Source organism: Mytilus californianus, unplaced genomic scaffold (assembly GCF_021869535.1).
Source record: "Mytilus californianus isolate M0D057914Y unplaced genomic scaffold, xbMytCali1.0.p SCAF_17, whole genome shotgun sequence".
NCBI classification, from domain to species: Eukaryota; Metazoa; Mollusca; class Bivalvia; order Mytilida; family Mytilidae; genus Mytilus; species Mytilus californianus.
The window spans coordinates 1,401,114-1,473,202 of NW_026262659.1; the positions used below are offsets into that span (position 1 = coordinate 1,401,114).

A 72,089-nucleotide genomic window follows, 5' to 3' on the forward strand; every position below is an offset into this window, starting at 1 on the left:
ATATGATAAATAAGAGGCAACAGTAGCTTATCCATCTTGAAATCTCATAGATCCATTGTTTAGATACGAATCAAGGTAGAAAAAACAAACACTGAAGGAACGTCTCTCCTAAATGGAGCATAATTGGGTGTATCAACAGGGTTGGAGGTTGGTAAAATGCATCAACCATGATGCAAATCTTCCCTCAATCAAATGTCACGATCAGGAACTTAACACAATCGGTTAATATATCAGACGTTTATAGATTAAAGATCACGAAAACACATCATACAGAGTGAGTTAAAGAAATATTGTACTGGTAAACCAATTCATGTTGTTGACTGAAAATCTTAAGATTGAATCGAGTGTAAGTTATCGGGCCAAAAAAAATATAAGCTTGATATCTTTGATGAGTTATAAAAACCGAAAGCTTAAATCATGGAGTTCGTAATAGTTCCTAGTTTGAAGTCGTCAATATATGTCAATATCAATGACAAGATCAAGATATGAAACAGAAACAGACAGAGATCATGAATGACAATGAGAAAATTATTTATTAAAACCAAATAAAGTAGACGTTATAAATCATAGGCAAACGTATGGTCTTCAACAATGATCAAAATCAATACCGCTAAGCAAATAAAAAAAAAAGACCCAACATTCCAAACATGTAACCGTCGGCCATTAGGGGTGACAATAAGTGTTCATTGGAATACCGACTCTCTGTTGGAAAAACAATCTATTAAATAAAAAAAGTAAAAGTCCAATTTTTTTATGATAATGTCTTAGGTGGTTTTTCACACGTTTTTTGTTTGCTTTATGGAATGTCCCTTGATGAATTATTGATGTTACCTCCCTTTTTTAGATACTGACATCTACTATCTGCAAATCTGTAACATAAAAACAAGTGACATAGACTTAAGCAATTTACCTGCAATAACACAGCAAACCGCTATCACTGCAAAAAGTATTCGACCAAAACCCATCAGAGCTTTAAAGTGCTCATTATCTGAAAGAATATTGAAAAATGCGTCTTAAGCACTTATATTGATTAATTTACACCAGGAATGCACAAACAAACAATTTGAAAGTTATATCTCCCTAAAAAATCATTTAAGTGATACATTCCATAGACATTTATCATCATGTATGTATTGAAATGGTTATGCCCTCGAGCCAACTTACTATTTTACTCATTTAAATCAGGATTCATTAAAAACTGTTTGCATACATTTTTTTTTTTGGTTCGATCTTAATTCCTTTCTTAATATTTGTTTAATCAACTTCATGATATCTAGAATGAGAGTTAGATTTTATTCCTTTTATAACTTAAAATATTTATCATTAAATGGTTAATGTTAGTAATCAAATGTTACTTTTGAATAACTGTTATATTCAAGTTGTAGTTGGGAACACTTCTTGTAATGAAATTATGTTACTTTGATACTGATAGTTGGTGTAATAATCAGTTTTTTTCTGTAGAACGTCATATTTTGAGGGACCATGCATAAGTGACCCCTTTTCACATGATCAAAAAGTTTTACCAAAAGAAAATGGAAAACAAATTGCTTCATCTCAACGTGAAAGACCTGAAATCTGGTTAGCTTTGAAGCAATTTAGGCAACATAATTAACAATGTCAACAATGTCTGAATGTCATAGATTTTTACCCTGTTTTTTTTTTTTTAAAGTCTCCCTTCAGGATGCATTCGCTTTCTCTCGCTGTTCTACAGAAGCTACACATAAGTTTTCATTTCTTACCACCAAAAAAAAAAAAAAAAACAAAAGAGAAAGAAATCAGAATGTCAATATGTGTTTTCATTGAAAGCAAACTAACCAATTCTTACTATCAAATATATAAGCATAATACGTGTTCAACAATTATGAGAATATAAAGGAATTTTTCTTAATGGTTATTTTTAATCTGGGAATAGCTTTCAGTATTGTATTCAAAACTTTAAATAGTATGCAGTTCTTGGTATAGAATGTGACAGCCTATTTAAAGCTTAGCGGGATAGAAAAAGGCATCAATAGTTATCAAATGTTCAAACTACATAAAGCCGATAACAAAATACAAATCAAGGATACGAATCCAGACAGGGAATCGTATGCTCTATAAAATGTGCAAATCCATATGTAGTCTTCTTATCACTGTACATTCAAACTCATCAGTAAAAAACACAAATCGACAAACCCATGGCAAAAAACGGAAAACAGAAAACGACCAACAGTCTACAAAACACAACACGGAAATTGAAAACTAGAGATGAGCAATATGAATCCCACCATCTGGGCTAATCGCAGGTGCTCCAAAAAGGTACACTGACCCTGCACCACTATTTGTGCCCGTCGTGTTGATCATGTACGTACACATTTAGTGATAAGTCTCATTTGTTGATGCAAAAATATTAGCATAAATTACAGATCAGATTACTATGGTGGTATCTTAAGATCTCAGACCGCGGATACATGCAAGCATTGCTATCTGTTTAGAAATTTTATATTTTTGCTGGAAAAATTAGAAATAAATCCTAAAACACTGCCGCAATAACAGGCACAAAATTGCAACATATGCGCAATCTTTTTTTTTTTAGGTTTCGTGGATATGGGTTCAAAACAGTAGGAGATATTGAATACACAAAACGTGTACCCTATTTCATAAATTTTGCCTAAAATGATTAAGTTCCTAAGTCTGAAAATTAGAAAAAAAACAACATCTCAATCACTTCCACAATAGCAGGTGCACAATATCAATATATGTGTAATTTTCTGTTTACTTTTCAGGGATATGAGTTGAAAACTTTAGGAGGAATTGATTACACAAATTATGTTTCTACTTTCTCTGCCAGTCCGCACTTTTATCCGACTGCCCGACATCACCATACTATAAGCCGGTTTTGAACTTCGTCGAACCAGGCCAAAAATTAGAACAGTTTTAAACTTTGAAACTTAAAGACATAAGAAAGTCAAGAAGTTGTTCTCGTCTTTCAAGGAAATATACGGACTATGTTCCGATGAAAAAAATATTCAAGGTTCATTATAATTCATTTAAAAGTTTTTATCTTATGATATTTGAAAGAATTCTGTTTTTCTTTATGATATGAGTATGCTGGAAAATGTAAAACTATTTGGACTTTGCTAATCCTATGATTATTTCATTGTACATTACATTACGTTTACTCACCTTGAAATGAAACAGCCATCTCAGTTTCATTTTCGTTTGTTCGTCTGAAATGTAAAAATTTGTTATTAGATTTGTATATATAAAGTGTCACTATTTCCTTTTTGGTAAATACCATGATTGTTTATCGTGGACGGCTAGATATTCTTTAACATGTTTAAATACTAGTTGCTGTATTATGTAGGTCATGTATTATTTTCACTAACTTTCACATATTTTTACATGTGGTATTGTAAATTTCTGTTCTTAATAGCTAGGAATAAACAAACAATAATTTCTAAAATTGCTATGTCAACTTTAAAAGAGACACCAAGGTGCAAAACGGCATTTAAAGATAAATACTAATCTTCCAAGATTAAAAGATAGTTAGTTACCTTCTATTAAGAGGTTGGCAATGATACTGTTCATGTACTAAAGTTGATAATGCACATTCATAATCTGAAATCACAATACAAATGTTGATTTCATTTTACTAGTTTATCCAAAAGTGGCTACTTACAGGTTGTCCATCGAAAATTAAATTTTGATGATAAGTCGAATTCGGTGATGCAGGTCATAAATTAAAGGCAACAGTAGTAGTTAAATGCTTGGTACATGTATGTACATATAAATGTAAAAGACCAAAGACAAAGATTTAGAACTGAATTCATTTTCAATTAAAATCATCAGAAAAGATTGTATCAATTTTGGAGGCAGCTTCCTTATTCATATTAAAGACGATAGTGTTATTCTCCGTTGAAATCCGTGCTCAAGGTCAACCATTCTTAGTCTGTAATACAGTACCATAGGATCTCCTGAATTGACAAACGGACATTATTGGACCTGCTTAAATCGTGCAATTGGAATGGCTAATCAATTTAATGAAAATATTGTTATTATGGTTGACCGAACACTGCTTTATTTATGACACAGAACAGCAAACTAATAGAAAACTAGATATATTTCATTTACGAAATGTTATTGAAAAACTCGAGTGATGACAAACAGTAGCACACTACTCGATCCAATTATTATAAGTGACTCAATGTCGAGTATATCTCATATGTTATCAATACCCGTTCATATGTAAGCAACTATGATGCACCAATCATTGTTTCGTGTGTCTGACAACTCGTACGCGTTCGTATAAAAGAGAAGCGTGGATATTTGAAAAAGTTGATACAGTACAGTTAAATTCTCTCAGAAATGGACGAAGATGCCTGGAATGCAATTCTTCCTGATAGTAAGAATGTAGACGAACTATCTGGAATTTCTACTAAAAGGTGAAATAACAAACATACCGGACTCCAAGGAAAATTCAAAACGGAAATTCCATTATGAAATGGAAAAAGCCAAAGCTCAAACACATCAAACGAATGAAAAAACAACAAGGGAGCCTATATTTACAAGAACTGAAAGTCTGTATGAGGAAGTTGTGTAGTACACTTTGGCTGTCAGGAGAAGAAGACGATTTTGCAAATTATATTCAATATAAACAAGCTCCGGATTATCTATGCAATCTTGTTCCACTCTGTGTACAGATCACAACTGTATATCCTTTGATCAATGGCAATGGTATTATTGTCCTTTTTTGTAGATTATCCCGTACTAAAGCATATGTTATACCATCAACCGTAAGACTATAGAATAATACTGATTTTTCTCCTCGTTTTGTTTTGAAAAGCAGATTTATTCTCAAAATTTAGAACCTAATTAAAAAGGCTAGATACTATGAATAAAAGATGTACCAAATCACCATTTATATTGACCACGGAAACTACTCATTCAAGATGCTCCTATCCTTTTTGAATCATGATATGTTAAGATTCAATATAATTGGTGACCAATCTTGTCTTTGTGGGTGCAACATTGAGACTGTATACCGTTCATTTCCGACTGCTCTTTATAAACAGACCAGAAATAAATTTTGATGAACAGTCTTAGATGGCTTCCTGTTGACCTTACATTGAAAGTTAATTAGTTAACATTTAGTAATCCGAACCTCTCGTATAAACAAAACCTCCATATATTAAACATGTATTCAAATTTATCAAAAGGTCCGAGATATATTCTTGTCATTTGATAATAAATGGTGTATTTGAGGTTCATTTATTGCATCATTATTACCCATTTTTCATATTAACACTATTGTTTTATATTGTAATTCGGAGCGGACTTCATAATTATGGTTTACTTGTGTCCAATCTATTTTACTTTAGAGTAAATGAAATATGTTTCAACTATGAAGGTTAAAACAAAAGCAGAGATATCGAATGAACTCTAATAGAAGCGAGACACATACATAAAGATGATAAACATCGATACCTGCGATCTGCCTCATTTTTAGACTTATACCTCAAATTTCACATCAGCGGTCATCTACGTACCAGATCTAGAATCTATGACAAACGAGACGATTTTAATTTCGAAATTATCAATTTCCCCCACCTTAGTAGCAATATAACGACTTCACCTGCATATGGGATATATATTTCCCAACTCATTCGGTATTCAATAGCTTGCAGCTGCTACTCAGACTTTATAAAACGTCACCAGTGTCTGAGCATAAAGTTGATGAACCAGGGTTATGTCAAAGAATGTCTCGTCCTTTTTCTAAAAAAAAGCTCATCGGAAGGTACTCAGACCTTGTTGATAGATATTCTGTATCAATTTCACAAATAATACACGATGGTTTTGAAGTATAAATAATTCTAGGTATTGACGTTGTTTATCATCTTAGTTACATGTTATAGTGTTCTTTTGTGTGCTTTGTCTATATGCTTTTCTGTTTTTCTTTTTTGACATATTTGGGTTTTTTTTATAATAATTAAGATTATAACACAATGTTGACTGCTGTACCCATTTTTGACATTTTTACCTATTATGTCTGTTTGTTTTGTTCACACATTATCAAATATATATAATGGAATTTTATGCGACTGTCATACAAGTGAGAGGACAAAATATTCGAAAAGAAAATCTAAAAGTGCAAGAAGTATTCCAATGTAAATGAAATCCGTACACTTCAATCATGCACGACCATAACGTATCACAGAGTTTGTTACTGCAGGGAAATTAAAATTTGTCACAGCGAATGCTGATATTCTCAGGGTTGACATAGATGCTATTTTTCTTTTTGAGATGGTATGAATTGTGCTTCATTTCGTACAGAAACAAGTCGGCCAATAAGGCTGCACTATTAGTGTCAATTGGTCTAAAGACTGTTTGTTTCAATATCAATAAGCCAGACCCAAACGCACAACACTGAGGATGTATGAATATTTGAATACTAGAGGAGCTTTTTAATCAGAGACCTGTTGAAGAACTGTAGATTTTGATAACGATTACATGCTGATGGGCGTGTTCTTTAACAAACTAACGGTGGTTGTTATAAGTATTCTAAAGATGATACATATACGATTAGGTTTTTCGCGTCAATCGCAATCAAATTAAATGTGTTTGCGTTAGTTTTTGATGAAAGCAACTATTATATATCAGAACCGGATTTTATTCGAATAATACCAGTAGTTTTTTAAGTCACCGTAATGAAAATGTTAAGAAACTAGTCTACCTTTGATAAAGGATTTTTATAAAAGTATCTTTGATCGTGTAGGAGAAGCCAAACGAAAACAACACTTTATAAATTCCATGTGTGCTTTACTTGGTTACCTTCATCTGGAACGCTCAAAGTCGAATATTTGAAAGCCAAGCTTACACGGTTAATAGGCAGTTTTGCATTTGACAATTTAAAACATGATATGATTTTGAAATTTATCTTCATGAAGAAATATACCCTTAACAATTACATAACGTATTTTAATACTCCATTACTAATTTATTCAAAGGGGAACAGGTTGGACGTGATTGCTGCATCAACTCAAAATAAATCGTGTACTACAGACAAACAAAACCAATAACCATTTCTAAGCCAAGCAATAAGAAAACAACATCTGATAGAAATTTTTTTACCCATTTTTAGATATTTGGATGATATATTGGCTCTCAATAGTTAGGACTTCAGTATGTACACTAAAAAGATTTATCCTGCTGAACTGACTTTAAATAAAGCCAATAATAACAATGAATACTGCCCTTTCCTTGATATTGATATTATATCTTTAACGGGAAGCTTATTACCAACATTTACGATGAAAGAGATGATTTTTCATTTCCTATTGTTAATTGTCCATTTTTAGATGGTGACGTACTCTTGTCACCATCTTATGGTGTTTATATATCTCAACTTGTTCGATTTGCTCGTGTATGTAACAACGGATTTGATTTTAACGAAATAAATCTCTGTTTTACTGAACAATTATTACACCAGGATTTTCGATATTACAATCTAGTAAAAAAATTCACTTAATTTTATCATCGGTACAAGGACATCATTCGTAAATATAAATCAACATGCAGACATCTTATACGTTCAGGTATTTCACATCCAATCTTTTATGGTAATATTCTATACAGAGCACAAAATGTCGTCATTCGCCTTAAAATCTTACCAAACCTTTAGACTTATTCAGAAGGGATATAGTAATGATACTGTTGTCAGCTCGTTGAAAATGGCATATTTTGGAATCAATATTGATTCACTAATAGGGTCTTTGCATCGGAAATTTACACATTTATTCTGAAAACAATCGCATGATACGGGTTATGTTCTTCTTATTTATTTTATGATGGAATGATACTAAACTCCTAACGCGAGGGATAGTGCTTGATTTTCAAATGATTCAGTTTAATTGAGGTCTGGAACTTGCATGTATGTAATTTAATTTTAGTTTCTTGTGTACAATTTGGAGTTTAGTATGGCGTTCATTATCACTGAACTAGTATATATATTTGTTTAGGGGCCAGCTGAAGGACGCCTCCGGGTGCGGGAATTTCTCGCTGCATTGAAGACCTGTTGGTGACCTTCTGCTGTTGTCTGTTCTATGGTCGGGTTGTTGTCTCTTTGACACATTCCCCATTTCCATTCTCAATTTTATTAACTGCTAGTAGTCCTTTTTAATGTATTTATCATTGTCATTTTGTTTAGTTTCTTCTGTTACCTATTCTGACATCGGACTCGTACTACTTTTAAACTGAGTTTTACTGTGCGTATTGCTGTGTGTTTGTTAATTCTACATTGGCTAGAGCAATAGGGGAAGTGTTGAGATCTCACAAATGTGTTTAACCGCGCCACATGTTTTGTGCCTGTCCCAAGTCAGGAGCCTCTGGCCTTTGTTAATTTTGTATGTTTTTTTAAAATTTTAGTTCATTTATGTGTTTCAAAGGTTAGTGTGACGTTCATTTTTACTAGTACAAATTTTTTGTTTCGGGGCCAGCTGAAACCCGCCTCCGGGTGCGGGATGTTCTCGCTGTGTTGAAGACCCATTGGTTGCCTTGGGTTGTGTTATGCTGTTTGGTCGGGTTGTTGTCTCTTTGACACACTCCCCATTTCCATTCTCAATTTTACTTACCAGGAGATAAGGTAGTATTGGTTGGACATTGTTTAATGTAACAAGAACAGTCTTCTTCAGACGAAGTGCAGAAACACTGATTCCGTGGATTAAAGACAAAGGCAAATCCTCTGGTGTAATCACATCTACAAGTAGCATCATTAATTGTTGATCTATTGTCATATACAATTTGTCCAATACCATTACACTGTGATTTTGAAAATAAACAATCACTGTTTTGGTTTGACCAGAATCTGACTGGTTGATATCGCCCATCTGAACATCGAACATTTCTGAACGTCCCACTGATGACATATTTTAATCCTACAAAGAAAGATAAATGTACATGTTTTAGAAAATAAGAAAAATCTGCACAAAGTTTGTAGGAAAAAGAGGGGATTGACATGCATTGATAATGCATATTGCCTTCAACACATGAAATATAAAGGGAATATATATCTGAATTCTGTAAACATAAAGACTGGTTCAAAAGCATGTTATTACTTATGCAGATGTTTTACTTATCTAATTCTGTCATCATAAAACAATATGCATAACGAAACAAAACTAGGAACAATAAACCAAAGAAAATGATTAAAAACCCTTATAATAATTAACCATTAGCTGAGTCCTCAAAAACTTTTTCAACCTTAGCATTTTTTATTAGCATATCCCACGCCAGGGTCATGCAATCCTATCATTCATCAAAATCACGACTTACATATATTACACAAACGTATTAAGAAGTCAAGTGAAGGTGAGGTACATATACCACGAACCGCTCAGATGTTCAAAAAAGAGATATAATAAGATACACAACAGGAATTTCCTATTGTTAAAACATTACAGGTACTTGTAAAAAATCTGTGGTCAAATCTCGATTATCTGTTAAGAATATGAATACAAGATAGAAACGAAATTGTCTGCACTCAAAAAGGAACCAAAGCGGATGCGTTGACAAGGTTATCCTCATCTGTGATGCAGACTTTAACCGCCAAGCGAATCCTGATCCGCTTACAATGTCACGATAGGGAATGTGACACAATGCCTTAATTTACAGATAAGACGACTTTTCTGGTATCTTAAGATATAAGTCCACAAAGAAATGAGTTTTGTGAGATGGGACACATATACTCACATCGCATAAGTCAAATATAAACTTGTATAGAGGTGCCAGAAGAAGAGCAGGATCTGCTTATCTTTTCTAGAGCTCATGAGATCAGCCTTAGTTTTTCGGTGGGGTTGGTGTTGCTCTGTCTTTAGTTTTCTGTGTAGTGTCTTCGTCGTTCGTTTTTCGATTTGGCTTTTCCGTTTTTCTCGACTTGTGAGTTTTGAATTTCCCATTGGTATCTTCCGCCCCCTTTTGTATAGTTTTGATTGTATTTGTTCTTTCTCAAAACCTTGCTTAGGTATATTTGTTAATGTTAACGCCATAAAAAGAGGAGAAAAAACTGAAACTGTCAAGTTGAATGCAGATCCTAGTTTGAAATCGTTTATTCGTGTCAATTACAAGAAACATCCTTTATTTGGTTGTGCTCTAAACTTCAAGTTCATTCATGATATATTATAGTCAAGCATTTACTGAATGTTGATTATTGACTGGTTGTTTGCCCAACTTCTAATGGAAAATATTCATGCATGTGTAAAAAGGTCCTGTTATAAGTACCGTCCTGGATTAAAGTCGGGAAGTTAGGCTGTGTATATTGGATAAGGACGGAAATTGCGCCTTGATACAGGTCACCTAATAACCCCTTACAGAGTTGTATCAATAGTTCTTTACATGCAGAGACATTAGAGCACTCTCCCTACACCAGGCATTAGATATAACGTCCCCTTTCTGACCGGATGTGGTTGCGTATTTATACATTTAGCAAAGCTAGACGAACACCCTACTTTGGCAGGGGTTTATATACAGGAAGACGATCAAAGTGACTATATTTCTATTCCCCAGTCACACTTGATTATTGAGTGACAAGGCATCATCATAATACCTGAATGTGAAATTGAAGAACTTTGCAAGATGCTATTATTTGTATTTCAGAAGGTTTGCAGGAATTCAGCTTCATATGGATAAAACAAGTTGGCAAGAACGGTTGCACAATTATCACCCATCAGAATATTGACTGTTTGTCGAAATATTATTTCAATAAAGTGGACAAGTATGTTCTCCATCAAAAGTAAAAACAATTAATGATATCGTTGTTGTTAAAATATAAGAGAACCTTAATCTTGATTTGTAAACAACTTTCTTATATTATTCATATGAAGGTACAAAGTAAAATAACAAATATACCGATCTCAAAAGGAAAATTCAAAACGGAAAGTCCCTTATCAAATGGCAAAATTAAAAGCTCAAGCACATCATACGAATGGAAAACAATTGTCATATTATTGACTTAGTACTAGCAAAAATTGAAATCACAAAAATACTGAACTCCGAGGAAAATTCAAAACGGAAAGTCCATAATCAAATGGCAAAATTAAAAGCTCAAACGAATGGAAAACAACTGTCATATTCCTGACTCTGTACAGGCATTTTCTTATGTAGAAAATTAAGGATAAAACCTGGTTTTATAGCTAGCTAAACCTCTCACTTGTATGACAGTCGTGTAAAATTCCATTATATTGACAACGATGTGTGAACAAAACAAAAGACATAATAGGTAAAAATGTAAAAAATAGGGGTACAGCAGTCAACGTTGTGCAATTATCTTAATCACTATAAAAACAAACAGATATATAAACAAACATGTACCATGTCACAATAACACAATGACGGGATGTATAAGTACAGAGCCAAGTCACATGGAAGAAACAAACACGAAAAGGCACATAGACACAGCACATTAACAAAAACGAAAGAAAGGAATACATAAATTATCATAGAACAATAACACAATGACGGGATGTATAAATACAGAGCCACGTCAAATGGATACCATCAAATTAAAAGAACAGACTAAACAGTAAAAGAAATATTAATAAAGATAAATAAAAGAATACTATAACACGTTATTAAAACGATAAACAACGTCAGTATACTTCAAGACCATCGTGTATCATTTGTGAAGTTGATACGGACTTGTTATCCACAAGGTTTTGGTTCCTTCCGATGAACTTTTTTAGAAAAAGGACGAGACGTTCTTTGACATAACCCTGGTTCATCAACTTTATGCTCAGACACTGGTGACGTTTTACAAAGTCTGAGTAGTTGCTGTTTGCTCTTGAATACCGAATGGGATGGGAAATATATATCCCATATGCAGGTGAAGTTGGTATATTGCTACTAAGGTGGGGGACATTGATTATTTCAAAATTAAAATCATCTCGTTTGTCATAGATTCTGGTATTGAGATGACCGTGTATGTAAAATTCGAGGTATAAGTCTAAAAATGAAGCGGAGAAAGCCGTGTCTGTTGTTTGTTAATTTCTAGTTGTGGGGGATATATTAATGGAACCCAATCAGCAAAGTTAATGGAAAGAACATCATCAATATATCTGAATGTGTAATTTAATGACCTGGCTTCGTTGATCTTCTTGTTTTTGACAAGTGTCTGAAGGAACTCCGATTCATACGAAAATAAGAAGAGGTCGGCAAGAAAATGTCGACAATTTGTTGAAAAAATCTACCTCCAAATTCAACAAATATATTGTCAGTAAAAATCTCCAGCATACTTATCACTTGTTGCTCTGTGTAACATGTTTTACCTTTTTGTTCACTATTAACAAAATATGCCGTATAGTATCCCAAAGTAATAAATTTATAGCGTATGCTACCATTTTTATGTTGAAAAGCATGGTGGATTATTTCTTTTAGACGATTTTTCAATTTCACATGGGGAATGGTGGTATACAGGGTTGAAAAATCAAAAGTTTTAAAAGAACTTATTTCAGAAAAAGTTCGAGATTTAAAATTATCAAGAAGTTCTTTAGAATCCACATATGGTTAATACCACTACGCGAGTAAACAGTTTTACAGTATTTCTGAAGACCCTCTTTCACTGCGGACATAATTTTTGTCAATCTAATGGACAATTCTTTAGTCGAACATGCAGATGAGCCGGCAATGTACCGGTGATTGTACGGAATTTTGTGAAGTTTAGGTATCCTATACAAACAAGGTAAGTCCTCCAAATTGGTGGTCAATGTAATGTGTTTGAAACCATGAAGGACTTATGATTCGCCAAAATCTCATCCTTGTCAAATGATATGTTTTTGTATGTGGGATGACCTGAGTGCTAATTTATTCCTAATTCTTTTAAAAGGCACTCGTAGAAATATATTTGTTGTATTGGGTGGAGTAATATTATCAAGAAAAATCGTATATAAACGTCGAATTACGAAACCATGTAAAAACAGTATCTAAACAAATACATATAAAAATAAGGAGATGTGGTATGATTGCCAATGAGACAACTATCGGCCGAAGTTCAAATGAAGTCGATGTAAGCAATTATAGGCAATCGTAGGGCCTTCGACAATGAAAAATACCCATACCGTATGGTCGGCTATAGAAGGCCCCGACATTGAAAATATGAAACAATTCAATTGAGAAAAACAAATATGTCAAACATGAACCAACGACAACCACTGAAATACAGGCTCCCGACTTGGAACAGGCACATAAAGAATGTGGCTGTGTTAAACATGTTTGTGAGCGCTCAACCCTCCCTCAAACTGGGACAGTGGTTTAACAATCCAACATAAGAACCAACTAAAAAAATCAGTTGAAAAAGGCTTTACTGATCAGATGGATACAAAGAGAAATACATCTAACAAAAACACAAAGTAGACGTTGACGGGTACTTTTACATCCTAAAAACAGAAAGACACTACGTACAGATATCAGAGTACTCACAGTTATTGACAGCTAGTTCAAAGACAATAACAACCAAAGAAAAAAATCATGTAACTAAGACAACGATTTCAATCACTACACATCTATCATCCAATGGATTTAGTGTAAAGCTAAGACGACATACCTGGTCTGACAAAGTTATTTTCTTTGTTGGTACACAATTCAATGTAGTTTTTATTTTCTGTGTCATATAAACAGGTGTAACTGCTTGAACTGGCATTGCATTTATCTCGAACACGCATTGTCCTTTGTGATGGATGTGGACATGACAGATCATACCCAGAAATTGACAGTATGACTCCAAGGAAAACAATCTGAAATAATGCATTATAATAAACACTATGTAAAATTATATGAGAGAAGGTCGGACTGGACGAATTGTGTAACCATATTAAAAAGAATGTTGGTATCTAGTAAAAGCTTGAATGTGTATTTTACATACACCACTTAGATGATTTGGAATAGCTACCTGCCGATCCAAATTCAAACAAGCCATATCTTTATCATTTTACCTGTACAAATACATATCCTTTATTTCCTACAGGTCAGTGGTATACATACTATCATATATAACACTGATCAAGTTCGTGTCGTGACCTTTACCTATCAAATGTTTGTAAACAATTTATAGCGTACAAGTGTTACAGTACCTATATATTAAATAGACACACACTTATACATCTGAAGTACACATAGAAACATTCATAGTTACAATGTACTTACATACTTCTGCAAATACAGCATCACATGACACATTCTTTCAGCTACGTGTACAAAAAACCAACTTTCTGTAGCTTTACAAATAGTACCAGCCCAGTTTTATAAAATGACATCAGTTTCTGCTCACAGTATCGATCATTTTTGTTAGTGAACTATATAATACATACTTTGCATAGTGTTTTCTTTTTGTGCTCATTTCTTCACAGCATAGGTGAATTTTTTAAAGCATATGTTTTATAAACAAATTTTTTCCCTAACCTTACACACTCACACTCCTACTATAACATATATAGATACGTACTCACATTTTACATTTATAATTAAAATATCATTTGCAATAACATTAACAGCATCTGTTTTTTTTTAATTGCTAAAGTAATTCTATAAAAGGACACATTTTATTTTCAAAATATTCAACACCTTTGTTAATAAACAGCTTATCTCTATATTTGCAATACCATATAATTAGGTCTTTCCACTTTTCTGTGGAAAGACCTATTGGTTTTCTTCTGATTATTATTAGGTCTTTCCACTTTTCTGTGGAAAGACCTATTGTATTTGTTCTGATTATTATTATTATTATTATTTTTTTTTTTTTCTTCCGCCAAATTTTGTTCTTGCGATAAATGTTTGTTTCGCAATATGTCGCTTATATATTTCTCATATTGTATCGTATAGTTTATGCGCTTTTAATTTTCACCCTGCTAAGGCGAAGCATTTTCTTTGTAAGAGATATCTCCCTATTCACTGTTATCATATGTTTGCATCTCCTTTGTAACAAAAAAAAAGATATCGACAAAATTTCTCTTACAAATGGTTAGTTACATCCTCAGGAATTTTTGGCTAATTTGAATTGAAGTGATTCGATGAAATTTTATATGAGTAATCTACCTTTACGAAATAAATGTTTTTATTTGAGGCCCCTAGATCCTAACTTAGAAAATGAGGTCAAGGTCAAAGGTCAAGGTCAAGTTCTCAATTGTGACTTTTCCTTGTTTTTGAGTTTTCTCCAACACTTTTAAAGATATGTTTAAAAGAACAAGTGCAAAATTATTGCTTCATTGTAATGAAGATATGTTACATTTCGTCTGATACAATCTAATGGCATCTTATAGGAGTTAGTGCCACTAAAATGTCTAATTATAAGGTTAATTTATTATTACTTCAACTTGGTTCATTATAAAGCAATATGACCTTTTACAAAAGGTTTGGTGACATATGACCTTGAAAAATGTCAACTGGAAGTGACCTTGAGAAAACCGGAAGTAGCCTTTTTTGCACTTTTTTCATCGAAAAGTACTCAGAATCCATATATTTTGTAATATAAATACATAAACTTATCACTAAAGACCAGAAGTGACTTTCGATAAACCGAAAGTTGCCAATTATCTCCGGTTTTACCTGCAAAAGTATATAGAAACTATATATTTTTGGAATCAGTGTAAAAGAAGCTATCAAATGAGACCGGAAGTGACGATTACTTCACCGGAAGTAGCACATTATCTCCCTTATTTCACTCAAAAGTATACAGAAACCATTCGTTTATCGCATCAGTTTGAAGAAACTTATGATTGGATACCAATCTTAACTTTGAGTAAACTGGAACTAGCTTCTTTTCAATAACTTTGAAAATTGATGTGGAAAGACCTTCGTTACATCCTCAGGAACAATTGGTTTTTAATTATTACTATTTTTTACTTCTTCCGCAACATACGGTGCTTTGTGGTTTCGCAAGATGTCGCTTAGATTTTTTTCATATGATATCGAACAGTTATTGCGCATTTGAAACTGATCCAGTTAAGCCGTACTCTTTTTATTGTAAGAGTTATCTCCCCAAACACTGTTTTTCTTGTGTGCGCTACTCTTTCGCAACCGTTAAAGATTACGACAAAATTATTTCACCAATGTGCTCGTTATGTCCATAGGATCTAAAAAATAATTTTGACCGAAGCGGTCCGGAGACTCCATATGAGAGTTATTTTCCCTTCTGTATTTAAAATAAGTAAAATGTAATTGTAACTGGTAAACCATAAGTGATAGAGACCTAGGGTCTTTTGATTTGAGGTTCTTGGTCCAAAAAAAGAAAAAAATGGTCAAGGTCAAAGGTCAAGGTCATATTCTAAATTTTGATTTTGGTTTATTTTCACTATTTTCAAACACCGTATAAGATATCGACGACATATATTTACTATATTGTTTTAAAGGGTACGATAACATTAGATTAGAGTTTTCTCCCCTCTTGTATTTAAAATACGTGTATGATGATATAACTCTTTACCAAATATAATTCAGACCTAGGGTCTTTTGATTTTAGGTCCTTGGTTTATGACCTTGAAATTGAGCTCAAGGTCATAGGTAAATTTGACGTTCTAGATTTTGACCTTTGCTTTTACCTCATATGTATACATGATTAAGCCATGGGACTTTTAGCATAAGGTTGCAAGCCATTTGACCTTGGAAAAGCCAACCGGAAGTGACCTTGTGTAAACCGGAAGTAGCTATTTTTCTACTTATTTGATATAAAAGTATATAGAACCATATATTTTTGGAATCAGTGTCAAGTAAACATTAAAATAATACTGGAAGTAACATTTTTCAAACCGGCAGTAAAAAATTATCTTCCGAATTAAAAAAAAATTGTATAGAAATCATATATTTTTGGAATCAGCGTACAATAAGCTATCATTTGACGCTGGAAATGACATTTGAAACCAAATTTTACTATTTTCATATCAAAATAGATCTTTAAGGGTGGAAAGACCTTCAATTGTTCTCTAAACAATTGGTTTTTCCTCGATCTTGATATCTATATCATTAACGGGAAGCTTAATACAAAAAATTATAATAAAGAGATGATTTTTCATTTCCTATCGTTAATTATCCATTTTTAGATGGTGACGTTCCCTTGTCACCATCTTATGGTGTTTATATATCTCAACTTGTACGATTCGCTCGTGTATGTAACAACGTATTAGATTTTAGCGAGAGAAATTTATGTATTACTGAAAAATTATTACACCAGGGTTTTCGATATCATAAACTAGTCAAAACATTTACTAAATTTTATCATCAGTATAAGGACATCATTCGTAAATATAACTCAAAATGCAGACATCGTATACGTTCGGGTATTTCACATCCAATCTTTTATGGTAATATTCTTTACAAAGCACAAAAATGTCAGTATTCACCTCAAATGCTAACAAAACCTTTAAACAGACTTATTAAGAAGGGATATAGTTACGATACTGTTGTCTGGTCATTTAAGATTGCATATTTTGGCTTTAATATTGATTCACTTATAGGGTCTTTGCATCGGAATTAAACATATTTATTCTAAAACCAGTTGTTAGCATGATACGGGTTATGTTCTTCTCGTATATTTTATGATGGTATAATACTAAACCCCTAACAGGAGGGATTGTGCCTGATATTCATATGATAAAGACATAATCTTTCAATCAGTTTAATTGAGGTCTGGAGCTGGCATGTCAGTAACTGCTAGTAGTCTGTTGTTATTTATTAATTATTAATTTGTTTATTTTCTTTTATTTCCTATTCTGACATCGGACTCGGACTTCTCTTAAACTGAGTTTTACTGTGCGTACTGTTGTGCGTTTGTTTTTTCTACATTGGCTAGAGGTATAGGGGGAGGATTGAGATCTCAAAAAACATGTTTAACCCCGTCGCAGTTTTGCGCTTGTCCCAAGTCAGGAGCCTCTGGCCTTTGTTAGTCTTGTATCATTTTTAATTTTAGTTTCTTGTGTATAATTTGGAGTTTAGTATGACGTCCATTATCACTGAACTAGTATACATATTTTTTTAGTGGCCAGCTGAAGGACGCCTCCGGGTGCGGGAGTTTCTCGCTGCATTGAAGACCCATTGGTGGCCTTCGGCTGTTGTCTGCTCTATGGTCGGGTTGTTGTCTCTTTGACACATTACCCATTTCCATTCTCAATTTTATTTTAATTCTACTATATTTTCTACTTCATATTTGAAAATTCTTAATGTGTCTACCGTCTTATCCTGTTTATTAGAAACATAATTTGCTTTATAAACTGAAAAGAACATTAAACTAAGTAGATGATTTAGTGTATAGTATGCCTCATCATGAATTTTGTATCCTATTACAAAAGAATGAAGACTTATTACATGTTCATCAATACAGACTTTTTTAAGTAGATCTTTCATTGATTTCCAAAATGTTTTATGATATGAACATGTAATGAAAAAATTATTATAATTATGTAGTTCATTGCAGTGTGATAAAAAAATGTTTTGTGAAATTTTCCACTGGAAAAGCAGCTCCTCATTTGGCAAAATATAATGCATTAATTTCCACCTAAACATTTCTATTTTATTATCTTTAAGATATTCAAAAGTTAATTTAATAGAGTCTTTGAATTCATTTTTTAGTCTACCTTTGCTTACGACTCTTTCCCATTAAAAAATCCAGTTGGTATTTATGTTTTTAATGGACTTTTTACTAATTTGTATATGTTTTTAATATTAATAGTTAGTACATCATTATTATCTTTTAGTTTAATTTTAGTTTGGTTGATACAAACTGTTGTTTTGAATGATTTCTCTGATTTCAATTTGTCTACCCATTGTTTTGGTATAGATTTTTTTAGTTTTAAGAATACAGAAATCACATTGCTTTTATTTCTTAATTATGAAGTAATTATTCCGTCTGATAAAGTTTCCCTGTTATCAATTATGTCATTTATATATAACATGTCACTATCAATCCAATAATCAAAGAACAAATATTTTCCTTGAGTTTTATGAATTTATTGCCCCATATTACTTGTTTTCTGATTTCTAAATAATTATCGATTTGATCATGATGATTGTTTTCACAATTATTCACAGTTATCCATGTTTTTATCATCTCTTGATAGAAGATTGGTGTATTGTTCCATATATTTGTATCTAGTAATTTTGTGTTATTTACATTCATCTTGAAAATAAGAAGGCTTTTTCCATATTTATTTAGGTATAGTTTTGATAATACAGACCAGTTTGCATTTCCTGATTGTAATATTTTTATAATCCATTAATATTTTAAATGTATTGATTTTATAATCAATTGTTTTTAACCCCAATCTCCTTCCCCCCTCAGAGAAGTTTTCAACTATTTCAACTAAATGAAGCAATGAACGAATTCTACTTATGAAAGTGTTGATGACATGAACAAAGTGTTGTCTTTTCTTGAATACAAGTGTTTTTTTTTTCTTTGTTTAATTTGAATTTTTTTGCGCGACTGATTTGAAACCAAGGCTGTGCTACCTTCAAAAGCTTCCTGAAGTAAGATTTGCCTGGGCTTTTTAAATAACGAGTCGTCTGTCATACCCTTGTTTTATTGGATAGCTGCACCTAGATCAGCATGATTATTATATTCTTGTATGCCGGACACACATAATACCCGAAAATAAAAGTATATTCAATCTTCTTATTTCATTGGACCTTTCAATCAGTTAGAAATGTTAACATTGAGTATTAAAGTTCTACTAGAAAATATAAGAACATATGCATATTGGATCTTTACCTTATATGCGACCAACTGTAGCATTATTTCATGTCACTGCTTTCACTGATATTCTGTTTAAAAGATAAAGTAAGGAAAATATCAATATAGACGATTTCAAAGGATACAAACAAAAAAAATGATGATATAATTAAAAAATAAGGAAAACAAGAATGTATTCATAGTTTACGGATGCCCCACTCACACTATCATTTTCTATGTTCAGTGGACCGTGAAATTGGTGTCAAATCTCTAATTTGGCATTCAAATTAGAAAGATCATACCATAGGAAACATGTGTACTACGTTTCAAGTTGATTGGACTACAACTTCATAAAAAACTACCTTGACCAAAAACTTTAACCTAAGGCCGAACGGACGAACAAACGAATGGACGCACAGACCGAAAAACATAATGCCATTAGGTGGGGCATAAAAAACTGACTGTAGAATATTTATCATATTATATATCATGCCAAACTATGATACGAATACTTTATATTTGATATATGTATGTAGCATTTGACCAAAATCTAAGAATAAATATAAATGATTTGTTAAATACATTTAATAACTATGATATCAATAAACAGTTCAAATATCAGTCCTGAGAAACAAACATACTAAAGAGTAAAACAATCAAAGGAGCAAAGATAGGTAAACAGTATTATCATTTCTTTCCTGTACCCAGTCAGGAATATGACAGTTGTTATCTATTAGTTTGATGAGTTTAATTTTTCCATTTGCTTAGGGACTTTTCGTTGAGAATTTTCCTCGGAGTTCGGTATTTTTGTTATTTTACTTTTTCCTGCTTTGGAAAGAAGGTTCATTATACAATTGAAATGGAAAAACAAATCAAAGTAGTTATCAGAAATCTTACAAAACATAACTTTATAAAAATATAAAAAATGTATACTGAAAACAATGCCGGATATCTTCAATACTATATCTCCAATTTCTAATAACAAGCAAGTTGCTTTCAAGATTATGAGAATATTACAATTCCTTTTTCCTCAAGGATTCAAGTCCAAATCTCCCAACTGCTCTTGTCCATACAAATAAACTTCTATCAGTCTTTATGTTACCGGGTTCCTTGGCATCTTCTTTACTGCAATGATTTTCTTTTAAAGTTGTTAACCAATTGCCCAATATATTCAAACTAAACAGGGAAAATAACCGAAGGTTTCATGTTAATTAATTCGAGGACATGCAAAAAAAAAGGAAGTCAATCATGAATTAAGGAGGGAATACAAAATTAGTATGTGCTATAAGTAGATTAGTTTTAACCATCTGAAGCCCGTGGTTAGTGATTAGTCCTACATCTGCGACATATATATTGTTGTTGCAGTAGGCAAGGCCTCAAATATAATTCTATATGCAAAAATCCTTGTTCTAATTGCATATAAATAAATTGATATTAATTCAATATTATCATATTTAAATTTACCTGTGTACGTATATTTTTTTTACGCCATTTTGTCTCAGGCTAGAGGTGTCTTTTTGACATTGTTCCTACATCTTTTGTTTTATTAATATTGTATTTATATTGTGTCATAGATCAAACTTATTCCTTCAGTGTATGTTTACTTATTTTTGTTGAAATGTCTTTTTGATCAAGTTAAGTCATTTCAATTGATATTTTATAGTGTGGCATTTTATTTTGTAATGTTACACTACTGTCTTAGGTTAGGGTGAAGGTTGGCGCCTGTTAAAACGTTTTAACCCGCTGCAATTCAATGCACCTATCTTAAATCAGGAGCCTTATGTTCAGTGGTTGTCGTTTGTTGGTGTGGTTCATAAGTGTTTCTCGTTTCTTGTTTTTATACAGATTAGACCGTTGGTTTTGCTGTTTGAATAGATTTTCACCAGTCATTTTGGAGCCTTTATAGCTTGCTGTTCGGTGTGACTCAAGGCTCTGTGTGGAAGGCCGTACTTTGTTCTATAATTGTTAACTTGTCCTACATTGTGACTTGGACGGAGAGTTGTCTCATTGGCACTAATACCATATCTTCTTATTTATATAGAAATAGCAAGTTAAAGATTATCACAAATCAGTGCTCTTTCTTTCGGTTTAACTTTAAAAAAGAATGAATTTTTGCATAAATAATTCGGAAAATGTTAAGATTGATCAGGGTCTCACTCAAGTTTATTTTAACAAATATTTTTTGCCATTGATTTGTCGAACTTATAAAGTGTAATTTTAATTTTTAGAACTAGGTCGATACCACTGCTGGTGAACTATCAGTCCCTAATAGTATTCTCATCTTAGTAGTCAGTGCTTCGGTACTGACACGATTTATAACCTTAAAACATACGGTTTTGCAATTCTCCGTTTATAAATCAATTTATAAATTATTATGGAAATAAGAGTCAAATTCTTTCAGGGAAAAATGCCTTTGATGGATTTGGCTATTATTTCTAATGTTGATTGTGATAAAATAGTTCTTCATTTAATCAGGTGCTATTGCAACCGTGGCCTACCCATATTTAGATTTTACCGTTCCTGGTGAAAGTCAATCACAAAAAACCGCCTCGGGTGCATAGAATTTATGAAATGCATATTTCATTTTTGTATTTGATTGCTCCTAAAAGTTATGAATAAAAAATTAAAAGGGTGTCACCGAATTATTTTTTAATTATATGAATAGTGGAATTTTTACTTATGAGTATGAATGGTTGATTTTCTAAACTGCGTGATGAAAAAAAAATGGACTTCATTGAAACAACGCTTTGAAAAATGGAAGGACGACTATTAGAATATTTCAGGGTAAATGGGAATCGAAAATATATGTAAATAGATTCATACATGAATGATCTTATGCTTTGCCATGTTTACACTCTGCAACATTATAAAGAACAGATATAGTTTAAACTCAATTGATGTATTGATATATAAAGGCAACAGTAGTATACCGCTTCTCGAAATTCATAAATCGATTGAGAAAAGAAAACAAATCCGGGTTACAAACTAAAACTGAGGGAAACACATCAAATATAAGAGGAGAACTACGACACAACAGAAACACAACATTAAAATGCAACACATACAGAAACGAACTATAATATAACAATGGCCATATTCCTGACTTGGTACAGGACATTTTAAGAAAATAATGGTGGGTTGAACCTGGTTTTGTGGCTAGCGAAACCTCCCGCTTTTATGGCAATGTTAAATATAACATTAAAATGACAACATTACATGACAGGACTACAATTCAAATAAATGGGAGAACATATAGGACAGAGAAACATACGAATAATAGCTAACAAAAGGTACCAGGTTTAAAATTTAATACACAAGACGCGCGTTTCGTCCACACAAGACTAACCAATGACGCTCAGATCAAAAAAGTACGAAAGCCAAAACAAGTACAAAGTTGAAGAGCATTGAGGACCAAAAGTTCCAAAAAGTTGTGCCAAATACGGCTAAGGTTATATGTCTGAAATAAAAAAAATCCTTAGTATTTAGAATAATTCATACTTTTGCAAACAATAAATTTATAAAAATGACTATATAAAAGATATACATGATAACACCGAAGTGGTGACTAACTACGGAATAAAAACGGATACATAAAACAACATAAACCAGCACATAAAAATCCACAGCCGAGTTGATATATCAAGGTGTCCATCGCAGTATCAGATTTAAAAAACGTCTCCATTGAAACTACTCGACTAAAATATGTACTCGAGAATGTGTATGATATAAAAATAAGAAGTGGTATGATTGCAGATGAGACAACTCTCCCCAAGTGACCAAATTACACAGAAATTTGAGTCTATCATTCAACATTTTGTACTTTTAACTATAGATGTATGAAGTACATGATGTAAATGATGTCTGAAAATTGATGGTTAAATGGTTAATTTAGAATATTTGTCTGTCGAGTGAAATTTAACTTAACATATACACAGGCAAATTTTGTTCACGTGAATTTAATGTGAAATTAACGTGAATTTCACGTGAAAAAATTCACGTGAATTTCACGTTAATCGAGCTTATACGCGTAATTCACGTGAAATATTTCACGTGAATTTCACGTTAAACTCACGTGATTTTCACGTGAAATACTGATTCACGTGAAATTCACGTGAAATTTTTCATGTGAAATTCACGTGAATTGAGCCTTCACGTGAAATTCACGTGAACTTTTCACGTGAAATTAACATGAATCGAGCTTCTTTTTTTTAATGAAATTAAAGTGAATTCAGCCTCAATCACACTAATTTCACAGGATTTGAGCTTATTTATGTAAGTCAATTCTAATCTAATACAAATTCTGTTTTGATATATATATAAACATGAAAAATATTATTCTTGGTCTGGACCATGTGTTCATACTTCCATTCTGTTTTACTTTCTTTGTTTCCAAAATTTTTTGGTCTTAAACAAAGAAGGCAAGCAAATGCATCACAGGATATAAATTATATCCAGGGCACCTTAGTTCACTCCTAGAACTTTTTTGGTTGTGTTGAGTCTCAATCCTTTTTTGTAAATGATTTATGGACTGTGGTCATTTATAGAAGTTGATTGCACTGATGTATATTTCATTTGAGTTGATTTTTATTATGTTTGTATAAGTCATATTGTGTGGTCATCAGTTTTGACACAAACCAATCACATTATGGAAAAGACTTACTTGCAAAAGATGCCAATTCTCTTTAAGAAGGTTTTGAAGAAAAAAAATTCGTAAGGGTTCCGCGGAACCCAGTGTCTCGCCTACTTTTGGTGTTAATCGCAGGCTCAACAAAATTGAGGAAAAAAATTAATAAAAATATTCCTCTCTATACTATCTTTTGATTGTAAGTAGCTTCTGTCCAAGTTTGGTAAAAATCCAGGATAATTTATGAATCTAATAAATGTTTTAAAAACTTAAACTGCAGAATGTATGTAATGTTGACTGGAAGAAAAACTAAGTCCATTTATAAGTAAAATATGGAAAAGATGGAACAAAATTTTATCAAAATTTCCTTCTAGATACTAGCTTTTGATCATAAACAAGCTTCTGTCCAAGTGTGGTACAAATCCAGGATAGTTTGAGAAAGTTGTTAAAATTTTAAAAACTTTATCCACAGAGTGAATGTAATGTTAACTGGCAGAAAAACTAAGTCCAATTATAAGTAAAATACGGAAAAAATGGAATTTTTTTTTTACAAAATTTACTTCTGGATACTATCTTATGATCATAAACAACCTTCTTTCCAAGTTTGGTAGAAATCCAGGATAGTTTAAGAAAGTTATTAAAATTTCAAAAACTTTAACCACAGAGTGAATGTAATGTTTCCTGGCAGAAAAACTAAGTCCACTTATAAGTAAAATACGGAAAAAATGGAATTTTTTTTTTACAAAATTTACTTTTGAATATAATCTTATGATCATAATCAAGCTTCTGTCCAAGTTTGGTAGAAATCCAGGATAGTTTAAGAAAGTTATTAAAATTTCAAAAACTTTAACCACAGAGTGAATGTAATGTTTCCTGGCAGAAAAACTAAGTCCACTTATAAGTAAAATATGGAAAAAATGGAATTTTTTTTTTACAAAATTTACTTTTGAATATAATCTTATGATCATAAACAAGCTTCTGTCCAAGTTTGGTAGAAATCCAGGATAGTTTAAGAAAGTTATTAAAATTTCAAAAACTTTAACCACAGAGTGAATATTTGTGGACGCCGCCGACGACGACGACGCCGACGGAATGTAGGATCGCTATGTCTCGCTTTTTCGACAAAAGTCGAAGGCTCGACAAAAACTAGTTCACCTCGCCACTTATTCATGTACCTGCTTAAAGCCAGAAATCTTTTCAGTGGTTGTCAAAAATCTCGTCTTAATAAAAAAAAAATATTCAGAGAATTTGGTGTTGATGGCTATTCTTGATTCATATTGTAATTTTTTTTATAGCCTCTGGTCAATTAAATAGATCATGGCATATCTTTTAGACACCTGTCTTTTGTTGAGGACTGCATGTTAGCACCTTAATGCCTTTCAGGTGTTTTTGTTGTTATATTGCTGGCTGATTGATGTATACCTCATGTCTCATTGTACTAATAAACTAAAATAGAAAGTTCTGTGAAATATAGCTGATATACAAATGTACCATATTGAAAGGCTCTCTGTAATTTACAACCATTTACTTCTTATTTCATATATGCAAAAATAGTTTTTTTCTCATTTTAACACTGATCTTAAGGTTAAGGCAAAATGTTGACAAACAACAGGCATATACCATTAAAAGATCTCAAAGTTTGGCTGCACAATAAGCTAAAAATTCTTGTTATTTCATTTTTTTATATAAAATTCATTTTAAAACATGCATTTTCATTTTTTTACTGTAACTTGTATGTTGACACAATAATTTGAATTTGAATTGTATTATATTCTGAAAGTACTTGTGGTTGAAAAAATATACACAATTGTTAATTCCAGTTGGTTTACGTTTCTTGAAAACACCACTACTATGACTACATGTCTGTTAATAATGTTTAAGAGTCCTCTTCTGCATATAATTGCTATTTGTACCCAAGGATTCCTTCATACATTTGCACTTCTCCTCCTAAGATGTTGCTCCAATGATAAAATCCTGTAATGCATACTTAGCAATCAGACTCTTTGAATACTTCCTACAGTTCCTGTAATATAATAAAATCAGCATGTTTGTTTCTGTAGTCAAGCAAAAAAGATAACACCAATTTAATCTCCAATGATTACCAAACTTATAATTAGGAGATAACTGTTTTGTATTTTAAGCTCAGACATGATCATTGGTGATTTGATGGTGATTTACCCAGTAAAACCCAGTAATTCCCACTGGGCTGGGCAATACTCATAAAACCCAGGTTTTTGCCAACCCTGTTTCAGGACATTTTGTAGCTCGCTATGCTGTATCAGTTTTGCTCATTGTTGAAAGCTGTACATATGATCATTTACAGTTGTCAATATTCAGTCATTTGGACTCTGGTGGATAGTTGTCTCATTGGCAATCATACCATGTCAAATTTTATAATAAATTACTTATGAAAACAAACCACATTACCTGTATATATAAGTATACTTAGTGCCTATAGAAACACAACTCATCATTTTCAAGGCCCCTTCTTACATGTCTTAGCCCCATTTAAATTACAATACTAACACAGTATGTTTATGGCTCTATGCATTCTGGAAACATCTGGTTACCTGATACTTTTCCAGTTAAGAAATTTGTGATTAGCTTCCATAGGGGTATAAATCAAAACTCCAAATGCTCTGAAAATTGATAATCTAGCAGACTGTACATTTTTTAATTACCTCTGCAACGGAGGTGTGGCGGTTCATTATGGTTGAACTTTGCCATGTTAACAAGTTGTACCTCCAAAACTGTAGGAGGAGTTAGCCAGACAAACAAAGTATCCTCATCCGGACGGACAGGGGTAAATTGATATTATTCCCCCTCGACTGTTGCTGGGCATAACTACATGTGCTGTAGCATGTGTAAGGGGACCAGAATTGTGTTTTTATTGGCACTCAGTATAAATTTATATAAAATAGATATCACAAGAGACGAGTAAACACGCTGAAATGTCTTGCATGTTTTACTATTCATGATATATTTTATGTTGATTGTTCTAAACATGCTAAAGATATAATTTTACTATAAGTATGATATATAAACTTAACATAACCAATGATCCATGAAAAAAATACTGTCAAGCAAATAATGCCAAGGTCAGAAAAACCAAGCCAGACAGACATGTGCACCTTACAATCATTGCCTACCCCAAATATCAGTCAGAGCTCTGACATAAACAAGTCAGAATAAAATGACTTCTTCAAGTCAGAAAGTGTTTTGAAATTCTGACCTGTACGCGTCAATTTTTGTTTTGCGTAGTTTTCACTCGAGTCCGTCAAACCAGAAGTTATTTTGAATTTGCCGCCGATCTACGACACATACGATCACGTGGTTTTTTGCAAGAGATCACGTTTTTGAGAGTCGTTGTTTTGGAAGTGTCTCGAACGAGAAGTCATTGAATATTATATTGATTATTTACGATTTTTAGTGAAAATCTAGGTCATTGTGGGCATTTTTAGAAAGGTAATTCATATTACCTCCGTATTTTCATGGTCATTTTTATATTTTTTGCCTATAAAGAAGTTCCTTGCAAGTTATTTTTTTGCTGTTTCATGAAGGCGCGCGACCTGTAAATACGGACGCGTGGTCTTTGAGATGACCTGGTGTTTGACAATTCTGACTTGTTCAGGTCAGAAAATGTTGTTATGATAATGAATTGTTATTTTCGGGAGATAACTCGTGTTGTCTTAAACAATATTAACATTATTAACCAGTCAGTTCAATTTAAAAAGTAAAATTATTGCTTCGAGCTGAACATCGTCACGTGATTTTTCTATTTTTAAACTCAATCACGAATTGATTTTTTAACCTTTCTGATTCGTTTCTCCCTATGTCTATGAGAAAAACGATCATTGTGAATATTGATATGATGATAATGAAACGAAAATGGGAAAAATTTTAATAAAAGAAAAAGGAAGGGAGGGGTTTAACTAAAGAACCCAAGGTTTTTTTTCTTATTTTTAAAGTTATAACTGAACTTGAGAACAATAAGTGATGCACACACCTGGTCTTCATTTATGATCATGGGACATGATAAAACAAATCAAATGAAATGTAGGGCAAGTCTCCAGGGATCACCCCTATCCCTGTCATTTCTCTATTCCTCTTTATAATGTCAAATTGATTTGAATGAAATATACCGGGCTAGTCTCCAGGTTTACCCCCACCCCCTGCCATTTGCAAATGTTCTTATATTTTGTAAACGGTAGAGATCCCCACCCCTAAACCATATATATTCTTGTATGGGACAATTTAACAAATCAAATGATATGTTGAGGAGGTCCCTGGGGGTCACCCCTACCCCTCCTGTTTGAAAACTTGTAAACGGTCGAGATCCCCACCCCTAAACCATATATTTTCTTGAATAGGACAATAAAACAAATCAAATGAAATATAGGGGAAGTCCCTTGGGGTCACCCCCACCCCCTCCTGTGTGAAAACTTGTAAACGGTCGGGATCCCCACCCCTTAACCATATATTTTCTTGTAAGGGTCAATAAGACAAATCAAATGAAATAAAGGTGAAGCCCCTGAGGGTCACGCCACCCCCTCATGTTTGAAAACTTGTAAACGGTCGAGATCCCCACCCCTAAACCATATACATTCTCGCACAGGACAATAAAACAAATCAAATGAAATATAGGGGAAGTCCATTGGGGTCATCCCTATCCCCCTTTTTGAAATGTTCTGGATCTCCACCCCTAAAGGTAAACCATATGATATTCCTGTTCGCCATTTCAAGAAGATTTGAATGACATGCAGGGTCAAACCCTAGGCGTCACTTATGCATATCACTTTACTAGACAAAACCAATTTGTACTGGAACTTGCCCAATGTCAGGCAACCATGGGAATGACGAATTATGGGAGCTTTGTTTGGGAGACTTCGCAACAGCATCCTGTTACAATTATTTCTTGTTTATTTTAATCTGCTGAGAGACCACCTTTACATATTACAAAATGTATATTTATCAGTGTTTGTGCAAACAGAATTGTCTATTCAGTATTATTTTCCTCTCACATGCATCACATCTTATTAATTACATGGATATAGGAAGATGTGGTATGAGTGCCAATGAGACAACTCTCCATCCAAGTTACAATTTATATAAGTAAACCATTATAGGTCAAGGTACGGCCTTCAACACGGAGCACTGGCTCACACCGAACAGCAAGCTATAAAGGGCCTAAAAAAATTACTAGTGTAAAACCATTCAAACGGAAAAACCAACGGTCTAATCTGTATATAAAAAAAAAAATTTTGGCATATTTGTTTTCCTCTGAAATTACACATCTATAATTCTTACCCCAGATGCTTAGCCACATGAAGCATTTACCTCTTATTTGAGACAAAGATAGTCTTTGTTTCTACAGAAGTGAGAAGAACATTGGAAGTCAGAATGTTCTGACTTATAAAAGTCTGAATGTTCTGACTTAATAAGGTCAGAAAGACTCAGAACGATCTGAAAATACTGACTTTTTTTAATGTTTAGAGTATTTTAGAATATGAATGCACTTGTCATGCTAGTACCATAAGAAACTCTGACAAGATTTTGTTCCCAAACAACAATTTTTAAAGATATTAAGAATAACAAGTGTACAATGGAACATAAATTACAAACTTATAAGTGTTGTGAAAAAAGCTATTTAAAAAAAAAATCAATAGATAGTTATCTTTCAACTTTTACATGTATTTAAAAAACAGTGAAAATATTATGGATTATATGTACGGCTTCTTGAAGGACAACAAAGTCACCATATTTGGTCTGAATTTGTATGTTTTTTCTCCTCAAAATTTTGTTAACATTAATAATGTCGGCTTTTTTCTTAACTAATTTTAAACATTCTTAATTATAATTAAATTTCCCCAACATTTTGCTTACAAACTCTTTAATTTCTAAAGTCAAATTGAAAGTTGTCTTCACAGATTCAATGTGTCTGAAAATGTTATATTGAAAAAACAATACTTATATCCTCAAATAAAATGGGCATACCATGAGTTTAATGGTCATGCAGATATGCAATCCAGGATGTTAACAATCAGAGTTTAGATTACAGTCATATAGTAATAGGCAGAGTTTTTCTTATATAATCAATAACCAGAGTAAAGATAATTGATTAATAGAGGTTTAGTTTAATATAAGTAATAAACAAAGCTAATTAATACACTTGCAATCACATACATGTAGTTAAATTAGTAAATACAGAATATTCATACAAAATTCAGACAGAAATACTGTAATAGGTCAAGTCATTAGGGACGACATCAAAAGTTCAATGTAGGATAAAAAACTTAATTCACATCACATAGTTTTTTCACTGACCCACCCACCCCCCCTCTTAACTTAATTTGGGAAAGATTGATTGACCAATATGGATTTATGTAAAATCGATTTTGGATAAACAAAACTTGCAGCAACTTTAACCCCACCCCCAAACTATTTGATTTAAGTTTTTTTTATCCTACATTGGTCTTTTGATGGCGTCCCTTAGAATGTGCTGACTTTGTACATGTTGTAGTGATAGTTATGGCACCCATACAACATATAGGAATCAGTCAAAAGGAGAGAAAAATTCCCGAAATTTGTCGGAATAACAAAATATAGACTCATTAATCTCTCCATCTTTTCAAAAATTATGAACCAGATTTTATGCATATCCATTTAGTTTTTGACGGACTCTTTTAAGTCAGAACATGATTTGACCTGTTTGAGTCAATTTGCAGAACAAAATTTCCAATCAAAGCTATGTGTTCTTCCTCTTAGCCCCCTTCTGAATCTGCCACTGTTGAGTTTATTAATTGATTTTTCCATACATTATCATTAATATCAAATGGCAATGCCTGACTTAATAATTTCAATAAATTTAGTTTTTGACTGATTTTTAAAAGTCAGAACATGACTTGACCTGTTTAAGTCAATTTGCAGAACAAAATTTCCAATCAAAGCTAGGTGTACTTCCTTTAAGCCCTGCAATGCCCGGCTTAAATATTTCAATAAATTAATTTTAGTTTTGGACTGACTCTTTTAAGTCAGAACATGATTTGACCTGTTTAAAACAAAATACATTTAATATTGAATATACCAAATAAACTTTTTTATAGTCCTCATTATTGTGACTTATGGGGACTTTATTCTCTCTGTCTTTTATCTGGCTCACCCATACATTTTTAAATCAATATGACAATACTATACTTAAAAGTTGTAATAAGTTTAGTTTTGTTTGACTCTTTGAAGTCAGAACATGATTTGACCTGTTAAAGTCAGTTTACAGAACAAAATTTCCAATCAAAGCTAGGTGTACTTCCTTTAAGCCCTGCTTCTGAATCTGCCATTTTCGAGTTTATTATTTGATAAGTTTTTAGAAACAATTAAGTCAAATGGTAATTTATTTTAGGGGATCTTACATATATTTCCTGTGTCTTTTATCTGACGTTCCCATACATTCATTAAATAACATATGGCAATGCCCAGCTTATATATTTCAATAAATTTATTTTAGTTTTTCACTGACTCTTTTAAGTCAGAACATGATTTGACCTGTTTAAAACAAAATACATTTAATATTGAATATACCAAATAAACTTTTTTATAGTCCTCATTATTGTGACTTATGGCGACCTTATTTCCTCTGTCTTTTATCTGGCTCACCTATATATTTTTAAATCAATATGACAATACTAGACTTAAAAGTTGTAATAAGTTAAGTTTTGTTTGACTCTTTGAAGTCAGAACATGATTTAACCTGTTAAAGTCAGTTTACAGAACAAAATTTCCAATCAAAACTGGTCTTTTCCTCTAAGCCCCCCCCCCCCCCCCCCCCTAATCTGAATCTGCTACTGTTGAGTTAATTAATTGATAAGTTTGTTTAGAAACAATTCAGTCAAATGGTTTTTAAAATAATATTTTTTATAACCAAAAGTTCCATATGTTAACTTAACAGAAAAAAAAGTCATGAAAATGCAGAAATAGAATAAAATTTTAAGATAATTTGATGAAATTTGTAAACAAAATACATTTGAATATTAAATATACCAAATAAACTTTTTTATAGTCCTCATTATTGTGACTTTATTATTGGGTGTCTTTTATCTGATTTTCCCATACATTCTTAAATGCATATGACAATTCCAGACTTAAAAGTTGCAATAATTAGTAAAAGTATAGTTTTTGACTGACTCTTTGAAGTCAGAACATAATGTGACTTGTTCAAGTCAGTTTGCACAACAGGATTTACCTCAATGAAATATTAAGATATCAAATATATACCAAATAAACTGCATATTTTGGCGTTAATATTGATTCACTTATAGAGTCTTTGCATCGGCACTAAACACATTTATTTAAAAACCAGTTGTTGGCATGACACGGGTTATGTTCTTCTCATATATGTTATGATGGTATGATACTAAACCCCTAACGGGAAGGATTGTGCCTGATATTCATATGATGAAGACATAATCTTTCAATCAGTTTAATTGAAGTCTGGAACTGGCATGTCAGTTAACTGCTAGTAGTCTGTTGTTATTTATGTATTATTGTCATTTTGTTTATTTTCTTTGGTTACATCTTCTGACATCAGACTCGGACTTCTCTTGAACTGAATTTTAATGTGCGTATTGTTATGCGTTTACTTTTCTACATTGGCTAGAGGTATAGGGGGAGGGTTGAGATCTCATAAACATGTTTAACCCCGCCGCATTTTTTGCGCCTGTCCCAAGTCAGGAGCCTCTAGCCTTTGTTAGTCTTGTATTATTTTTAATTTTAGTTTCTTGTGTACAATTTGGAGTTTAGTATGGCGTTCATTATCACTGAACTAGTATATATATTTGTTTAGGGGCCAGCTGAAGGACGCCTCCGGGTGCGGGAATTTCTCGCTGCATTGAAGACCTGTTGGTGGCCTTCTGCTGTTGTCTGTTCTGTGGTCGGGTTGTTGTCTCTTTGACACATTCCCCATTTCCATTCTCAATTTTATTTTATATAGTTCTAAAAATTGTGACTTAATATTTGTGATCTTTTTTCCTACTTGTATCCATACATTCTAACAATCACATCACAATCATGACAATGCCCGACTGTTACAGTTGCAATCCATTAGTGTTTGACAGACTCTTATAAGTCAGAACATGATTTGACCTGCTTGAGTCAGTTTACAGAACACAATTTCCAATCAAAGCTATGTGTTCTTCCTCTTAGTCCCCTTCTGAATCTGCCACTGTTGAGTTTATTAATTGATAAGTTTTAAGAAACAATTAAGTCAAATGGTTATTTATCTTAGAGGATCTTGCATGTATTTCGTGTGTATTTTATATGACTTCTCCATACATATCATTAATATCATATGGCATTGGCAATGCCTGACTTAAAAATTTCAATAAATTTAGTTTTTGACTGATTTTTTAAAGTCAGAACATGATTTGACCTGTTTAAGTCAATTTGTCAGAACATAATTTGACCTGTTCAAGTCAGTTTGCAGAACAAAATTTCCAATTAAAGCTAGGTGTACTTCCTTTAAGCCCTGCTTCTGAATCTACCATTTTTGAGTTTATTATTTGATAATTTTTTAGAAACAATTAAGTCAAATGGTTATTTATTTTAGGGGATCTTACATATATTTCCTATGTCTTTTATCTGACGTTCTCATACATTCATTAATATCATATGGTAGTGTCCAACTTTAAAATTTCAATAAACTTAGTTTTGGACTGACTGTTTTAAGTCAGAACATGATTTGACCTGTTTAAAACAAAATACATTTAATATTGAATATACCAAATAAACTTTTTTATAGTCCTCATTAATGTGACTTTAGGGGACCTTATTTCATCTGGCTTTTATCTGGCTTTCCTATACATTTTAAAATCAATATGAAAATCCTAGACTTAAAAGTTGAAATAAGTTTAGTTTTGTTTGACTCTTTGAAGTCAGAACATGATTTGACCTGTTAAAGTCAGTTTACAGAACAAAATTTCCAATCAAAACTAGGTCTTCTTCCTCTAAGCCCCCCCCCCCCCCTTTTTCCCTTTATCTGAATCTGCTACTGTTGAGTTAATTAATCATGTTAATTGATAAGTTTTTTTAGAAACAATTCAGTCAAATGGTCTTTAAAATAATATTTTTTACAACCAAAAGTTCAATGTGTTATTAACTTAACAGAAAAGAAAAAGTCATGAAAATACAGAAATAGAATAAAATTTTAAGATGATTTGATGAAACTTGTAAACAAAATACATTTGAATATTACATATACCAAACAAACTTTTTTATAGTCCTCATTATTGTGACTTTATTATTGGGTGTCTTTTATCTGTTTTTCCCATACATTCTTAAATGCATATGACAATTCCAGACTTAGAAGTTGCAATAATTAGTTAAAGTATAGTTTTGGACTGACTCTTTGAAGTCAAAACATAATTTGACCTGTTTAAAACAAAATACATTTAAATATTTAATATACCAAATAAACTTTTTTTATATAATCCTCATTATTGTGACTTTAGGGGACCTTATTTCCTCTGTTTTTTATCTGGCTCTCCCATACATTTTAAATCAATATGACAATACTAGACTTAAAAGTTGTAATAAGTTTAGTTTTGACTGACTCTTTGAGGTCAGAACATGATTTGACCTGTTAAAGTCAGTTTACAGAACAAAATTTCCAATCAAAGCTAGGTGTACTTCCTTTAATCGAAGAAAGTCCTTGCTTTCAGACTGCTTCTGAATCTGCCATTTTCGAGTTTATCATTTGATAAGTTTTTAGAAACAATTAAGTCAAATGGTTATTTATTTTAGGGGATCTTAACATATATTTCCTGTGTCTTTTATCTGACGTTCCCATACATTCATTTAATATCATGGCAATGCCCGGCTTAAATATTTCAATAAATTTATTTTAGTTTTGGACTGACTCTTTTAAGTCAGAACATGATTTGACCTGTTTAAAACAAAATACATTTAATATTGAATATACCAAATAAACTTTTTTATAGTCCTCATTATTGTGACTTATGGGGACCTAATTTCCTCAGTCTTTTATCTGGCTTACCTATACATTTTTAAATCAATATGACAATACTAGACTTAAAAGTTGTAATACGTTTAGTAAGTCAGAACATAATGTGACTTGTTTGAGTCAGTTTGCACAACAGTATTTACCTCAATGAAATATTAAAATAATAAATGTTTTGCTCTTAATACATTTAGCTTAAAGTGGATGAGAATATATCTTTTATTAACATAGTCTTATCATGAATAAGTGTCTTGTTTTTCCTTGGAAGATTTGAAGTAATGTCATGGTACTAGTAAATGTATCCAATATTGTATTTTGTAAATCTTTTGATATTCAGAAAATTGTATGATCCATTTTTTCTCACCTGGTTTTTCTTTGTATTTTGAAATAATTGAAAGTGATGAGATAAATATATTATGTTTAGATTCTGGAAAGGAGAAGGTATGATGTCAGATGAGCCCCACTTTTTAAAACTCTTTAATTCGAAACTAGTTATCACCATATTTTTATGGAGATTGATAACAAAGTGGTAGTAATGACTGCTTCAAATCAGAACAAAAATGACCTCTCGAAGTCAAAATGCATTAAAAAGGGGCATAAATCTTATTAGAATATGAAGATATTAAGTCACAACATTTTGTGCAAAAGCTGATCTGTGGAAGTCATTTTATGATAAATTAAAGTCTGACATAAACTGACCTGTACAAGTCATATTCTGTTGAGTGCAAGAAGGGAGACAACACTTACATCAAATTATATCTGACCTATGGAAGTCATTTTATTCTGACTTGTTTATGTCAGAGCTCTGACTGAATATAGCTGATCTGTTAATTGATTATAGCTTGTATAGTATACAACAAACACAGTGGCAAATCCAGAAATTTTCATAAGTGGGGGCCCACTGACTGCCTAAGAAGGGGCCCGCTCTGGTCAAGCTTCAGTGATTCCCTATATAATCAACCAAATTTTTCCCAGAACAGGGAAGGGGGGAGGCCCCCTGCCCCCCTAAATCCGCCTCTGCAAACAGACCAAAATATGAAACTTATTATTGACTAATGAACTATGAATATCAGGTCATGGTAAGATGAACCCTGCCCAGACAGACATGTACACCATACAATCAGTTGCAGACAAGACAAAAATGGCCTAATTCATGATAGCAGTTATTGTTTAATCTTGGTCAAGCTATTTTGATAATTTTCCTCAAACTACAAGCATAACATATATACACCTGGGAATATTAATATGAAATAAGAATTGAAATCTAAGGAAATCCAGAATATAATATTCTATTCTCATAAATTTACATGGACTGAAAAGGGGTAAACAAATCTAACTACATGCCTATTCCATACATGTATATATAGCAGATTAACTTTTCCCTTGATCTGTTGATTGATAGTGTTTTTTTATTTTGTCAGTTTGCGTGGACTCCTTTTTAAATTTGCACAGGATTCGGCATTTTTGTTATACAATTTTGACAGCAAATACTGTAACAAATACATACCAGTTACATGTACTGTATCTATAGGGTCTCCACTACATGTATATCTAATCAAGTCATTCATTTCATCGAAACATATAACATGTATAACTTCACTTCCACTTACATCTGGAGAGCTAATTCTGAAAATTTAAATTCCAGTGATTATTATAAATATAAGACCTGAACCTGATCATGCTGATGAACTGTTTTCCAAATAAAAACATGGCAATACAACTGAAAATTCATTTAGATATATGTCAAATTCACACAGGCAATTGTTTTAAATAAATGTTGATAGTGTCCACATGAGGACACAGATGATGCCCCTGCTTGCATATCATATAGTTATAAAGGGACATAACTGAAGAACGGTAAAAGTGATGCTACCCAAATTTGAACTTGATCTGAGTTTTGTGGTAATAAGCATTGTATGTAAGTCTCATAACATTCGGTTGAGGCTAACTTGAGTAGAAAACAGAAACTAAAAATTCAGCAATTTTTCTATTTGTAAACACGCATAACTCTAGAACAGTTGTGTATAAGTTTCATAACATTTGGTTGAGGCAAACTTAAGTTAGAGAACGGAAACTAAAACTTTTGCAATTTTTCCATTTCTAAAGGGCATAACTCTAGAACGGTTAAAGTGACGCCACCAAAATTCAAACTTGATCTGTGTTTTGTGGTAATAAGAATTGTGTATAATTTTCATAACATTTGGTTGAGGCAAACTTAAGTTAGAGAACGGAAACCAATTTTGGGACGTACGTACAGACGGACAAGGGTAAAACTTAATGCCCCCACCGTTACGGCAGGGGCATAAAAATATTCACCAAGAGAGAAAACAATTAATTTTTCTTTTAACCAATAAGTGAACATCACTAGCAAAATGACTAGTACTAAATTTCTAGATTGAACTGTTGCGCATTTTGTCAGGATCTTTAACAGCTGAGTAAACAGTATTGTTCTGTTCATTGTTGAAGGTCTTAAAGTGGCCTAAAACTGCTTACATCCCCTTCATTTTGACCGTGGCTGATCATGATAGTTTTCTTATTGGCAATCCTACCACATCTCCTTATTTTCAAATTACTAAAAATTATCAATCTGCAACAATTAAATTCTATTTATATACACAGCTACTTTTGCATAGGTACTATTTCTGTACCAAACATATGTAGTACTGGAAATCTACTTTTAATATTCAGTACTATTTTGTTACTTTAAAATTAGTGCAATATTTAGGAAACTTTATTTTACAGTAGCAGTGTACATGTACATTGTATATATATTGATTAAAGGTAATCTGATCATCACTATGAAGCAATGTTCAAAACACTCTCCCATTATCAGAAATCAAATTTATTTAAAGTCCAATGACAAAGTATATGTGCAAAACACTCAAAACTTTTTTTAAGTACCACAATCTGACAGAATTCATACATATACATAATCAGTGAGGCATAAAATGAAGGTCAAAAAGATATACTTTTTGTTGGATGCTACATCATCATTATTAGTTAAATGAATGCAAGACATTGAGTACATGTAGTTACTAGTACATAATATTTGAACTTAAAATAAAGGATAATCTGATTTTTATCAGTCTCTGATCAGAAATAAAGCCACACAACAGCGAAATATATGTATCAGAGATGCACATACAATCATTGAATATATGTTTAAGATTAATACTTAGCATTGGCTGTCAACGTACATTTTTTGGTACATGTAAAAATGGACTGTCTGATAGGCAAACTCCACATAGAGATTGGACACTACATGTAGGTTACTTCATTAATTCCAGTATCAGTCATTATCAATAGTCAACTCCTCTGCCCATACCTTGTAATACTGCTGAAAGGGAGAAAACAGTACATTTGTGGACGCAATACTATTCAAAGAGTTTTGCAAACAATTAGCTTATAATATACATGTATTTCTTGCTATATGTATTTATATTAAACTTAGAATTGTACTATCAAATATCAACTAGAGGCTCTCAAGAGCCTGTGTCACTCAACTGTATCCACTGTTGTTTTGAAAATCATAATTAATAGTATTAGATACCCTTTAATGATTTTATTAAATTTGGTCCAGTAGTTTAAACTAAAAGCAGGTCATCCCATTGTAGTCTTACAACAGTAACTGAAGACCCCTTGTCATTATTAAATTAGTTTTCAAGTTGTAACCATTTGAAATTGATTATTTACAATTTCCCCTTAGACTGTATGGGATTTGCTCATTGTTGAAGGATGAACTGTGACCTGTAGTTTATGTTAACTTCTACATGTATGTCATTTAATCTTGGGTGAAAGGAAATTATACCATATCTTCTTTTATCTATATATTAGTTCAGGTGTATGAACATATACAAATGATGTACAATGTGTATTATTCAAGACTTAAATGTTTTGAAACCAGAAAATCCTTCTTTTTTTTTGGCCCCAAATTATTAAATGGTTTACATGGTTTAGTCTGTTACCCCAAAAATTAATCCAAACCTTCTTTTGAGGTATGGAACCTACAAATGACCTATTAAGTAGTACAATTTTATAGTTATCCTACACTTATACACAATTTATTGCCATGAAACATGAAAAATGCTTGTTTTGGACCATAATTCCTACATTTGTCCTAAACAGTTTCTGCTATAAAAAAAAATCATCTGAACTGAAACAAAATTTGAACTCGATATGCAACTTGTCATATTAAAACTACATGTATACAATAATCATGAAAATTATCAGATCAATATCTTCAAGCATATATAACAATAAAATGCTCTGCTGGGCGCAGCTTGATACGACCGCAGAGGTCGAACCCTGAACAGTTGGAGCAAGTATGGACACAACATACAAGCTTGATACAGCTTTGGATTGTGATTAAATATTTGACACAGCATAGGTTCTGACGCAGAATGAATGTGGTCAAAGAACTTAAAGATTCAGCATATCAAAGAACCCCAAGAATTCAATTTTTGTTAAAATCAAACTAAGTTTCATTTTGGACCCTTTGGACCCTAATGTAGACTAATTTGAACAAGAGGCTGTCAGAGAGACAGCAAACGGGATTTTCCTGCAGAGGTCGAACACTGAACAGTTGAGCAAGTATGGACACTACATTTAAACTTAAAACAGCTCTGAATTTGGATTGTGATTGAATATTTGACACATCATAGGTTTGTGACACAAAATGAATGTAGTCAAAGAACTGATATATTTGAAATTGGACATTTAAATACCTATTATGGTCCAATATCCAAAATCTAAGTACATATTAGAATCAGCATATCAAAGAACCCCAAGAATTCAATTTTTGATGAAATCAGACAAAAGTTTAATCTAGGACCCTTTGGACCCTGATTTGGACCAACTTGAAAACTGGGCCTAAAAATCTAATATCTAAATAGAGTTTAAATTCAGCATTTGAAAGAACCCTATATATATATTTAATTTATGTTGAAATGAAACACTGGTTAATTTTATCCATAATACATGTAATATTTTCTGTGCAAATGGAAATAACTCAAACTGGATAAATAGTTCTCTAAAATAAGATATGATGCATTTTTTCAAATTATAATCAATAATATAATAACAACAACCAGTGATGACTAATTAATATAAGTTCTCTAAAATTAGATATGATTTAACACTCAAACATTGTTAGAATCAGCATATCAAAGAACCAAAGAATTCAATTTTTGATGAAATTAAACAAAAGTTTAATTTAGGACCCTTTGGACCTCAATGTGGTATTATCTTATTAATAATGAAAAGCTCGACCGTTTACAAGTTCTTAAACAGGAGGGGGGTGGGGGTGACCCAAAGGGACTCGCCTAATACCCCATGGATTTCATTTGATTTGTTTTATTGTCCCATACAAGAATATATATGGTTTCGGAGATCTTGACCCTTTACAAGTTTTCAAAAAGAAGGGGGTGGGGGTGACCCCAGGGGACTCGCCTAAAATTTTGAGGCATTACCCCCAAAATCAATCCCAGCATTCCCTTTGTGATATGGAACCTTGTGGTACAATGTCAGAGAGATCCATACACTAACACACAAGTTATTGTCTGGAAGTTACAAAAATGCTTATTTTTGGCCCCTAATTCCTTAACTGTTGGTACCATAACCCCCAAAATCAATCCCAACCTTCCTTTTGTGGTATCAAACCTTATGGTAAAATTTCATAGAGATCCATTCACTTGAACTAAAGTTATTGTGCGAAAACCAATGTGTCTTCGGACGAAGACGACGACGCCAACTTCATACCAATATACGACCGCAAAATTTTTTAATTTTTTGCGGTAGTATAAAAATGAAAGTGAAAAACTGATTGTTTGCGTGAATGTAGCTCTGCAAAATTAAAACAACTTAAGTTATTTTTTCTGAACAGAATATATATTGAACTTGATCTGTGAACTTGTCATAATGTATACATATCTAAATATTATTGTTTATAATAATATTGTTTGTTTGCTATATGCCCTTCTGGGGCCCTAATTTGGTGAATAAAAATATTCTATTCTATTCTATATATAAGGGCGAGGGTTTGGATTCCCCTAACATGTTTAACCCCGCCACATTCTGTATATATGTGCCTGTCCCAAGTCAGGACTCTGAGCCTGTAATATTAATTCAGTGGTTGTCCTTTGTTGCTTTGTTACATATATATTTGTTTTAAGCGTTCAATTTTTTATACATTAATTATGCCATTAGTTTTCTTGTTTGAATGTTTTACATTTGTGATTTTGGGGCCTTTTATAGCTGGGTTTGTGGTATGGGCTTTGCTCATTGTTGAAGGCCATACGCAACTATTATCAGCACCCGCTTTGCGCATGTGTCAAATTTGACCACAATCGATATCGATAAATTTACTATAGATTGTTAAAGGAAATCTGAAATTTTGATTAGCTGTCTGTAAATATCATTAAATTTCTTTTTCATTGGCATCAATTTTGAAAGTTCAATTTATAAGCTTTCTACAGATCTAATTTGTATTTTGATAAGGATTGCAGAAGTTAGGGCCTTTTTCAATTAAAGAACACCGGGTGCACGACCTATTACATTGTACTTCATACAATACGAAACCAAAAATGTGTGCACATGGGTTTTCTTTAATGAATTGACATAAAATCTTTATTAGAAACAGCTTCATTCGCATGTATATTTATTCTCTGGTTTTAAATCTATCCAACGATATAAATTTCATATTTTACAATTTTTTTATTCAAAAATCGAGATGCGATCATTTTTTGAAGTTGACCAGAAATAATCTAAGTCAAACCAGGTAAATATAATATTCATGGATAAATAATTAACACATGACAATGTGATAACTTCTGTTATTCTCAGTAGACATGAGTTGTTTGTGTTTTTTTTTCTTTGACGGTTTAACAATGTTTAATAGCCTCTTTCTTTTCAAGTTTACTTTATAAATTGTAAATTTCAATGCACAAAAGTTTCAAATGAGAAAAAAAAAATATTCTCCAAGATAAACCAATTGCCAAAGTCTTAAAAGAATAAGACAAGGGCAGCATATGTGCCAGTGTGGACTATATACGAAAATATTTGTATGTAGTAATGCTAATTTAAAGATTACAAAACGACAATCGCTTAAAATTGAAATAAATTGAACTAAAATATTTTAACAGTTTAAGGAAGATGGGGTGTCTAAATTATAATCCATAGAATTTTTTTAATAATTTGCCAAAATGTAGTTTATATCATGCTTTTTAAAAAAAAATAATAAAAAGAATGGGACACGGGGCTTATTTTCACGCTACAGGTTGTGCAAAATTGACAGATTTTGTAATGATTATGCATGGAAAACCCAATTTTCTGCCATAAAACGAAAACTACACCATAGAATTTTGAGATAAAATATGTGAAGATAGCTCTAATAGTATGCTTTCAGATAAGAAAAATAAAAAATGGGGTCATGGGACCCGTTTTCTTGCTACATAATAAAATAGGTAAATTCCTAACACATTCTATTGTAAAAGTAACTTTATCTGAATTATCTGCCCTTACATTTGAGTTGCCTCCCCTTATATGGCAAAGTTGGAAAAAATAGAATCAAACAAAAGTATTCTGTTTTTTTGTAAAATACAACCATAAATATGATAAAATAGGTCATTTTCTATATTGAAATGAAAATTCTTACACATGAATTACCTACTACTCTCAAAATTTGCACCTTTTATTAAAGATCTAGACCGATTGTTTTCTGGTATTTCAAAATTCAAGATGGAGGAAGACACCCTATCTACCTTAAGAAACAAAATTTTAGATACATACATGTACATGTGAATTTACTAGTCTATTGCTTGTTTGATGCACATTCTCCTTTTATACACTTAACTTTTAGAAAAATAAATCGCATTGAACAAAATAAATATTATTTTTAATTTGTCTCCGTCCTTTCAAAAGATTCTATCATGAAAAAAATTTTAATTTTGCAATTGAACATTTATGTAAAATATTTATTAAAAAGGAAACTTATTTTAATTATTTTTCTGTTAATGTAAAGTTTACGGAGAGCTGTCTCATTGGCACTCATACCACATCTTCTTACATTTACAAAATTTATAAAAAAAAAAAATGTATATTGTACATTTTTTGTACATGTATTTGCAGAATTTGAAATTTTTAATTTATCAAATGAATAAGATAATTGGAATCGTTAAAATTCAGAATTATAATTGAAAACAGATGCCTGCGACCCCTGTTGTTTCGATTAGCATGTTTTCTAAAGATATCCGTGTAAAGTTCACAAATTTCAACATGTATTTGGTCACCTGGTGTGAATTTCAGATAAAATTGTCAAGTTCAAATCTGTGGTTAAAACTTTCCTTTACATATCAGTTATATTATTATCTGGGCAGGGTACTCCCCCCCCCCCCCCCCCCTTTTTTTATATTATACTCTGAACATTATTGTATACACTTTTTCTGTGGGACTTTCTTTATGTAAAACAAGATAAAAATCTACGTTGTCTCATATTCGGATTTACGTCGAAAGAAAGGTTTAAGATATATCAAAATCGAACAACATCGTGTGAACATTTCTATTGATGACTATAGTGAATCATTTTTCGATTATGTATTTTGTTATTACATGAATTACATCTATCCATATTTTGATTGTCAACTCATTGCATACTTCTCTAAAAATGATGTTACTGAAATCAAGAATATTATATCTAATATAATATAACCTCACAATTACAACCCTCTTGCTTTTGAAATTGTTAAAGAACAATTTTAATTTTATGTAAGTGCTTTTATAAACTATAACAAGCCAACGATTTAATGATAGATATATATACATGTACATGTATATATGTTTGGTTATCATAATCTCGTATTTGTCCTTTTTCGACTTTTTATTTTGTATGTTTGATATTCGGTAAAATAGAATTTTATCTTTGGGAAATAAAGTCAGTTTATACAACTCGTATTCATGTGGAACCTAGCATGCTACAATGTCATATGGTTATAATATTGTTTACTTAGTGTTGTCAAATTATTAACGAGTGTCAACATTGTCTTTACAAACTCAGCATGTTGTCTTGATAAGATATCACACACAGAAAAGACTGATCAGACGGATAAGAAATTAAAATCATGCCCGATAACTTGTACTGGCTTACACTGAGGATAATAGTTGGCCATGCTGTACAGTGACCTGTAGCATTCTCATTGGCAATCATTCCACATCTTCTTTTTTATACTGTATCGTTTTGTTGTCATTATTGATTTATACCATTTGTAGTTTTCTGTAATCTAAATATGCTGGAATAAAAAAAATTGACACAATTCAAGTCAATTGTGTTGCTTCTGATATGACGTTAAATCTAATGTCAAAGTGAGGTACAGCCACGTGACCAGTATTAGAGTGTACATTTTGTACAACAGATTAGGTACATAGTATTTGATCTGGCTTTCAGTTACTGCTAGCAAGTCCGGAAACTTGTCAGTGATTGTCTTGTGTCATGTATGTGATAACTGCAAGTCAGCCAAGTGTTTGTTATCTATATAACTTTTGAGTTAATCATAGATAAGATAGTAATACGTATGATTTGAATCATACACAAATAAAAAAAGAAGTGACAAATTTATACTGTATAAGACTCAGTCAGAATTTGACATATCCATCTCCATTAATGGCATTATTCATAAATATTTTTTGATCTGCCATTATCTGGGAAGTTGCGACACTTAAAGAATTCGATATGAGAAACTAAATCATGAATGCGTCTTAAAAGATTTAAGTATCCATATGAACATTGAAAAATTATAAGCAGGTAATGAACTAATAAGTTGGTAGTTTAACTTTAGTTTGTTCAAATTGTTAAAAAAAATCGATAGCTTAAGACCCCTTGACTTCGTGAATAACAGAATGCAAGCTACGTTACTGTATACAAATAATAAAATAACTTACAATTCAACTGGAATTTGAAATTAGATGCGTTAGGTCCTATGGGGCGAACGTGTATAAAAATTATTTGGGAGCGAACGAAAACGATACCAAAATCGAAGATGAAAACCATTCTCATTCAGTCATTGCAGATTTCTGTTTATTCCTGCACTATTAAATCATTTGTTTGAGTTACCTGTAGTACATCCTCGAGTATTCATTGATTCATAGCTCCTTGGTATTGTTTGTCTTGTTAAATTAACTGAAACAAGTACTGTTGTTGATAATCGGCTGACGGCGTTCTTCTCTTTAAGACGCGTCATAATCTGTATCTTTCAAGCGTTTTAAAAAAACCCGACTCCGGACGAGAGATTCACGGATATTGTCCTGATCTGATGTTCAAAGTATTTCTCCATGTGAAAAGTGAAAAATAGGTACCTGCTAGTTCCCCCATTCCTACTATACAAATCCTTGGAACATATAACAAATTATTTTGTTAATAAGCATCCTTTACATAGGAGCACCTCCACATGGAGCTGTTAGTTAATTAAACCCTTACAACTATTTAATATATATATTTATAAAATCTGGGACTATTATACTAACTTAGTATAATAGTCCCAGATAAAATATAATAAATATAATTTCAATTATGACTGTGATTTCATTGTGTAAAAGAATATATATATATATATCTATACAAAAGTAAAATGTTTAACCTTAATTCAATGAGCAAGCCTTGTCTAATTGGCAATCATTTACCACACATTTATTAAAGCTTAAAGAATGTAAGTTTTTTTTAATAATAAAGTGTAAATGTAACCAAGGAATTGTATATTTAAATATACAATTCCTTGATGTAACCATTCATTTTTTCTGAATAAAAACATTAATCTAAGAATACAGGGACGTAAAATTGTTTTGTAATTTTAAAATGTGTCCCAGTGCAACAATTGATCATGCAATCTTTCAATTTCAAAGATTATAAACAAAATTTGCTTCTTGTATAGATGTCATGTTATAAAAAGCAATACAAAAAATTTTATACTGCACTTTCAATATACTTAAAAAATTGATAAACATTCAAATTTACATTTATTGACAAAATTTAGTACATATAAAATTCTTTTCTGTATTCTTACTAGTTTTTATTCATATATGTCCTAATGTTAAACTTATGTGCGATTCAATGCTCACAAATTTTCTTGACTTATAAGTTTGAGGAAAAGTTTTATGCACAGTAAAAAAGGGAGATAACTCATGTTTGGAAGTTAATGATATATATATGATATATATTATCCTTTTTTTCTTTGCAATAATGGGAAGTAAAGAATCTATTACAGTAACAGTAATCTATTTCATAAGTTGGAGTTACCTCCCACATTTTTTAAAAGTATAAAAGTAAAGAAGACATAAGATGTGTGAAAGTAATTAAATTTACTACTTAATAATTATAGAAATATTACTAGTAAATCAAATTAGTCCATCAATATAATATAGGCATCTAGGAATTTGAAATAAGAGATACACATGTATACAAAATTCCATCCTAATGACTCTACTAGAGATAAATATAAACAGTGATAGAAAATATAATTCAAAACCAACATGTTTTTGTAGTTGCATCTAACCCACTATCAAGGGAGATAATTCATGCTTAACAAAAAGATAAATATTTATCATTTACAATGATTGTATGTCCAAATGTGTAAATCTTGAGAGACAAAGAATAACAGTTTTTAAAATGATTCAATTTTGCAAAAAGAAAATTGGAATGAATAATAGCAAAATTCAGGTGAATTTGTTTCTCATGTTACAAAAATTTAACTCAATAAAGTTAAATTTCTCTTATGAATTCATGGTTTAATTCAGATAAAATGAAACATAACATTTTCACATGAGTTTTGATTCATGTTAATTTCATGTGAAATTGTTCACGTGAATTTAACGTGAAATTTTTCATGTGAATATATCATGAAATATTCACATGAATTTGACGTGAAATATTCACGTGAATTTCACGTGAAATACTCACGTGAAATACTCACATGAATTTCACGTGAAATATTCACGTGAATTTCACGTGAAAATAGAATTTTTCAAATTAAATTAAGATTTCCATGGAATATATGATACATATAATACAAGATATTAGAGGTTGACAAAATGTTTGATTTTCGGTTATTTTTTTTTAACTTAGACACCATTTATATTTTTTCACGTGAAATTCACATGAAATGTTTTACGTGAAATTCACGTGAAATAATTTCACGTGAAAATTTAACGTGAATTTCACGTGAAATCACTTCACGTGAAATTAACGTGAAATTCATGTGAAATTCATGTGAAATTCATGTGAAATTCACGTGAAATGAGATTCACGTGAAACTCACGTGAGCAAAATTTGGCTGTGTATATTTCCTGAATAAATATATGTTACCTTCTTAAATGTATGAAGCAAACATGTCTTACAACTAAAAAATATACTATAATTTAAAGGACTAAGTTAAACTAAAGTTTCTGCAATTCACGATACAAACAAGTTGCTTGTGTCGTTAATGAATTTGTAGTTACACGAGCTCTCCGATAGTTTAATTTTTATAACCATTAGTTTATGTTTAGACCCATAATATTACTACACAGAATTGCTTTATTTATAGAAGTTACCTCTAGGCACCTGTGAACATTCAAACTGAAACAGAATGTGTTCTGTGAAAATAAAATCGTTCACAGGAAGTTAGAAATACCAATAATTTTCCATTCAGTAGAACAAAATGGTTTGATAAAGATTGAAAGTAATTTTTTTCGTTCTTAAGTGGGACACTTTTACAAATTTGATGAATATATATAACATATTTCCTACCTTTGAATTATGATACGTTCCGGTAATACACTACAAAACCTGTGCATTTATTGACTACACAATGACGTGTACAAAGTTTACCTGTGCTTAGGGCAACATATAAAATAAAGGTCTTGTTGTTTAATAATACCTTTAAACATGTTAAAATACAATTGTAATTTGAAATTGGGCTCAGGGGTAATAATGTTAACAAAACACACAAAATTCATGCAATGTATTTAAATAAAAGGAAAGCAGTTCCAATTCGTGGGGTAGTGTTTGACTGTGACAACGTTAGATTTAAAGTAAATCGATATTATCATCAATTATTTTGTATTATGTCGTGAGAACAGAGATCGACAGACATTGATAAATAGATATAGCATGTTTATCTATTGTCATCAAAATTCATAATATCAAATAAAATTTAATTTAGAAGATATGGGTAACTAAGTCTTTATAATTGAATAATGGAACATTCATTTTTTTGTAGAAAATTGTTTTAACGTTAATTAAGCTCAAATTAAAAATTGTTTGCTAGCCCCTCTCTGTGATTAATGTAAGGTAACTCTGGATAATTTTCCCAACATTGCATCATTATGGGGAGATAATTTTCATAAATAGTCTTTTTCATAAAAGTTCAAATGCTTTATATATTTCAAATATTATCTTTGTATGTAAATTGTACTACTACGAGTGTCTTGTAAAAGAATTAGGAATAAATGAGCACTCAGTTAATCCCACATACAAAAACATATTATTTGACAAGGATGAGATTTTGGCGAATCTTAAGTCCTTCATGGCTTCAAAGAACATTACATTGAACAACAAATCGGAGGACTTGCCTTGTTTGTATTGGATACCTAAGCTCCACAAAATTCCGTACAAACAACGGTACATTTCCGGCTCATCTGCACGTTTAACTAAAGAAGTGTCCATAAGATTGACAAAAATTCTGTCCGCAGTGAAAGAGGGTCTTCAGAAATAATGTGAAACTGTATACTCGCGTAGTGGTATTAACCATATGTGGATTTTAAAAAGTTCTAAAGAACTTCTGGATAATTTTAAATCTCGATCTTTTCTGAAATTAGTTCTATCAAAACTTTTGATTTTTCAACCCTGTATGCCACCATTCCCCATGTGAAATTGAAAAATCGTCTAAAAGTAATAATCCACAATGCTTTTCAACATAAAAATTGCGGCATACGCTATAAGTTTATTACTTTTGAGTTCAGAACTCCAAGATGGCTACATGTGGTACATGCAAAAGAGCAGTTTCAGCTGAATACAAAGCTGTGTATTGCGATTATTGTTATATATGGTAACATATAAACTGCCAAAATGTACATGTACGGATGTTTGAATTCCAGCAACATCAGCTTGAACTGCACCTTCAAACTCAATAGTAAACAATGACAAAATGGGTAAGGTTGATTTATTGTCACATATTTATTCAAATGTCTTTAATCTTAGATATTACTCAAAAATATTCGTTCAATCAAACTTCAAAAGCAGTAGATGTTTCAAAACTTAAAATTGTCAAATTTGTCAAGCTGTAGGAGACAAATGAACATAGAATCTATGATAATGTAGAGTGGAAAATTGGAGGGATAAAGATCACGCGGTGTCTCGACATTATATTTCTTTATATATTGATGCGTTGCGAAGTCTTTAACCAATATGCATATTTCATTGGAATATGGTGACCCATTCATATATTTCTCATTTAACAAAATACATGTAACGCACATATTCAATTAGCTCTAGAACATTTATAAGTAAAGATGTAATATCATTTTTGAGGGGTATCTAAATCCTTGCATTTTATTATTAATACCAAAACTCTACTTAAAATGAACATGCAACACGAAACGGAAATACTATCAAATCTTGCAAGGATTTTCCAACTTTTTGTAGAAAGATTTTTTGATTAGGATCTGATTATCATATTTATTTTATAATTGTTTTTCACCTTTCTATGGAAACACCTCTTCATTTTGTTTTGATGATATGATTTTTATCTTCTTCTTTTGCAAGTGTTAATTGCTCTAAAACTGATTTTTCTTTTTCTTAATTATTTGTAAACCCGCTGAATGTTTTTTTATCGAAGCGATAACGTGTCATCTTATTAGAGTTATCCCTCTTTGCCATTTTCAAAAGCGGAGTATTGTAGTTCCTCATTTTTTGTTATCCGCTATGTCCGAGGGATCTTGAATTTAAGGTTCATGAATCAGAACCTAGAATTGTATTTACCATATCAAAGGTTAAAAGATATAATAAGATGTGGTATGAGTGCCAATGAGACAACTCTCCTATTTAAAAGTATTCATATTCTTAATTTCGATCTTTGCTTGTTATCGCTCTTTCAATGAACTACGGATGATATGTGAAAAAGGTCTGGTGAATAGTTTTTGTCATCCTGATGCAGATTAAGAACATGCTGGAATCAAAAAAGTTAAAAGGCCAAATAAAGTATGAAGTTTAAATAGTATGGAGAACCAATAATTCCAAAATGTTTTGCCAAAAACATCTAAGGTAAGATATTCCTGGGATAAAACATCCATAGTATTTCGAACAATTTAAAGTTTTGTTAACAGTTAATTTATAGATATGAAAATATGAATGATAATTCATGTCTACTTAAAAGTGTGTTCCCATTCAATCAACTTTGCGTCTAAACTTAATGTGAATAACGTATTTGCCACTGGAGGTTAACGGATAGATTAATCAATTCGCTTCATTCAGTGACGTACACAGTTTTTAGTTCATTGATTAACGTTCAATAATTACATTAGATGTATGTTTCATATAATACGTTATTCTGATTGACTAACAGCAATCTCACGTCATTCTGAAATCAACCTCCTTTCCAAAATGAATTGTAATATTCATGATGACACGATGACACGATGACGTCACAAAGAAAGAACACATCTTTTTGCAGGTCGTTCAAAAAGGAGGATCAAATGTGTCTGTATATCGTCTACAAATCATTAGAGAAACAGATTCCACCACCAAGTCTCGTACAATACGATATTTATCCAGTCTCGACAGTGAAATTTTAAACATTTAAAATGCTTGGTGAGCCTCGCGTTTTAAATTTGAAGATTTAACTGTCTCCAGTGGATAATATTGTATCACACTCGATGCAGTGGTAGAATCTTTTTTTAAAAACGCTCGAGAATTGGATATCGGTGAATATCAGCTCTCATGAATTAATTTAGATAGTAATAATAAACTCGCCATAGGCTTGTTTATTATCAATAACTATTATTCGTAATCAAATACGAGTTGAAATCAAGCGTATTCTAGTTATCGCTCGTTATGAAACCTATATACTCTGCCCTAGAAATAAATTACCTTAGATGTATATTTGTGTAAAAACTTTCGAACATTTGGGATTCTCGATATGCTCTTCAATTTTGTGTTTAATTTGGCCCTTTAACTTTTTGAGTCGAGCTTCACTAGTTAATCCTTTGAAGACCACACACGCATCTGGCGTAGAAAATTGTTATCCTGGTATCTTAACTAGATATTTTTTACGATCTTCAAATGAATCGACATGTTTGTTTATACTCACCAATTATTTAATCGTGCAGTTACAATAGTACTGTTAAAAACATGACATTCAACATCCACCAATTCCCATTAATTAAATGTCATTAATATAATGATTATTTATTTATGTAAGAGTAATAATACTCTATGGGCTATTCGCCCTTATTTATATAATAAAAGTTGGAACTGCTGACATCAAGCCCTATTGAGCTGTTATTATGTGACATTGAATGGATTTGAACAGTTTAATTAAGAATTATATTCTATTAATACAACTCTTATTTTGTTTACAAGATTTGATATCTTTGGATCATATTCAATAATAAACAGGTATGTCACACATCTATCTTATTTTCTGACAATGCTTTAACCAATCAGATTTCGTCAGTGATTATCTTAAACACGCCAAAATAATCTAACTTTTCGAGATTGCACGTGTAAAGGGATAATATTGATAATTTTCTCAATTGATAAATCAGCACGCTTTATTATGGCTAGACGACACTTTAATAAGCGTAGTAAAGATAACAAACACAAACGCCGATTGAATAACAAAGTTGCTATGCAACATTGTAAGCGTATATATAACTTAAAACAGGCTTAAAAACATGTGATAAATTTATCTCAAAGACGTTTGAGCGATGCAGAATATCTCCTTTTATCAAAAGGATTAAAATTTATTCCTATACTATCAAATAAAATGGCAAAATCTGAATTAATGAAAGATTTTAATGAAATGTGCAGGAAAATGAGATTTCGATATTTATACCACAACACTAATGACACAATCCATCCATTCAGATTAAGAACATACCACAAACCACAATTTTGCTGTAATACGCTTGAAAATTATATTGATCAAACCAAACTTGAATTATCCTCACTGCAAGTTCGAGATTTTAGAGATAACTTGACTAGTGCCGAGAGACGTAGCGTTTCATCTTTATATAATGACAAATCAATTATCATTAAAAAAATCTGACAAGAGTAACAATGTTGTGATAATCGATAAAATAAATTATTTATCTGAAGCATATAGCCAACTTGATTCGCCACACTATATAAAATTGCAATCCTTCGACTTTGCAAACCTTAAATACAATCTTAATAATTACATTATAGGCATGCATAGACGGGGTGCTCTAGACAAAACCACATTTGATTATTTAATAAAGAGCAATCAACAAAATTACGGACCAGGGCATATGCATGTCTTTCCTAAAATGCACAAATTAGATCCAATTGTTCTAAATAAAATAACAAATAACAGAATTGATTCTATTGGAGTAATGACTCCCCCTGGTAGACCAATTATATCACAAATTGGGACTGTCACTGAATCCATTGGAAGAGTAGTTGACAGTCAGCTTGTATCTCTTGTGCAATCCCATACTACATATTTAAAGGATACTACGGACCTCATTCTAAAATTGGAGAACTTGAGACCCCCTTCTGAATATCTACTATGTAGCTTTGATATAAGTCAAATGTTTAAAAAATTGTCCTATTGATGAAATATTGCCTGCAGTAAGAAAAGCCTTTGATAACTTTGACAAATCACTATTCAAAATTAAATGTTTACCTACAGATGATTTGATGTATCTCCTTGAATCAATACTGCGAAACAATGTTTTCGAATTCAATAATATCCTATGGAAACAACAAATAGGTGAAGCTATTGGAGCTATTCCTTCCCCACAAGTTTGCAACATATTAATGTATCAAATTCTAAACGAAATAATGTCTAAATTTAAGTTTAGAAAACAAATATTCTACATCGGAAGATATATGGATGATGGCATTATAATTTTTGATGGAACTCATAGTCAATTGACAGAATAGTCATCATAAATATTTGAAATTCACTTACGAAATATCAGAAAAAGAAATAATATTTATTGACCTTAAAATATACAAGGGTTCACGATTTCAGTGTAATAAAATATTAGATACGAAAATTTATTTCAAGCCTACAAATACATTCTTATGTCTCCATAGGGGAAGCTGCCATAATCCACACGTGTTTACAGGTTTCATCAAAGGAGAGGTCATTCGTTACATTAGAAATACTAACAATGATAATGATTTACAACATGCACTCTCACAGTTCAAATTGAATTGGATGGCAAGAGGTTATCAAGAAGCTGAGATAACGCAATCTGTAAATTAAGCATTACAAATTGATAGAAAAGATTAATTGAATGAATCAATACGTGGAAATGCAAATGATATTCCACTTGTTTTGACAACAAAATATAATCCTTGTATTAGGAGGATTAAAAAGGCGATACTCAAACACTGGCACCTTTTGAATCACGATACGGATTGCAGAGAGATTTTTAAGAACAAGCCAATATTAGCATATAAAAGACATAAGAATTTGGCAGATCTGCTAACTTCCACTAAAATAAGAAATTAAACTCATTTATTGGAAATCCCTGAAGAGGCGGGCCAATAAATATATGGAAAAAATGTATAAAATCAAACTTTATTGTATATAATACCACAATACAAATATAAATACTTAGCCGCCGAAACACTAAATTAGTGTAGGAATGATGTAAGCAGTTCCAAATTTTATTATATAAATAAGGGCGAATAGCCCATAGAGTATTATTACTCTTACATAAATAAATAATCATTATATTAATGACATTTAATTGATGGGAATTCGTGGATGTTGAATGTCATGTTTTTAACAGGCAATTTCAACTATTTTAACAGTGTTTTGATATTTCCTAAAAGACCTTAAAGTATTGACTTTCTAGAAAGAAAAAAACAATTTCTATAATCTTCTGCTTGATTAAACATGTCACATTTACGGTCTTCTGTTATCTTCCATCGAAAAAGTAGTTGTTTATAGAGAAGAATATACGGCAAAAATTGCAATTGCAATTTCATTATGTAATAGTATTTTATCTTTAAAATAAATAAATTCAATGATTTCATATTGTGTTGATGCATTTTTGATATACGGGCGTTGATAAATATAGCCGACTCGACGTCAAACATGTTTATAACTATTCAGTTTGTGTGCTAGGTCGTGCTTGCTGATTATTTATTACTTAAATAACATGTATCTAAAAATATTCTGTAAGTACTTCATTAAAAGTAAAGTGCTACAGAATTAATAATACATGCCTAATTTATTTGAACTTGAAATAGGACAAACCCGTAAGTACATTAATTCAAACTAATAATTTTGTAGTAGCTGCAAGTCCTTGCATAGCATAATTAAATAACTGTACTTTAAGAGAAAGGTTTTGGTTGAAGCAGTTTTGGTATCATTGGCAATCATTTCATACTGCATCTATTTTTTTAAACACTTATAAAAGAATTTTGAAATATTAACAATTAAAAGGTTCAAAAGTTCAAATGAGAAATGACCCCTTAAGGTAATGACTTTCCCTTTTATGAGGGGCATCTTCAAGTGATAACATTTACTTAAACCTCTTTCTGGTACAAAAGGGCACCAAATAATATCATTGGCATAAACTTGTCCTAAAGAACAATATGTCTACCTGGTATTATATTGACAAATATTGTCCATGGACTTCAATCTTCTTTATAATCATCCTTATTGAAAATAAGACGCTCTTTTAGAAAAATTGTTCCAAATAAAATGAATTTCCAAAAATTCAGTAAAAAAACTAAGCAAGTTAATTGTCCACATCGGCACTTACTATTTCCATCCACTTCGCATTGAGAAATAGTTTGTGTCTCGTTGGACATTCAACTTGCTATTGTCATCACGCCAGTAAATTAGTGTATACAATTAACTGAAAGTATATATTTGTTTTTACTTTTTATTAATATGCGAGAAAACTGATGTTCACTCTTCTTTTGGTTCGTTCCTCCTGTTCTCTTATCCCTGTCTAACCCATATATATATATATATAAATATATATATATATATATATAAAGAAAAGTCAAATGAATTGAAACCGTCATTATCTTATATTATTTTTCTTATATATATATATATATTTAAACACACATTTATTTTTTATGGCAGATTTGTTTTTTGTTCATTATTTTGTACATAAATCAGGCCGTTCGTTTTCTCGTTTGAATTGTTTTACATTTGTCATTTCGGGGCCTTTTATAACTTACTATCCGGTATGGGTTTTGCGCATTGATGAAAGCCATACTGTCACCTATAGTTATTCACTTCTATGTCGTTTATGGTGGAGAGTTGTCTCATTAGAAATCATACCACATCTTCTTATTTTCAGATTACCTATGATAACTGTTGTCTATTTAATTGGAAAATGAAGGTTTTGTATTGATTTCTTTGGCAACAAAATATTTCATCCAAGACAGTTTGATTATTGCGATGTCTACACATCAGACAGAGAATACTTCATACATAAATGGACCCTAAATATAATTATAATAGTTCAGCGATATGGACGCGTCACTAAACTCAGCAACATACAAATGAACCAAAATTTAAAAATCACACAAGACTGACAAAGGCTAGAGGTTTTTGACTTGGGACAGGCGCCAAATTTTGGCAGGGTTAAATATGTTTTGTTAGATCTCAACTATCCCCTATAACTCTAGCCAATGTGTAATAAACAAACAATAAACAAAGCAATATTCACAGAAATATTCAGCTTAAAAAAGTCATGGTCTGATGTTACAGAAGAAACTAAGCAAAATGACAATGATCAACATATAGATGTAATACCACCAAATCATAGTACGTCACATCCGGTTGCATACGAAAGAGGGTCGAAAAAAATTATTCCCTTAAATTTGACAGTTGTAGGAAATTAATCCTACATTTCATTGCAGTAAAAAATTTCTGAGTCATAAACTTATATCTTGGGTGTTTCAAAGCACCTTTTTTTTTTTTTTTGTGTTTCTATAGAATATTTTGGGAACTTGAGGTTACATGGTTACTACGGCGTGTACACTAGAAAAAAAGGGGTGAACATTTGATTGGTTAACTTCCAGTGATGGTTATTTTCTTATATGCAATGAAATATTATGTGAAATTTTGTTTATAGTACTGGACAGGATAAAACTTTACTCATGCCAAGTATTTCTTTATTTGAAACAAAGATGAATTCTGCACATTTATTTGAAAAGTGAAAATTTAATAAAGACTAATTGGGAAAATCAATGGTGGTATTACACCTATACTAACAAAAGACTACTAGCAGTTGCTGACATGCCAGCTCCAGACCTCAATTAAACTGATTGAAAGATTATGTCTTCATCATATGAATATCCCTTTAACTTATTGAATTGCATTGATGAATTATGCCAATGGTGTTTTTTTTAATATCAATAAAACCATGGCTTTAGATTTTTCATTCCCACTACTTTGAGAGAATTTTATGAAACCCAACTAAAATAGCTGATGTGGTCCTCTAAACAGGAGGTTTTAATAGAAGAAGTTTACATCTGTCATGAGGAGCGACATAATTAATTAATTATCAGTATAGCAACTTCTTATGTGTTGGCCTATATATATATATGGACCCCATGATTGCCTTATGTGGATGATCATCATTATAGGCAGTCGTGACAGCATTATATGCAGTGGTCACAACATTATATGCAGTGGTAACAATATTATATGCAGTGGTGACAACATTATATGCAGACGAGACAACATTATATGCAGTGGTCACAACATTATTTACTGTGGTCAAAACATTATATGCAGTGTTGACAACATTATATGCAGTTTTGACAACATTATATGCAGTGGTTTCAAAATTATTATATATAGTGATCACAACATTATATGCAGTAGTGACAACATTATTCTTGTTTTGTTAATGAAGGTGATTATCAATGATAATGATGAATGCTGAATGCTGATAGTGATGTTGGTGGTTCAGATTCGATAAACTCCGTAAATAATATCGGCAATTCCCGAATCCGGTGATAAGTGACAAAGCCCCGCAAACAAAATGAAACAGTTATTGAAGTAGCGTAAATAAGGCGTTTCAATTGAAAACTTTATCAGAGAAACAATTACACCTGCTAATGTCTGCAAATTGGACATGCATAATTTTATACATTTAGCTGTAGTTTATTCAGTCGACATGATGAAACTGCATTAAGTATAGTCATGATAGTTCCGTTCGTCCTAAGAAATACGCATGGCATAATGTAAGTAAATATAATTAATAATGATAATGAAATATCAAAGGATAGTTCGTATACTGTATGCCTCGAGTTTATTTCCTACTGATCAACAATAACTAGGATCCACTTTATACTAGTAGTCGATATTCAGTTTAATTTGCATCAATACATTTTGAATAAACACGTCAGTTGTCTATAAGACCTAAGCCTCATATCTCGTTTATATGTTATGTTTTCAGAATTGTGCACTTTTACTAGATTAGAATCTAACAGACACGAAAATGCAGTTTAAAGCATTTCAATGTATTGTTTATCATAACTTTACATCAATCGTATCCCTTTTTTGCAAGATTTTTAGCACGAAATCAGTTTGTCTTCTAAATATGAGCAGCAGCCTCAACCAAAGAGATATATAATCGTATATGAAAGCATCGATTGATTATATTTTACAGTTTCAGATAAACATTGTTTTTGGTTATAGTTGACGCTCATATCAAAATATAAACTTTTATTATTAAATTTTGCCCTTTTCGTGACCCAGTTTAATATGTTTATTCATAGTTATCATATCTTTATCATCTCTTCGCTAAACGGAGTTTGGTAGTGGATAAAGCGTTTACTCCGTTGTTCGTCAGTCTGTCACGTCTAAGCTATGCATTAAGGTCTAAATAAAAAAAAACTGCGAGTCAAAGAGGAATGATTTACTATTAGTGCGAACGTCTTGGATAGTAACTAATGTCCCAAATAAAAATTTGGTTACCTCGACCTACATTTTACACATGTGTAATTATGTTTAAGATTTGCAAGAAGATACAGAATCTAAGCAACTGCAAGTCATAGAAGAATGATACCTTTTTAGTGAGCATATCTTAGTTAATAACAAAGGACCTTAAAAAAAAGTTGGTTTCCTCGACCTATATCTTAAGCATGAACGATTCTAAATTTTATGACGAGGTCTAGATGAAAGCAACTACAAGTAATAGAGGATTTTATTGAAGGTCTGCACACAAATTTCGTCAACTCAACACACAGGCCCTAGATAAGCCTTGAGGTATATATACTCTACAGCAAACGAAACTCGCCTTTCGTTATTATTTCTATTAATGGAGAGATTTTTTACTAACAAATGTTTTTCCATATACATCATTACAAACTTTTCTAAGTAATTGTACAACTAAAGGTGAAGTGCTGGTCATACATACATGTTTATAATATATATACATGTATGTCATACAACTAATTGTGATTATAATAAAGTTCAACAAGTCTCTTAGACCAAACTTAAATTCGTTTGCAGTTGCAACTTGCAGAAGTTTTTTGTCTATGTTAAATGTATTGGAAACTTTTGAATATTCACCTAACGCCGTGTGTATCATGTGTTTTAATAGGAGATGGATCTGTACCTGTAGTGAATATGACATAAGACCACAGCGAGTTATTTCAGTTGTGTTAAAAGAGGATTAACATTGCTTATTTTTCAGTATGTGTGTCTGGATAATATAGTGCAAATATACTTGAAAGTGTTTAGTTTCGTACTTCTCATGTTTCGTGCGTAATTAAGTAGTGTGAACATTGAGTAACATATCTTAAATGTAGAAGGACTATTTAGTGGTAGATATATATTCTAAGTATCATTGTTTGAATTTTAATAAATATCAAAAAGAGATGACTTTTATATGCTGTCATTCAATAGATACATTTTGCTCATTAACTGAAAAAAGAACAATACTTATGCACAAAAATAAAATGAACAAAAGCATTAATAACGTGTGTTTACTAGTAAATAGAACACCTATAATCTAATATATTATCGTATTTGTTTTTTGTTTTTTTTACATTATGAATTCAATCACTTAAAAAACATAAAATGAATACATAGTTATGATTACTCTAACATGAACACATATGCATACAATCCTTTATTGTGTAATGCTCTTCTTTTTTTTACACTATAAATAAAAACCCACAAAAAAGTAAATATATACACGTATCCATGACATTAGCTAAATAATCATACTATTAAAGTATACAAAATGTATTTAGCTGTGTTGGCTGATAGCTAGGGTCCCTTTGGTTTATGAATCTGCGATGTGCGTTCATGAATTTGGTCAGTTAGTGTTGTTGATTAGCGTTTGTCCTTACGACCGTCCGGTGTGCAAACATTGTTGGTTCCTCGAAAATGAAAAAATAGTGTTGGTTGAGTAGGATTTTCATCGTTGTCTTAATTTAAGTGTTGTTGACTGCCTATTTTGTCTGCTTTTTCCTTAGCTTTTCCTTTTGCCTTTTTTGTTTTCATTGTTATGTTTTTCTGTCGCATTGCCTTGTTGATCTGTGTCAATTAGCTTGCATCAATGACATTGAAATCGTTTAAAATAGACGGATATTGATTGCTGTTTCAATTGATTTTTGTGTTTGTCAGTTTATCTTCAGTATTCTCATTACCCTCAATACTTTTTCTATCAGCTCACAGAATAATATCCTGTCACCTGTTTGGCAATTAGTGAGCATACGCGCAACTCTGAGTCGCTCCCTGAATACTGTGTTGACTAGACCTCCTCGATTTTCTACTGCCCTCATGATTTGTTCATCCTCAGCAGAGCAAGGGATAAATTGTCGGCCATCAGACCATTTATAACAACGTCTTTGCATAACTCATGTAATTTTTTTTTTTTTTTTTTTTTTTTAAATATGACTGATTTGTTTGTATGTCTACCAAAAATTGAAACAAAGCTGGTTTACCTGTAAATATATGCAGAAAAATCCTCGATTCAATATACTTATATTCTGGATTATGTCTTTGATATTACTATTTCATTTGAATTTGTAGGAGCATAACACGTGCCGTGGAGTCAATTAAGCACTTACGAACAAAGTTTTTTTTTTAATTTGTAAGTGACCCATGCATCCTAAAAGTCAATAACAATCAACTGATGAAGTAATGTTTTTGATAACGAATACGTTTTTCGTTCTATGAAATTGTTCCATTGTTAGACAGGAAAGTGTTACACTTAGCATGTTCCAATTAGTTTGATATCTGGTAACACTTTGCACTAAAATCTGTTTTCTGTTGAAACCTATCTTCAATTATTATTATAATTTTGAACATAACTATGGTTATATTTCTAATTATTTTGCTTTCATCATATGAGAGTCTTATCCAACGGGTCATTGTACAAAAAAAGACAGGTAAACTATTTTTTTCTGATATAAATTTCGAATAGTTCAATAAAACATTTATTGTTCTTTTGTTGAGAATTAACAAATTTGCATTAATTAACAAATAACCTAAGACGGTAATGTAGCATGGCAGTTTATTGATTTTGCAGTTAATAGCATTACAATGTATATGAACTAATGAGAAGCACAGGTCTGTACTTTTTTATGAGATGACCAAGCAGTCAATATACTCCAACTTTCCCATAATTACATGACTATGTTGACTGTGATATGACAAATATAATGTAATATGTATGTATCAAGGTTTTATTCATGCGACACATAAAGATTAATATTTGCTCTAGTTACGATAATAAGATTGATAATAAGATGAATACAATAATTTTCACTTTTTTTCTTTCCCTTCAACATTTAAAAAGATTTTTTAAAATCTTTAGTTGATTTAAATATGTGAGCAACTGAACTGGTAATACCGTCGAGGAAAAGCAGTTTCCCACCAGCGATAGGATCCATGACTAGCATTACTCTGGATATCTCTTCCTCTAAGATATGCACAGGTTAATAGTTTTAACTTAACATTATTGAGGTGGAGGGAAAAATAATCATTTATTGAAATTATAAAACGAATACCGGAATAAGGACGTTGTGAATCCAAATCATAACCTTCCAACTAATATAACAACAATTATACTGCCAAAAATTAGATATGTCAAAATGAAGTTCGTAGTTACTAGAAAATGAAATATGGTACCTGTGCAAAGGGATCTGTTACTTTAAGAAAACCTTTGCGTATCAAATACAAAAATAGATGCTGGTTTTTTTATGTGGATGTCACATGTCGGGATTATGACACCCATGTAAATACCAATTCTAGATCTACGGTTCCAAATGTTATTCAACTATCATGTTCAGCAGTTGCAATTTCAGTTCGTTTATGATTTTTTGAATTATCAATGGATAATTTACAAACAGATGACGCCATCATAGAATAATTGTCCATCTGCAGTGGTATCCGTCCAGTGATAACAAATGAAAAAGAACATCATATCAATTAAAATTTACAAAATATAACTGTCCTATAAAAATGCTTTCAAACAGTCGGACGTGGATTTCACAAAGAAACCTCACGTAAATTGTTTCAAATTACGTTTTGATGCAATGATCAAAGTAATCGATAAAAGAATTTAAGGCAGCAAGTAGCATTGTTAACTATTGTCTTTAAAATTTCCGATATCCAATAGAATTGCCGTACTGAGTACTTATGATTGAATAAAGTAAAATTTATTTCTGTATAAAATTGTTTAAAAGTTAATTTGTCTAAAAAAAAATTTGTGTGCAGGCTAATATTGGTAATTTATGTTAGATAACACTGTTATTTGCAATATTTTATCATTATGTTATTAAATTTTGCTATCATGTATAGGCTTTAAGAAAAAATAATGAAAAGCTTTATGTTGGTTAATTCAGAAGTTCTCAGTGAAACACTCGAAAAAATTTAATGGTGGTGGTAGTTATGGTTGTGTTTTTGTGTCTGTAGGGGGAGATGGTAACAGAGCATACATGTATATTTCTTGAGGAAATCAAGTAAAGATGATGAATCAAGATAATGGTTTTGCTACACTTGAATTCTGACACTATTGAATACACAATCTAAAATATAAATATTCAATAAATGTATAATGTTGTAGCAAGCACAATAGTATTTTTGCCATCTCCCGTAATTGACCATGTTTTTGAAGATCCATGTTTAAGTTGTCTCCGTAAGGAAGCATATTCATGATCATTGAATATGAAGAAGTAATTGAAAGGGAGAATGTATATGTGGGTAATGTGTGTAACCTTGAAGTTTTTCAAATCTGTTAATTACATAATATGAAATTTGTTTTTATTCTAAACACTTTTAATACCAGCAGTTATTTTCACTACAAATTGGGTAAAACGCCTAAATATCACTTCCAACTTATCATGCCTTACGTCAACAGAAGCCAAGTTGGTCCGATATAGAACAAGTCTACAACTGACAATAAATCAATGTAACCTACCTGTTTTATTAGAATCAACACTTTGAAGAAGATCAGGTATAACAACTTGTAGCCCTAAGTTTAGTAGTTTGTACATAATTGTGCTGTACTAAGTACAAGTTAAGTAAAATATAAATACAGAGGTAAAGCACACACCTTTGTAATTGAACCAACACTGTAAAAACCTATTGCGTCAAAATAGCACCGCAGTACCAATCTGAACCAGGAATACCCGAAAGTAATTGTACATTTATCAATCCCGGCTATATGACTATGTTGGGAAGGACAACTTATGTAATTTTGTTATCCAGTATAGCTAACAAGGCTTTAGTTCTTGATCTGGGCCTTCAAAGAACATTCAATGGAGTCTTTCGAGTGCAATGTTAATTCCAATTTGTTTTATCTCACGGTTAATATATATTTAATGTAAATCATAAATAAAAACGAATTGTAAGGGTCATTGTCTCCAATGACGATAATATATTATTTTCAGAATGAATTGATTGGAAACACTGAAATTTTCCCCCTTTTTTAACCTGTGTACAAGTTTTTGTAACCATGTAACCTCAAGTTTCCAAAATATTCTATAGAAACCCCAAATAAAAAAATAATTGTGCTTTGAAATACCCAAGATATATGTTTTTGACCCAGAAATGTTTTACTGCAATGAAATGTAGGATCAATTACCTACAACTGTCAAATTCAAGGGAATTTTTTTTTTCGACCTATTTTCGTATGCAACCGGATGTGACGTACTATGATTTGGTGGTATAACACCTAAAGAAGAATTTTTTGTTAAATAAACTGAATGTGACTTTTTTCCTTTGTAATACAAGTTATTTCCTGTCAAGTTTTGTCATAATCAGTTCAATTGTTTGAGAAAAATCTAATATAATGTAAGACGACATCTACAGCGATTCGAGTAAAATTTCTTCGAAAAATCCAAACCAAGCCGCATCATGATAGAATATAGTGTGGACCATTAAATGATCAAATATTTATCTCATCTGCCTACAAACAGTTGAATATGATACAAAAGATGACTTTAGGATGATAAATATTACTAATGGACCTCTTTGTCTTCCTTATAAGGTCTCTTTTGGTCCATTTATACCTCTCATTTCCTCAAAATTTCTACTTTTTAGGCCAATAAATAAAAATTTTGGGGTAACTTTCACTCATTTATGATAGAAATGTTATAATAAATGATTAATTGAAGTATTCAAGCTGAATGAACTATCCGTATAAAAGTTTACTGTCTCCAAGGAGGTTTCAATAAGAGCTTACGTAAAACTTAAATTTATGCCGCGTTCCAGAGAGGGACATAAAAAGCTTCTCTTTTGGTGTATAATTTGTTGTTACTGCTTTAAAAATAATTCTATTTTACTTAAAACTATATATTAATTAAAGTCTGTCTTAGAAAAAATTTCCTAGTATAGCAGAATATAAGAAATAAGGAGAAAAAGCTCCCTAAAACTCTAAGTATGGCTTGTTCTGTCAACTAATATTCATGGTCAAGTCCTATTTCAAGGAAGTTTCTCATGAAATGTGTTTTGGAGACTCAATCCACTCAGAATATTTCATTATTTGTAATATTTCACTAAAATAGCAAGAAATTTTAACACATGAGAGTACTCACAAGGTTAAAGGTGCATCTACAGCTTCCCATATTAGGTGTAATACCACCATTGATTTTCCCCTATTAGTCTTTGTTAAATTTGCACTTTTCAAAAAATTGTGCAGAATTTATCTTTGTTTCAAATGAATAAATACTTGGCATGAGTAAAGTTTTATCCTGTCCAGTACTATAGAAAAAATGTCACATAACATTTCATTGCATATAAGAAAATAACCATCACTGGAAGTTAACCAATCAAATTTTTCCCCTTTTTAAACCTGTGTACAAGCTTTAGTAACCATGTAATCTCAAGTTTCCAAAATATTCTATAGAAACCCCAAATAAAAAAATAATGGTGCTTTGAAATACCCAAGATATATGTTTATGACCCAGAAATGTTTTACTGCAATGAAATGTAGGATCAATTACCTACAACTGTCAAATTCAAGGGAATATTTTTTTCGACCTATTTTCGTATGCAACCGGATGTGACGTACTATGATTTGGTGGTATTACACCTAAATATATACACAACAATTTTCATTCAATTCTGACGACATCGCAGTATAAATGAAAGTAAAAAATCTGGAAATTCATACAATTTACCCAATAAGCTGCAAAAATTTCTTATCATATTATATATATACATTGTTATTTTACAGCGCTGATACAGCTTAAAGCGATCAGCAACCATTCAATCAATATTGGTTTCATTAGTAAATTATATTTTTCATTGAAAAATTTCATTCTTTCTATCTTTTAATAATCATAAAACTTCTGCTTGAAAGTATTTTGTAACTCTTTTTTAAGGAATGGAAATCATTTGTCCGTATTTTTGCCATGCAAGATAAAAATGTCGTTCTGGAATTTCTTAGCATCTGTGTAACCTAAAACGACTGTATGTATTGTTTAGCAAACTAAGAGTCTTTTACAAACTTAAATTAAGTTACCCTAATGCCTAACAAGAGTATGATGTATTGTTTTAACACTAGGGAAATGTTGATACCACTAGCGTATCTGGACAACTAATGAATGCAATTTAAAAAAAAAAACAGTTAAGATCTGCAGTATTACTAAATATCTAAAAGTGCCGCTGCTTTTTTTGTTTACAATTTTTTTTTCTTTTAATCTGAATATGTAAACACAAATATAAGTACACCAATACGCAGATTTATATATTTGTATATTGTTTAGTTCAGGAAGAATGAAATGATTTTGTTGTGATAATCACGAAGAAGTTAATGGTAACTGAATAAGTAAGTAGACATAATCTATTTCGACTCGTGTACTGTACACTGACAATGCTTTGGTTACGGTTATTATAATATTATGTTCCCTTTATAAATTTGAAATTTGTAATTTGTAATTTGTAATCACAATCATATCGATATGACAACACTTACACAATCAAAGATGAATGTATGTGTTTCTGAAGGGTCATTGGTTTATGCACCACTTTTTCCACCTGTCATATAACGTCTTCTTTACATTATTGTATCTTTTTATCTTAGGAAAGATTTTCAATTAAAAAAAGAGACTACAACTCATTTCACTTTTAAGAATTTAAGATACAAAATATTTCCGTCTGGTCTGTACTTTTACCGATTGTCTCCCATTACAGAGTAGGTATGATAAGAACCATTAGTTGACGCCTGAAATTAAATAAAATTTTCTTGTATCTTAATCTCAGGTGTAAAAGTTGTTTAATGTAACAAATGTCGCGATAATTGAAATTCTAGAATTTCCTACAATCACAAAAGAAATTGAAGCAACTGAAAGTTATAGAACCAACAAGTAGAAGTCTCTAATTGACGTCCCATTAAAACGCCTAGACATTGTGGGCCGACATGCCGTATTATATGGAAATATCCAAGGCTAAGTAACACAACTGAAAATGGGGACCGAAAAAGATTATAACAGAACTGAAACTTTGATTGTCCGAGAGAGTTGTGAAAACCGTTCAAAGTCAATATTTTTACTACTAAGATACACAATCAATGTTTTTCTAAAGTGGTGTAACAGCACAACATGAAAACATGATATATAGATATAAGAAGATGCCCATTTCTTGTGTATATGTTTCACATACGACAACGATTGGATTAACATCTAACAAGATAAATATTTATATGCATGTATATGTTATATATGTCGGTGGTTGTCTTGTTGTCATTTATCGATGTTAGTCCTTTTATTTTGTTGTAGTTGATTTTCTTTGGGAAGATATGTAACTAACTTTGCTGTTCCTTCTGATACGTGTACTAAGTCATTACGATTCATAATATATAAAGACAATGCATTTCTTTAAAAAGACAACTTGACATAAAGACAAAAACAATCTAATAGCAATAATGCTGCGTCGGATAGAAATCGACCTTATGCAAATGAATATTCTGATTGCACCCCATAGTTCCCCATTCACATATAATCCGACTGGCCACGTTATTACCGATGACCTCACTAAATAATTCAAAATTTGGTGACTATGTTGAACGCATCTATCCTATCAAACTCAAGATAAAGGATACAACAGATACAGTTAAGTCTGCCTCATATCTTGACTTACATCTAGAAATTGACAATGAGGGTCGGTTGAAAACAAAAGTTTTACGACAAAAGAGATGATTTCAGACTACCAATTGTGAATTTTCCATTTCTATGTAGCAACATTCCAGCAGCGTCTGCGTACGGAACATATATCTCCCAATTGATACGATCTTCCCGGGCTTGTATTTCCTATCATTATTTTCTTGATAGAGGGTTGCTGCTCACAAGGAAGCTATTAAACCAAAGTTCCAAATGGTGAAGTTGAAATCATTCCTTCGTAAATTTTACGGACGCCATCACGAGTTGGTTGACCGTTATGGAATATCCGTTTCACAGATGATATCGGATATGTTCCTAATGTCGTAACTACAATCCCGTTCCCTTTTCACGAATGTGACCTACCAAATTACACTATTTACCGGGTTTGTAATAACATGAGCAACACGACGGGTCCCACATGTGGAGCAAGATCTGCTTACCCTTCCGAATCATCACCAGTTTTTGGTTGGGTTCGTGTTGCTTATTCTTTATTTTCTCTGTTGTGTCTTGTGTACTATTATTATTATTTTATGTCTGTTTGTCCTTTTGTGTTTTAGCCATGGCGTTGGCAGTTTTTTTTATCTATGAGTTTGAATGAACCTCTGGTATCTTTCCCCCCTCATTTTTAATACATATGTTACCTATTTGGGTTGAAAATCTCTATGAAAAGTCTGTAAATGTTTGAAAATTGAGTTGTTATAATAACCCTACAAAACAGACCGAAATTCATCTTTTATTTTGTATTTGAATGTTCAAAAATCAAAAAGTCTTATACATGTACATGTATACGTGCAGTAGTTTATTATTTATTGATATTAGACATCGATTAGAGGGAAAACCGATTGATCGAAGTCAACGTCTTTTTTGTAATACATGACGTCACATAGGACGCCGATTAGAGGGTCAAAATATTAGACACAGATTTGAAAATGTGACGTCAGATTTGGACGTTGATTAGAAACCGAACGTCGATGTGAGTCTTACATCGATATTACTATTTGAATAATTTAAATCAAGGTCTTTATTTCTTTATGTGACTGACTCAAGTCAGGAGCATGTTGTTCAGTAGTTGTCGTTGGATCATGTCTGCCATATTTGTTTTTCGAAAGTTGCTTTGTTTTAGAATAGGCCGTTAGTTTTCTCGGTTGAATTATTTTATATTTTTCATGTCGGGGCCTTTAATAGCCGACTATACGGTATGGGTTTTTCTCATTGTTTGAGACCGTACGGTAGCCTGATGATGCTTACATCCACCTCATTTGAATTTTGGTGGATCGTTGTCTCATTGACAATCACACTTTATCTCTTTATTTTTATTCTTATAAAGGAATCGGTCACAATCAATATTTGATTTAGTAAGAAAGAATGTCGTTTGCACCTTACTAAAAGATTTAGAATACCTTAATCATCAAAACACTAGCAACAGCTAGTAATATCAAATCCAGTGGTGGTTGTTTTGTCTTTTTGGAGGATTGCCATACATTTTGTATAAATATAAGGAAATGAGGCAACTATCCATCAGATACCAAATGAAGTGAAAGTAAGCAATTAAGATTCTCCGTACGGCCTTCAACAATGAGTAAAACGCATTAAGTATAGTAAGTTATAACAGGTTCCGAACTTACGAAAAACAATGAATATTAATAATTGGGAGTCAACACAAGCAACGACTGGTTTTGTTCTGTTTCGTATTTTAGTTATTATCGAAAAAATGTTGATCAATCGAATATTTAGTTGACGTTTTCCGGATATCATAAGGTTTTATCCATGTTAGTTGTGAATAACTAAGATCATTATCATAATACTTCATAAACGACTGTAAAATCAGAACCCAAATCCGAGTTTTCAATCTATTCCATGAGAATGTTTTGAAAGAAGCATAACAACCCGTCACAATCTTTTAAAAACGAGTTGACTAAGCCAACATTCGTTGCATATTTACGTCAATCTAATCGATCATTGTTATTATAAAGTTCAGATTCTATTGATTAATACAGTAAAAAATGTTCTGTCGTGATCATCTAGTAATCCTTCTTAATATATATAAAATCGTGATTTCAACAAATACCGTTATCTTGATGATATTTTTTTCGTTATATACTAGCTGTTTACTTAGTAATCGAGAACTCCTGAATATACTGCCAAAATTTACCCAAAGGAACTTACTTTGAATAAATCAAATATAAACGGTAATAATTGTCCTTTGATAAATTCAGATATTTCAGTTTTACATTGGAAACTCTCCACAAATATTTACGACAAAAAGGACGATCTTTCATTCCCTATTGTTAATTTGCCTTTTTTTTAGGACGGTGATGTTCCTTTGGCACCATTTTACGGTGTTTATGTATCGCAATTAGTTCGTTTTGCCCGTGTTTGTTGTGGCGTTTTGGATTTCAATGAAAGTAATCAATGTTTAAATGGTTAATTATATTAAGTCAGGGATTTCTTAATCACAACTCGTTAAACCTTTAAGAAATTCTTCCATATATATACAGATTTGGGTTAGTTTGACTGTACTTTTACAAAACGGGGTAGCACATTCTAATTTATACGGGTATGTTGTTCATCGAGCCCAGAAATTTAGATTCGGGTAAACTTATCGATCCTTTGAATAAACTTATTTTAAAAGGTAACCTATTGTACACTGTAATTAGATCTTCGAATATTGTTTTATTGGTATATATATTGATTTTGTTATCAGTAATTTAAAATCAAACAAAATATTATTTTTCATACACATATACATATTCACGACGCACAATTTGTCGATACCTGTATCGTGGCATTGCACAAGGTCATGTTTTTCTCTGACTGTTAATGACGTCTTGACACTAAATCCCTTGGATGTTGGATGTGTACTGATTGATACTTTAGTCTTAGATGCATGATAGTTTTTACTAGTTGTTATTTGTTTTGCAGATCTGCACCTAGTGTCATGTTTTATGGGGATGTATTAATACCCTGTCACGTCAGGTTTGTGTTTTTGTTAGATGTTTTTTTTTACTTTGTATCGATCTGATTAGTTAAGCCTTTTTCAACTGATTTTTATAGTTTTTTTCTTATTGTGTACTGTTACACTATTGTCCCCGGTAAGTGTCTATGTCCGTCCCAAGTATAAATAAGGAAGAGATAGAGAGAAAACTAAACCATGATACCAACACTATTAATAAATGGTGTTTAAACAACGAAATGGTAATAAATCCTTTAAAAACAACTTCTATGCTCGTTGGAACAAATCAAAAACGAGCTTTGATAGGCCATACTCATATATCAATACAAGATAACCCAATAACATCTGTTTAAACACAAAAGCTTCTAGGTATATAGATTGACAAAAATTTAGACTGGAAATTTCAAATTGATCATGTAAGTAAAAGCATAAATTCTCGTATTGCACTGTTATACAGAATTATGAAATATCTAGATATTAGTAGTAGACAATTATCTTATAATGCTTATCTTCTGCCCATATTTGATTGTTGTTGCTCAATATGGGGAAATTATACTGCAGATGGAATTCAATGAATTCAAAGATGCAGAAAAGAGCTGCCAGAATTATACTTAATGCACCAATACTATCACCTACTGTAAATTCATTTAAGGAGCTGAAATTGTCAAATTTTATATCTAGGATTTCTTATCATAAATTGATTCTTTTTCATAAAATTCTCAATAAAGAACTATGTTGTCCAATTATAAACCTACACAGCAGAAAGTTAAGATCTTCTGCAAATAATAATCCAGCTGTAGTGAGGCCTAATACAAAGTCGATGAACAAATCATTCACATAGACCTCCTCAATATTTTGGAATAAACTACCAAATGAAATAAAACTATGTGAAAATCTAGGTACTTTTAAAAGGAAACGTGTAAATTTGTTAACTATAAATGATATGTAACAACTCTCTAACTCTATCATGTTTATATTAATGTTTGTGTATATTGTATCATTTCTTTTTCTTTTTCTACAGCCAATCATCTAGCATGAATGTTGACTGTCCCTCTGGTATCTTTCGTCCCTCTTTTAGTTATATGTTCAAAAATTGTAATATCTGTAATATTTGCTTTGTATGTTTTTTGTGAGGGCCTCAAGGTAGATTAGTGAATGCTTATTGAGTCACCCTCTTTAAATAAAGACATTATTATTATTATTATTATTATTATTAAGTCAGGAGCCTGTAATTCAGTGGTTGTCGTTTGTTGCTGTACATCATATTTGTTTGTCGTGCATGGTTTTGTACATAAATCAGTCTATAAGTTTTCTTGTTTTACATTTGTCATTTCATAGACTTTTATAGCTGACTATGCGGTATGGGTTTCGCTCATTGTTGAACGCTGTATAGTTTTAAACTGATATGTCATTTGGTCAATGATGGAGAGTTGTCTCATTGGCAATCATATCATATCTTCTTATTTGTATAATTGAGTTAATAATTGCGTTAAATCATAATTAAATGTTGCTTTAATTGATTCAAAAAATGCCGTTAAATGGCAATCATTCGAGATGCTAGTAAATATTTGAAATATTATAATATTTCAATACTGGGTCTGTTAAGTCGACAATACTTTTTAAATCGTCATCAAAATGATCGATCTTTACGGTCATTGCGTTGAATTTTTTTTTTACAAAGTTTTTGATTGACATAGGTTGTTTAATCGTTATTAATCAAATTATTCGTTACGATCGTTGCATTTTCAAAAACAATAAATTGATTGCCACAGAAGATTGTGTTCACTCGTGACAACACGAATTAATCGTTATGATTGGCAATTTCATTTCTTGAATCAGTCAATTGTTTAGCTTTAAATTACATACTACACTTCTCAATTGATGAACAAATAATACTTAGGAATAAAAAAAATCGGTTATTCTTTACTGTACATTAAAGAACATTTCAATACGTTTATACCATCAAGACACAGACTTACAAATAAGTACAAAATATATGAATTTATACTTTTC

General features: G+C 31.6%; 1 long non-coding RNA gene across 1 annotated transcript; it reads right to left on the reverse strand.

Moving 5' to 3' along the window:
* Positions 1 to 26,006: 26,006 nt before the first annotated feature.
* LOC127726224 (uncharacterized) lies at positions 26,007 to 45,865 on the reverse strand. Its single transcript, XR_007993407.1, has 4 exons — positions 45,410 to 45,865; positions 38,505 to 38,644; positions 36,815 to 36,933; positions 26,007 to 26,322 (listed from the first exon to the last, which is right to left on the reverse strand). It is a non-coding gene; the product is annotated as an uncharacterized LOC127726224 (long non-coding RNA).
* Positions 45,866 to 72,089: the final 26,224 nt, after the last annotated feature.